The sequence below is a fragment of the Triticum dicoccoides genome, chromosome 5A, assembly GCF_002162155.2.
Source record: "Triticum dicoccoides isolate Atlit2015 ecotype Zavitan chromosome 5A, WEW_v2.0, whole genome shotgun sequence".
In the NCBI taxonomy this organism is placed as follows: Eukaryota; Viridiplantae; Streptophyta; class Magnoliopsida; order Poales; family Poaceae; genus Triticum; species Triticum dicoccoides.
The window spans coordinates 65,720,931-65,793,019 of record NC_041388.1 but is presented as its reverse complement, the minus strand read 5'-3'; the positions used below and the strand labels follow the sequence as shown (position 1 = coordinate 65,793,019).

Here is a 72,089-nt window from a genome sequence, read left to right as displayed (position 1 = left end):
CTCACAATCCTTTTAACTGCTGTCCAATGAGTGGTACTAGGTGCATGTAAATACTGACATACCTTGTTCACAGAGTAAGAAATATCAGGACGTGTAAGAGTCAGATACTGTAATGCACCCACAACACTTCTGTAATTTGTTGCATCCTCTGGTCCAAGTGCTACCCCACTATCAATTGTGAGCTTTTCTGAAGTTGAGATGGGTGTACTTACAGGCTTACACTTTTCCAAACCTACTCTCCTGAGTATATCAGCAGTGTATTTTTCTTGAGTCATAAGTATACCGTCCTTCACATGTTTAACTTCTATACCAAGAAAATAGTGAAGATCTCCCAAGTCCTTGAGAGCAAATTCTACCTTCAGATCCTTAAGCAAGCAAGTGGTGGCATCTGAACTTGAGCTAGCAACAATAATATCATCAACATAAACAAGCACAAACATAGTGATGTTGCCTTTGTTATAAAAGAACAATGAAGTGTCAGCCTTTGAAGGTGTAAACCCAAGCTGTTGTAACTGAGTGCTCAACCTCGAGTACCAGGCTCTTGGGGCCTGTTTTAAACCATACAAGGCTTTCTCTAGCTTGCAAACATGATAAGGTGTGTTTTTGTTCTCATATCCTGGTGGTTGCTTCATAAAAACCTCTTCTTCCAGAACACCATGAAGAAACGCGTTCTGAACATCTAGCTGACGCAGACTCCAACCTATGGAAATGGCAATAGACAGTACAAGACGAATAGTAGCTGATTTAACAACAGGACTAAACGTATCCTCATAATCAATACCAAACCGTTGCTTGAATCCCTTAGCAACTAATCTGGCTTTGTATCTGTCAATACTACCATCAGACTTTTTCTTAATCTTATAAACCCATTTACAGTCAATCACATTTTGACCCTTTTTTGGAGGTACTAAACGCCATGTTTTATTTTTCATGAGTGCTTCATACTCAGTATCCATGGCTTTCTTCCACTCTTGACTAGCAAGTGCATCATGCAAATGAATTGGCTCACCCGTGCTAGTAAGAAAGGCACGTTTAACTTTGTCATACCTTATGGTTCCATCTGTGTATGTTTTCTCTCGAACTATACCAGACTGTGACCTTGTTTGGCGACGTAAAGGCTCCGGCACACCAGAGCCAGCAGAATGATCAGCCATAGGAGATCCCGCCTGATCAACTGTTCTGATCTGCTCCCGATCCGAGGAGCGAATCCCGCTCGTGACTCGCGCAGCATCTTCTGAGGCCACCTCCTCGGACGGGCTGCGCGCAGCGCCAGGGCTGGCCCCCATGCCTGCTGCCTGGTCGGCCATTGCGCCGGCCCGCTCGGTCGTGGCCCGTGGTGATTCGCCCGCCCGCGTACCACGTGAGCTGGCGGGGCTGGCGGGGCCCAGCCGGTCGGCCACCGGCCCGTCTGTCGCGCGCGAGGCGCCGCGCTCTGTCTCGGATCGAGCGCTGACAGGGGAATCTGCCTCGGATCGCACAGAGATGCTGCCAGGGAAATCCTCTTGGGATCCAGCGCCTGTTTTGTCTCCTTCTCCTTGCATAAAATCATGGCTATCTGCACACTTAGCATCTGGGTTAAATTTTTCTGTTAATTTTTCTGTTGAATAAATCACATCTGCAGCCTGGCATAATTCCCCCCCATGATCAGAATTAGGCATATAATCTGGAAGGAGGGCTATTTCTGCTCGGAGAAGAGCTCCGGCATTGGGATGGAGTTTAGAGAACGGAAAAATTGTTTCATCGAATACAACATCCCGTGAAATATATATGCGCCCAGACGATACTTCTAGACACTTATACCCTTTGTGAAGATTGCTATATCCAAGGAAAACACATTGCGTTGAGCGAAATTCAAGCTTATGTTGGTTATAAGGACGAAGATTTGGATAGCACGCGCACCCAAAAATTTTCAGAGAATTGTAGTTGGGTTTTTGATCATACAATCGTTCCAAAGGAGTAGAATTACCTATGACTTTGCTAGGCAAACGATTTATGAGATAAGTGGCAGTGATAAAGGCTTCATCCCAATACTTCAGTGGCATAGATGCATGGGCTAAGAGAGATAGTCCTACTTCAATGATATGCCGATGCTTGCGTTCGGCTGAACCGTTCTGTTGATGTGCATGAGGGCAAGAGACATGATGAGCAATACCTATATTGCGAAAGAATGAATTGAGTTTCTCATACTCCCCTCCCCAGTCACTTTGGACTGTTTTGATTTTTCTGTCAAATTGGCGTTCAACCAACTTCTGAAACTCTTGGAAGATAGAGAAAACTTCAGATTTGTATTTAAGCAAATATATCCAAGTGAATTTGCTATAATCATCAATGAAACTAACATAGAATTTTTTTCTTCCAAAAGAATCTCTTGCATATCCCCATACATCACTGAAAATAAGTTCCAAAGGAGCATAAGACACACTATTTGACTTAGGATAAGGAAGTTGGTGACTTTTTGCACACTGACAAGCATCACAAACAGACTCATCTTTTTGACTAGAGGACAATGGAAGATTGTCTTTATTCACTACTTGCTTGACTATGACCGACGATGGATGACCTAATCTTTGATGCCATCTTGCCAAGGAGGGCTTGACGACGGAGTAGACTTGACGACGACGCCTTTTACTAAGTGCTCCGGATGTGATGGGGTAGAGCCCTCCAATGCATCTACCGTGATGAATGAGCTCCCTCGTTGCCCGATCCTTTATAAGAAAATAGGTAGGGTGAGTTTCAAAGAAAACATTGTTGTCGGTAGTTAAGCGAGACACAGAGGCAAGGTTTTTGTCGGCTTGAGGGACATGAAGGACATCTTTTAAGATTAGATCACGGTTAGATGTAGGGGAATTAATAGAGGCTTGGCCGATGTGATTTATTTTCATACCTCCACCGCTTGCGGTGTGAATCTGGTCATCACCATAGTACTTTTCCCTCATAGCGAGCTTCTCCAGCTCGCTAGTCACGTGATCAGTGGCGCCTGAGTTGGCATACCAGACAGTGCCATCTCCTCCTTGCTGCTCACGGATTGCTGCTGCAGCATGGCGTGCATCAGGAACGTAGTCCTCGTCGTAGCGGTGCCAGCAATCCATGACCTCATGGCCTGGTTTCTTGCAGAGCTGGCACCGGACCCGAGGTGAAGAAGAGGATCCAGGAGCGGTGTTGTTGGTGTTGTTGAAGCCGCTGCTCCCAGATCGGGCGTTGCTCCCGCGCCCTCGCCCGTTGCCACCGCCGCTGCCGTTGCGACTGCGGCCCTGGTGACCGCGCCCACGGCCTGCTCCACGGCCGCGGGACACCGCATTGGCAGATGACTGGCGGACGTTCATGCCGTGAAGAAGGTTGAGCCGCGCGTCGAAGCTGAGAAGCTGGTTGAACAGCTCCTGGACAGTCACGGGCTCTACCCGTGCTGCAAGAGCCGAGACCACCGGATTGTAGTCGAGGTCAAGTCCAGCGAGAACATGAGAGACGATCTCAGCATTGCCGAGCGCCGCCCCTGTGCATGCGATCTCATCAGAAAGCATCTTGATCTTGGCAAGATACTCCGTCATGCTCAGGTTCCCCTTCTTCAGATTTGTGAGCTCTATGCGTGTGTTGATGGCTTGCGCCTGAGTTTGGGCAGCAAAGGTGGCGTGGATCGCTGCCCACACCTCCGCCGGTGTCTGAAGAGTGACAACCTGTGCAAGTATCTCGCGAGACAGAGAGCCCATCAGAAAACCTTGAAGTTGCTGCTGTTGTGCATACCAGAGAACGCGGGCGAAGTTGGCGATCTGCTCTTCCTTGCCCTCCTTGGTGATGGTGAGTGTCTCCGGTGGCGCCTGGCTCGCCGGATCAAGGTGGTGAGCCATCTGTGCGCCCTTGATTTGCGGCAACACGATGGCTTTCCACATGAGGAAGTTATTCCTCGTGAGCTTCTCCTGTGGTGATGGCCCGAGGGGTATGGCGTGGGAGGCGCTGGATGATGAGGGGGCAAAGGTGGAGGCGGAGGCAAGGGATGTGGTGAGCGCACTCATGGTGCAGGGTTGGGTGGAGGCGGTAGTCATGGCGAGGCTAGATGCGATCTCTTCTCTTTTCTCTCGATCTAGGAAGAAGATGCTCTGATTACCATGATAGATGATATGGGAAGCGTACTACCACCCGTAGGTGGCCGCGGTATATATTGACTCTGGCGAACAGCCTGCCGTGGCGTACAAGTTGAGACGATCGCTAGGATACGTCTAGATTACAGGAGATCGAGGAAAGTAGTTTGAAAACAGATAGAAAGAGATATAAAGAGATATATGAGTTTAAACTACAACTCTATCTATCTATCCTTTTGTCTAACACAATACCATCAACACCAGTAGAAGACTACATGCCACTCATGTATCTGCTACACTAGCTGCATATACTCTGTAAAACAAATGCTATAAAGTAGAGTAAATCAGAAAATGCAGCAAGGTATATTATGTGCTACGCGTCAGCTTCCCACTGAACACAAAACTATCATGGTATTCATGCCAACAATCAGAATGTACAATCCAGCAAACTATCACTATCGTCTATTGTTCGACTAAATCGACACAACTTCTCAACCCTTACCCCACTTTAACTTGCAATCTACACCAAAGCCAACGCACATCGAAGAACAACCTGCATACGGGCAGAAAGACGCTACTACGTGGGTACAACATACAGCTCCCTCTGATCCTCCTTCCACCAAGCTAGCAAGAGCGCAACGACCAGTATCACTGCAGCACAGACAAGGAGAAAAAGTAGGGTGCCAGAGCAGTTTCTGCTCCCTTTCCTGACTCTGGTCATCTTCTCGTTCTCAGCTCGACATTCTTCGCTTCGAGATTCGCCTGCACTGTCAGAACGCTCACTGTTGGTTGGTGGTAGCTTCAGATCTTCTATCGAGGTATCATTGCTCTGTGCATGACACTGGCTGTCATGCTGAACAGAATCACAGTAGCCGTTCCTTTCCTCAACTTCACCATTTGTACATTGTCCTGAACAGTGCCGTATCCGTCTCAGAGATGGGCTGTCGGGTAATCTGTGAGTATCTCTTTTTGATTCACTGCTAGAGCTATGAAACTGGAGCTGCTTCCTTGGGGTTGACTGCATCCAAACATCTTCTGAGAAAGTTCCTCGCCTTGATATCTGAAACAAGTCCGTGAAAGAGAAAGAGAAAGAGCTGTAAATTTATTTGTACCAAAAAAAAGTCAGGCTTCTGCAATTTCGTTCTGCAGCCCAAAAGCATGTATAAAGTGGAACCACTAAGAAACAGTTCTTCAATGCATCAATGGAAATACCATAAGCAATCTACAACATACATGTGGAGGATCTGTTCTGTATACGTGCAGGATATCTGTTTTGCGCATGATATTAGTAAGTTCCTTTTGTACCATACATCAAAAAGTTTGTTATTCCTATCATTTGAAAGATACCATTCCAGAACAGAGTACAAACGCTAACTCAGACACCATAACTTGACACGATAAGCCCCAAAGTTACTATAATTGCTCGTACATATGAGAAGGCAATCAAGTCATCAATCAATTAAGATGTACTGTATACCTGAGAGCATCGATTAGTAGTTCGGGGTGTTAAACACATAGGGCATGGATCAGCAATCCTTGTTGATACATCTGAATACCTCCTCACTGACTTATCTAGCAGACCAGCAGAACCATATTGTGCTAGCACACCAACACCATCACGATAATCAGATACAATAGTGCGAGGAAACTCATCACTGGACATTTGATGCTGTCTGTCAGAACCATTACTCAACAGTCGCCTCCTTACCCGTGCACTTACAGGTACACCTGAGTATTGCCCCACTGAAGGTTGGGAATCATGGTCTCTGAACCGATTAACAGATTGTGTATCATCGTACAGAGATTCATTTGAACCGCAGTCTCTTATCTCCGCATCATCCATAACAGAATGTGAATATGATCCCCTCCTCCTATGTCTTCCATCATGAAATTTTGCCAATGGGCTAATTCTTTTGCCATGTCCACACTCTTCCTGCTTGTACAGTTTATTAGCAGTCTCAGCTGCCTGAAAAGCTGGAGTGCTGATCTCTGGCATGCAATCATTTCGCAATTGCTCCATAGCTTGGATAATGCTACTGATCTCAGAAGATATGATGCTCAAATCCAAAGTCTTCATGATGGAGTATATCATTTGAATGGATGATGATCATCTGAGAATTGCTTGCTTTAGTACTCTTGTCCAATATACTTAAGCCTGATCTTATCAAAGACCGCCCGTAAGGCTCAAGTGTCAACCAATTCTGTTCTAATAGAGCAACCACTAAGCCTAAGTGTGAAATGGTCTGGCAGCATACCTCCTCTAAGGCCCCTGAGACTTTTAAGCAGATGTCGTTAACTAACTCATGAGATGCAAATTGCCAATTGTTGGACTGGATAAGTGCAGTGACGCAGAGAGCAGAACCAGAAGATACACTCTCCTTGGTGCTCATCAAGCAACCAGAAAAGGGACTGCAGAGAGAGCTAATGATCCCACTTTTCTCTTCTTCTGTTCCCAGGGGATCAATGACATAGCGTGATAGTGTGCGTATCACCTTGGAGCAACCAACACTATGCAAGGACCCTGTGACTGAAGACATGATTCTAATGATGGCTGAAACGATCTGGCTGATATGTGGCACAATGTTGCAGCCATGGACTTCCGCAGCAGTCTCAAACACGCATAAGAGCTCCTCCTCAGAGTACGAGCATGGCTTGTCAGGGTCACAAAGGCGGGTGAGAAATGGTGGGAGTGTGTTCGAGTTGAGTTCTTTCACATACTGCTTCCAACCTCTGAAGGCTTGCTTTTCGCTGACAGGATCTGCCACCGAGTCTTCCAGTTCTGCATGGCGTCCCGCTCTTAAACTCCTCCCCATTGCATACACTGGATATGTTCAAGAAATAGAAGAAGAATCCATAAGTAAAAACCAGAGCCAGTTATGGAAGTAGGTAAATAACCTTAGCTGATCAACAAAGGATGGTCTATCCAATCTGAAAGTACCAAATACAGCATCATTTATTGAAAATGCTTCACTTGATTTGCCACCATCCACACTCTACCAAAAAGCACATACAACGCAAAAGAGAGGACGGATTCCACAACCCATAAAAGGAAATGCACAACTAACTACCAAGCTGAAGACAGGATCCCTACATGTCTGTGTTAAATGCTCCTGATGTAGCACAGAAATGTAGAGCGATAAACCGATAAGACGCTCTCTTTAATTTCTAAAAAAACTTCCGAGATAATGTTCAAAGAGATCATGAGAAGCATCCTATACATGAAAAAAGAAAATCTCCAACATATTAGTAACACCCCATAAAATTCAAAGAACACATGTGTGAGTGCTACTGTAAATTACAGCAGCAAATCTGCAGCAACTGCTGATACCCTTGTGTGGTACCTTCCTGCAAAATCCCCCATTTTTTCAGTACGTACTTCCCAAAAAAGAACGGAAATGTTAACGCCCACACGTGTGGGCGTTGATCATCTCAACCACACGCATCCATCATCGTCCAGTACTATATGCACGAATCTTGACATAATTTGGCTGATTTTCTGTGCCACGTAGGACAAGGCGTGTGTGTGGTGTGTGACATAGTTCGCCCACACATTCGTTTTACCACACGGAGGGGCCGGTGTGTGGGCGTTTAGCAGTTCACCCACACACCAGTTTTCAGTCACGCACAAGGGCTGGTGTATGGGCATTTGCCATCTCGCCCACACGCTCGTCTCCTCTCCCACACGTAAGCTGCTAGTTGCCATGTGTTTTTGCAGCGCACATGGCAACTGCCTCTAATGTGCTTTATAAGCAGGTGACAACTCTCTTTTTTTACCCGAGTTGCCATGTGTTTTTGCAGGGTGCACGGCAACTGCCTAGTGTGCACGTAAGCAGATGGCAACTGTCTTTTACCGAGTTGCCATGTGTTTTTGCATGGTACATGGCAACTGCCCCAACGTGCACGTACATGGCAACTGCCATAACGTGCACGTAAGCAGATGGCAACTCTTCCTTTTTACATGGCAACTGCCCTAGCATGCTTGTGAGCACATGGCAACTCTCTCAACCGCCTAGTGTTAGTATGTGGCAACTCCTAAAGTTATGAAATCATGGCAACTACATTAGATCAGACCATACATGACAACTGCAGTTGAGCAACCATGGCAACTGCAGTTATCCGACATGGCAACCGTAGTTCAGCGACATGGCAACTGCAGATAAACGAACATGGACGAGGGTCTGGACCATGGCAACTGCGGGCGCGCGGTGGGCGTCACGCGTCGCGTGCGGGACCAGAAGGGTACGAGGCCTGACATACGGGCGTGTGGGCGTTATCAACTTCGCCCACACGCACGCGTGTGAGAGGGTTCAGGAGGGAAAAAAAGATGTGTGTGGGCATTAGTTGTTTTGCCCACACGTAGATGTGTGGGCTGGTTGCTGTCCATGCCACAACACGAGGCGTGTGGCACAACTACCCGATACACCACACGTGTGGCAGTTATCGGGACCCAAAGAAAATCCCCAGTTTTCAATCAAACCACCCGATGCAAGTCGGAGGTCTTGGGTCAAAAGAGACCGTGCTCTTCTTACTACTCTCCACCGGATGCCCGGATCTCCCGCACCAACGGTTCGAGAACAGGGGAAAATTTTAATCACACGGAGCGACCAAATCTTCCCCCCAAAACATACCGCAATCCGCGCTAACAGTTGACTAGGGGATTACGGGGAGATCCCTACCGGCGGAAACTAGGTTCGAAATCACGCCAGGAACACGCGGCCGGATTCGGCTGTCCGCGGCGCGGCAGAGACGGGGGAGCAATCCAAGAAAGCTAGGGCTTGCTCACCAGCGAGGGGAACCCTCCCGAGTCCGGTGGAGGCGTGGAGGAGGAGGAGGGGAACGCCGACGAGGGAGGGCGCCCTCCGCTCGACGTGGCAGGCTTGCTCCGGCGGGGGACGGGGAGCGGTTGCGGGCGGGGGCGGCGGCGGCGGTGGGGGTTTCTTGTTTCTTTCCTTTTTTTCTCTTTCCGCTGACTTTGTGGGGAAACCGAAACGGACCGGCCGACGAAGAGGGGGAGCGGGAACCAAATTTCATTGGGTCCGACGGTTGGGAGTGGTAAGTGGGCCTCGTTTCGGCCCAGCCCGTGCCAAGGGCACGTTGTTAGGAGGGTGTTGTTTCGGGTTTCTCAGAAGAAAAAAAAGGAGGGTGTTGTTTCGCAAATTGCTTCTTCTTTTTTTCGTTCTGTTTATATATAGTGCATCTCATTGATAGATAGAGTAGAACCTATGTTTCATGCATCCACTGGAACCGATGGTCATGAATGCTTGCTCCACCTCAATTTCGGAACTAACTAATTGCCGGTGCGGAAGCATACATATTCGCGTGATCCTTTCATCCGATGCTCGATGATACTCTTCATAATAAAATGTGGTCCTTCCGCCCAAAAGATGATATTCTTCATAATTATGGTGATCTTCCCTTCCAATGAATGATATTCTCCATAATTAATATTATCCTCCCGTCCAATGCTCGATTATATTTTTCATAATTAACATGATCCTCTTGTACAGAGAATGATACTCGCCATAATTATCATGAAACCAACAAGCATATGAAATCAAACCAAACCACGACGTACCATCATGACCACAGAATAACTAGTAGTACAGATATGCACGTAAACTAAAAGAATGATATCATCTAAATCCTCCTCATGCAACCCCAATTCTCTCATCGTGGCTTCCACCTAACTGGCATCTACCTTCGATGAACCAAACGCCCGCTGCTCCATTGCTTTTCTCCTCACCCGACGAACGACTCGTCAAGTAACCAACCCTAAACCCTTCTGCCTCCCCCAACTCCTCAATCAAGACCGTGCAACAATGTGTGATCACCTTTGAGTTAGTCTGAGCCATAATCACGAGGGATCGAGGAATAGGGAAAAGTTTTCAAAATCGTCGTCGATAGGAGATACACCCTAACAGAAGGGGAAAAATTATACATGCATACAATTATACACATCTAAGAGTAATGCTAGACCTGTGGAAGATAACCTATGAATTTAACGGATGGGCAAATGTGAGATGTATAATTGGAAAACACGGATGGAGAGGGTCACCCCAATGAAAACCAGGGGAGGAGGGAGAGTAGAACATGTGTAACTCGTATGTGGGTGTAGGATTATTGCACATGTAATGGCTACATAATTATACACATGTAATCTCTTAGAGATCTCTCCTGCAAAAATAATTCCTGAGGTCTAAACAATAACGAAATAACCGGCTTATCAATATCAGGATCTATAAAAAAAACATGTCATCACGAAAAGACTATTAAGATACGATACACAACAATGAAGATGATGGAGGCTTAGTGCCGACCACCACAACGTTCGCCACCGACACCATCTCACCAGGACGATTGACTACAGTACATCGGCGATCTCATGTGCTAAAGACGAACATCGATGCCTTGTTCTCAAAACTGAATGAGCATGGGGGATGGGGCTAGCGATTCTAGACCACCTTGGTACTCTCAACTATGCTCCTGATAGGTGGTACGAATAGGAGGGCCAGCGCGCCGGCTCCTTCCGCGATGGAAGGGCATCGGGGCCAGGCTTTGCTTATGCCGCCGCCGCAACCCTTCTCGCTGGAACTGTGCGGCGAGGGAGAGTACGGGGATGCGTCGTTCCTGCAGTTGAAGCAGTCCCTCCTTCCCGTTGTTGCCACTGAGTTCGTCCATCGATCTGGTGCTTTTTTTAGTTCGTTCGGTTCCTCAACTATACTTGTTGAATCCGTTCAGTGGAGCCGCTCCTCATTTTTGCTGCCTCTTGACTCTACTCAGATCCCCATGGCATACATTCCTTTTCTATTTGCAGGACTCTGTCCAAATCCTACATTTTTCGTTTTACATCTAACATGGTTTTGGAATCATGTGTTTGACATGGCATTTTTGTTTCATTTATCTGAAGATTGCCATGTAATGTACCAGTCCCAGGAGAATGCGCAACAGATAATTGCTATGAGTAGTTTTCATGGCAAAAGTTTGTAGGTACTTGCCACGGTAGAATCGCTATGAGTAGTTGCAATTGACATAATTGTTATGAGTAGTTTCCATGGCAAAATTTTGGAGTAGTTGCCATGGCATATTTGTGGAGTAGTTGCCATGAACAGAATTGGTATGACTTTTTGCTATGATTTTTGATATACCCTGGCGATTTGTTTGACAAAGCTGCCATGATAGTCTACTACTTTTTTTTGCCACGACAAATTGTATTCAGTGTTTGACAGATCACCTTTGGCCTTTGTCAATCCACTATCTTGTCTATTTTTGCCATGTTTTTTAGAGATATGTAAATTTTCCATGACAAATTATGTATAGTTCATACCAACTTTTTCATACATTTCTCATGAATTAGCGTCATTTTGTTTCATATACCATGGGAAACCACTATGAATTTAGATACCATTTCGCCATGGCAGATTATCATTAATTGACCTGGCAAATTTACAATCCTTTATAGTCATCATCTTTTTGTTTAGTAAATAGCTGTCATGGAAAAAAATCATATGAATTTGCCATGATTTTTCACAAATCATGGCAACTTAAGTTAACGAAGCATGGCAAAAGCAATTTAAAGGGCATGGATTTTTTTTGTAAAAAATGGCAACAAATTACTTTCTTTTGTGCGACCATGGCAACTTTATTTGCATTCATGGCAACAAAAATTATACAAAGCATGAAAATCATAACTGCCATGATAATTTTTAACATGCATCTACCATGACAATTTTTTAACATCTCAAGTGGTTTTACCATGGCAACTTTTAGATTTCCATTTTCTACATGAGTTTTTTTAATATGAATTTTATTTGGGCATGGCAAAATTTACTATTTTAACCACGACAATGTTTACTTTCTGACCACGGCATTTTTTATTGCTTGCCCATGGCAAATTCATACTCCATGGCCAAAGTTGCCATGGCAAATTTACTGTTTTTGGCAAAGTTTAATCCAAGTTTAAACATGTGTACATCATAGGAAGCCATCTTTTGTTTTTACACATAATAGCTTTTCTATAGTTTTGTTTTGGCATGGTAAAGTTTTGTTGGTTATAGACACAAACATAAATGACCAAACTAGCGGGCAACTCTTTTTCCTTCGTGTGTCCATGGCAAATCTATTACATAGATCATGGCAACTTTTTTGTTTAAACATTCCATGCCAAATTCTTTTTACTCATCTAGCTTGGCAACTTCACATATGCGACAGTTTCCATGATATACAAGGCAACAATGACAATAATGAAGATACGAAATACGAGGTCTACCGGGTCGACTTGGATTCAAGGAAGATGGTGCCCATCCACGGGCTCGGTGGACGCGCGGCGTTTATCGGCTTTGAACATGCCCTTTCTTTCTCACCTTCGGTGTTCCCCTCCATTGGCGCCGACGCAATCTACTTGGGATTTGATATGAAGACTCCAGGTATGCAGGACAATAGCCCAATTAATCTCATGGATGAAACCTCTGAGCCTCGTCGATCCGAATATAGCATCGATGGCATGCCACTTCATGAGCCCCTAGGTCTGCACGACTATCTATCATGGTGCGTCACGTGCTATTGTCACTATCCCTACTCATGTGTTCCCTGTTCAGAATTTGCACCAGGAGATATATTTGCCTTCGCTTAACTATTTTGTCAAGGAAAAATGAAAAGACTTGTAAGAATCATTCAACCTGTCTACTGTGATCCTTTGTCTATGAACCATCTGGAACTCACCATGCATGAATTTAAATACCAAGGACACTGTTTATTTCACAAAACTAGTGTGCTTGTTCATTTAATTTCTGTCGTTGAACTACGTAACTTATTTGCAGCCTGGCGTAGTTAGTTGTCGATTTATTCACTTTGTTGAACTGTACTGATATGCTGTGGCAGCGTAATGTACTTGTGGATTTGGTTTCTGTCGCTGAACTATCATGTGTCTTATGGAATTTTATCCTTGGGAGGAACCGTTTGTGTTACGTATTGAGTTGTTGGGTGTTCCCCTATTTAGACAGGTCATGTGAACTTAGAAGTCTTCGATTCTTTCCAGAAGAACAATTCCTGTCTGTACTGTTGAAGGCTAATTGTTGCTGATTCTCCAAAAGAACAATTCCTATCAGCACTGTGTTCATACGCCATTCCTACCATCAAGAGATCATTTATGTGATATGATGGCTGGATATCTATCTTGAGATGATAATGGCATTGGGTGGCAATACCTTCAAGACTAGAGGCCACTCATATATCTGCTACAATGACTACGAGGGCCCGTCGATCCGCGCGTAGCGGCTGTGCGGAGGGGCGACCGACGCCGGCACTTCAACCGACTGTACCTCCCACCGACGCGTCCCCCTACATCAAGCTCCTCAGGCGCCTCCTCCGTCCCGGCGCCCCCAAACCGGCCAACGACGGTGACTTGATTTCCCCTCCCCTTTCAGCCTCCTCGATTCCCCTTGCGCTCGCACCACTTACTCTCTTGCTCGTTCTCCAGATCCCACTGAAAACGCCCGCCTTTTACCACCTCGCCCGCGTCCTACCTTCTTTCTTTCTTGCTACTAGATGGATCAGGTCAGTGTCCGTCCGTCCATCCGTCGATATGTATTTTTCCCCTCTGAATCATGGTCTGGATCTATAACTATCTATGTTTGTTTGGTTCAGCGTGGATTTGTGCGCAATTCCGTCGTCCGGATCTCCTTCAAGTGGCCGAATTCTGACAACAAGGGGAAGATTCTAACTGTCGTCCTTCCCGGCACCATCGTCTCCATCAAGGACGACGGATCCTGCGTCGTCATCGCGGATGACACATTCTTCCTAGAGAAGAACTGCCCTTTCGTGGTGAATCTGTCGATTGCCGGGTGCAACCAAATGGTTATCTGCAACCGGTGGCATTTGAGACTGGGCCTGTTCGGCGAGAGGAGAAAGTGTATGGCTTTCTATTTCCCCAAGAGGATTTCTTCACGCCAACGATGTATTGTCCAGGAAACGTCACGTAAGATTACTATATATATATGTATAGAGGATCTACCATTTCTCCGACGAGGTCCGGTCCGGTCCGGCCAAAACAACAACGCAAGAGAGACACAAAACAAAATCAATCAATCTCAAAATGCATGACTACATACCCGGCAGGGCAACACCGACCATTAATCATCATTGTCACTCCAGAGGAATCGTCCCGGCCCCAGCAAGGAATTCAAGATAGAACCGCCCCCCTCATTCTTTCCCCTACCTAGCTTGGTCTATGCTCCCGTGCAAGAACAAAACAAGAGGAAGCAGACTCACTCGCCGAGGAAGAAAGCACGGCCTCTCACCTCTTTCTGAAGTCCAAGTCGCATGCGCACCCCGCATGCGGACACCTCACTACCTCTTGTATATATAATGAAGAGATGACGTACGGCATGGTGGAGAGAAGAGGCTCTAGAAGGCTGCGGCCAGCTCTAGGGACTATGGCCAAAGGAAAGGCCGTGCAAGCCGCGGATCGATGAGGTGGCGCGATCCAAACCCTCCCTCCCTTCCTGCTGTGCTGGCTGATGGGCATCATCCGTAGGCTCTCATCTATTAATCACCGAGTGAAAGATGGAGCGCCAATTTTGCATGCTGATTGGCTCAACCGTTGCTTGCCTCCTTAATTACCCACGCATGCATGGGCGGCTGGCATTAATAAAAGTGGGTGTAAAACTAAACTAGATGCCTGTCTCCATGTCATGTTTGACCAAGCCCGGCATCAAATTCGTACCGTCACGCTACAATTTGGCGGCATAAAAAGGCCCGAATAAACCAAATCAAATCCCTTGTTTTCCCTTCAGCAAAAAAATAAAAATAAAATCATCTTAGTCTGGGCGTGGCACCTGTCGAGAATCACCGTCCGAAATATACATCCTAGTCTGAGCGCCAATTTTGCATGCTGATTGTGCTCATAAACTGATTCATTCATGCGCTTCAAAAACAAATACACCCAAACAAAATCTTCAGGGCTACAAAAGGCTCTAAACCAGAACAAATTCCGCCACCGGCCCTCTCTTGGGAATTCAGAAAGATTAACTTATTTTGCCGCACACAGTCCTCTCTTGTGAATCAGAAAGCAGACGATCCAATCAGCGGCATGTTCAAAAATTACAGCAGATTGTTTGGAGCTCACAAAATGCTCTCCAAAGAAAGAAGCATGATTTTTCAAATCCCAAAACACATACACCCCTCCTGTAGACATCATGTCAAGAAGCACCCATACAACAAGACAACTTCTTCCGTCTCAAAATTCTTGTGCTGGATTTTTCTAGATATGGATGTATCTAAAACATGGCTATATACATCCGTATCTAGACAAATCTAAGACAAAAATTTTGAGGCGGAGGTAATACGACGAAGGATTTCTCAGAGATAACTTCTTTCTTTCTAACCGACAGCTACTACATGATTACAAGAGATAAATCTTCAGGACCCTAGGCCCCTGCTTTATCATGAAAGCAAAAATGCTCTAAACCAAAAGAAAATTCACTCCCAGTATACAAGCAGCATCCAAACCCAACGCTAAAGGATTACAAAAAAAAAGAGGGTAAAATAAGTGACTTCTCATTATGTATGGTCCGGAAAACAACGTACAGAACAAGGGACTTCTCATCCATAGTCCAGAATAAGTTCAAGCTCCCTCCTTATGTATGAGTACAAAACAACTACTCCCTCCAATCCAAAATAAGTGAACTAATACCACGCCACTTATTTAGGGTCAGAGGGAGTATTTTACAAGCACAAAAGTACTGCTGCAGGGAGCAGAAAACCCACAGCGACGACTAGCACGCCGACACAGTTGCAATGGACTCTTTTCAGCCAAAACAGAAAAATCATGATCCGAATCAACAAGGGTCTGTTGGGAATCCAGAAACTCATTCACTCATGCACTCGAATCGAATTCATTCCTTTGTAGAGCAACCAGTCCGTCCAAAATCATCCTGCCAAGGCAACATGTTCCACACCAACAAAAATCAACCACATGAAGCTAAGCTTAGCTCTTCAACACAATTCTAAAAACAAGAGGCTATTTCAACACCACAACAAACTAGCTGAGAAGCCTATGAATCTAACAGCCAGCTTCTGGGCACAACCCAGATAGCCACTTGAGCGTGTCAAGTTCCCTCGATGGCCTGGCTGCTAACAACCACAACTTCCAGGCTTTTCTTTTCTTTAGACAGATATGCTCTCCCCTGTAACATATCCAACGAAAGAACCAAGTGAGGTTTTTCTATGAACACAAGACAAGACAATGCCAGACTACACTGTTCTACCACAAGCCAAATTGGCAAGCATCAATAGAGGACCAAAGCAACAAGATCAGATTACACATACCGGAAATGTAAAGAAAAATCGACCCATCTTCTCGCCCTTCGGACCATCAGATTTCCAGCAGCTAACTGACCTCCCATCGTCTCAAGCATAGATTGCGCCGCCATCCTCACCATCAAGCCAGGCCACTCCCTGGGTAGAGAGAAAGAAAGATTAATTCCATTGTACGAGGCCATGCAATACAAGAACACTTCAAGATCTTTCTTTTTCTTCTTTTGTTTACATATATATACACGGCCAAAAAATGTTTCATCAAGACAGAATATATAACAAGTCAAGACAGAAAACCACTGTGTTGTACTAAATCAAAGGCACTTATTTTGAGATGGAGAGTATGTAACAAGTCATCCACATAATTCACTCACAAACGTGAGTGACAAGGATAGCGATTTATGTCGTCGTTTGGCCGGATCAGGAGTTCGCCCACGAAGTAGAACGTAGAATTGCCGATGCCCCTAAGGTGTAGGTTGAGTGTCGATTTTCAGCCTCTGCTCATAGTCTTCACAAACAAGAATTCCTTTATTGCAATGCTGTAAACTAGCTAGTACTCCCTCGGTCCGATAATTGGTGTTGTTGTTTTAGTTTAAATTTCAACTAAAACCACGACAAAAATTATGGGACAGAGGGAGTACTTGATTAACTGGTTACCCTCGTGCTCAAAATGTTCAATGTATGGGACTGCAATATGCATACCATACAATCATTTCAACATCCTAGCATGAAATTCTAATCTATCATTTTTTTACAGCATATGAATCTTGTATTCACCAAAACGTTGGCTAATACAGCTAACAAAGGTTGCCTATATGGCTATGCTGACCTATTCCCTCAAGCACAGACAAATCAATCGTAGTAATTATGCAAAAGACAGGCGAGAAAAATACTCTAACTAGAGCAAGTGCAATAAAAGTTTATTCCCTTCATGTCAAGTTCTACAGCCTAGACAGTAGCATGGCAACATCCAAAACAATTGTCAATCCCTATCAAATAGCATATACAAATGACACGTTAAGCACCTGCTCAGCTATCCATCTAAGCATGTTCTCTCTCATGTATTTTTGGTGTAAAATAATTATTTCTGTAAGAACATGCTATGTTGAGTATTTGGCCTTTCTAATGTCCTCTTCATAACTCAGTGTTAGTGCATGCACCCTCAGACGAATTCACAAAACTGATTAAAAGGAAACATGCTACTGATTAAAAGGACACTGAAAATCAGCTAACTGGCACTGTAACTTTGAGGAAGAGCAAACCATTTGATAGTTATCATTGCAACAGCCCACAAACATGCAATCCAATTCCTTCTAGTATATGTGCACTCAATTTGATTAAGCAATTAGAATGGAAAAGAAATCGCAAATCATTCTTCAGAAGTTGTTCTGAAATCCAGCACACCAGCAGTGGAGTAAGTAGGATGCGTCATGCCAGCAGGATAAAGAGAAGAGGCGAGTAAAAAGATTCATCATACCACTGGTTCCGACACCACCCTCCCACTCAAGATGCTTCCCTGCGCTGTAGCACCAAAGGCAACAGCCTCATCAGGGTTCACACCCTTGTCTGGCTCCTTGTCGTCGAAGTAGTCCCTGATGAGCTGCGGGACCTTTGGGAATCCTGGTGCTGCCACCGACAAGAAACAACTTTGTGGATCTGGCTCTCCTCGAGGCCAGCGTCATCCATGGCGTTCTTCACGAGTACCATGGTCATGCGGAACAGATCATTGTTGAGTTCCTCTAACCTGGCATGGGTCGGTGGTTCCGAGAAATCAGTCCCGTCGAAGAGGGACTCGAACTCAACACAGACCGGGTGCTGGTTACTGAGGGCTCTACTGGCACCCTCAGCTTCCTTCCTCAGCTTTCCAAGAGCATGGTTGTCCTTGCTGATCTCCTTGCTATACTTCTTGATCAACACAGATGAAGTAATCCATGATTATGTGGAAAAAGTCCTCACCTGGAGAGAATATATATACAGCTCAGTTATATATGATCCAATAAAATGCACAACACACAGCTAATGAGACGACAAACTAATCATGACCACATCATTTGAGTTCCTTGTAAGTAAAGCAATAAACCCATGCAGAGCAGCAGCAGAAGAAAAAGCGCGTCACAGAGACATTAATCAGCGGAGAATTACTAGTATATTATCAAGCTAGGAACGTGGACATATGTTCAAGTTCCAGCATAATATTGATCACACAGCTACTGAACCAATGATATTACAACTATGGCCTAACCACAACACATATAGAGAATTAGATATGGTACCAAATTAATCAGGGTATAATCAGGAACCCTAAAAGTTTAACCATGGCACGAAGCCTAAATCCTAGCATTCCATCAACACAAATAAGTAGCTGGTGCAACATTTTTGATACACAAAATGGGATACAGTGAGAGATGATAAGGGTGATCCCAGGAAAACGACAACATGATATTGTCTCCATCCCGAATTACTTGTCTTAGATTTGCCCAGATATGGATGTATCTAGACACATTCTAGAATTTATACTCCATAAGAGTAATAGCAACATCCCAGGACAATTCTATCAACAAGTGACAATATAAGCAGTATGGTGTACACCTATACCTGGCCATCTGCTAGGCCGGGCCAGGCCTAACAAAGCCCAAGGCAGCAAACCTAGTCCCAAGCCGGGCCCAGCCATCGGGCCTGTTTTTTAGGCCCAGGCCCGGCCTGACGCCTTGGGCCAGGCCCCTTCCCTAAAACACGAAAATGCCAAGCCCAGGCCCGGCCCGACGCATGCTTCGGGCTCAAAACTCAGGCCCAGGCCCGGCCCGCAGGCAAGGTCGGGTCAGGCCAGTCAGGCCGGGTATCCCATGGCCAGGTATATGTACACCTATGGCTGAATTCCACACCACAATGGCAAGCAAGCATATCTGAAATAAATCAGGACAACGAACAAAAAAAAGGATACGAAGAAGGCCAAACAACTACACAGGAGCTAAATGCAATGGCAATCAATTAATCAATTCTTTTTAACAAAAAATTTGGCAGACACAAGTATGCAGAGTCAAACAACAATGACAAAAACATTATCAAGCTAGCTTAGCAAGTGATTGATCAGCAGAGATTTACTAGAACATTATCAAGGTAGTAATAGGACAAGCACGGTGTTCATGTTCCCGCAACCTATGATTTATCTATCTCTAAAGTTATGGCCAATCAGATGCTACAGTAGGTACAAGGAAAAACATGAAGCAAATGACATTATACTAGTGGAGCAAGGGGGACAAAAAAAACTAGTTTACTGTAGTATCAAGGATGTGCATGACCATATATGCTACATCAAGAATGCAACCATATAAAAAGCTAGCAGAGAAATCATAGTAAAGGGCACAAGTAAACTATAGTGACCAAATACGACAAATTTGATTCAATTCAAAACAAAAGCATCAAGCCTTGAACTCCATTAATTCTTCTAAGTTATTTGGACAATTGAACAGACCATTCATCATCAAGAACACACAAATTTCTCCATGACTTACTTGATGAGAGAAGCTGCTCCACAAGCAATGCACCGTGGACAACACGAGAATCATGAAAGCATTGACCAGCATCATCAGCATCCAAGGCTACTCACACAGAAGTTAACAACACGTAATAAGAAATTCTGGGACAAGAGAGCTTCTCGATTCTTTCCATTGATAGAATCAACAAATAAACTTATTGATAAACGGGTGCATATTAATATACATGATATAAAGAATGTATTCAAGCAATTCTCTAGGTGAATGATACACAGGCAAAACACTCCGAACAAAATAAAAGAACTCATCTCATAATCATACAGCAAAATTGCATCTACGTAACATAGGCATTATGAAAGCATAGAAGACGACTGCTCATTTCTGCTAACTTGACATAATCAATAGGATTTATGAATACACTCAATACTTTTAAATGTACATGATATCGATGATTCATTCAAGTAATCCAATATACTGACAACTCGCACTACCATGAAGAACAACAGTCTTGATACTATTTCAACAAAGGCACACCGCATTTAATATTTTGAAATACTTATAGTTGGTACAAAACGAATGGACTTAAACCAGAGCATACCTTCTCGGTAAATGCAACTCTATATTTTTGGGTGTTTTGCTACAGACCATCATGAAACCTACACTACTACCGGAGCAAAAACAGTAGACAACTACTGTACCAACGTCCAACGGTATTACAACAATGCCTATCCACAATCAATATAGAGATGGTACCGAATAAATCAAGGCATAACAAGGGACCCCATAATTAACCATGGCAACAAAAAGTTTATTGTACTATCAAGATTGTGTGTGGCCATATATGCTATATCAAGAAAGAAATCATATAAAAAACTAGCAGAGGAATCATAGTACAGGGTGCAAGTAAACCATAGTGACCAAATATGAAAATTTTGATTTAATTCAAGATAATAGCATCAAATTTGAACTCCATCAGTCTTTCTAAGTTAGTTGGAAAATTGATCAGATCATTCGTCAGCAAGAGCACAATAATCTCTCCACGACTTACTAGATGAGAGAAGATTTTCCACCAGCAATGCACCATCGACAGCAAAAGAATCACCAAATCTTGACCAGCATCATCACCAATTCATCATGCAAGGCTAGTCACAGCTAAGGAAACAAAACGTAATCAGGAATTCTGGGACAATATGGCTCCTCAATTCTTTCCACTGGATATAATTAACAGATTTTTAAAAATAAAAAGCGGGTACTTGTGAACGTAAATGATATAAAAAATTTCTTCAAGCAATTCCCTAGGAGAGCAAGACATGAGCACATCACTCAAAATAACAGAGTCGCCTATTTGGTCAGCTATCATAGCAAACTACCCATCATAATCATACAGCAAGACAGCATCTACCTAATAGAGGCATTTGAAAGCATAGAAGATGGCTGTCCATCTCTGCTCATTTGATATAATCAATAGGATTTATAAACATAATCAATACTTTTGGATGTACATGATATCAGTGATCCGTTCAAGCAATCCACATATTGATATAACTCACACTACCATGAAGAACAACAGCCTTGACACTATTTTATCGAAGGCACACCACATGATGATGGAGTCTAGATATAGAACAACCAGCTTCTTGTGCACTTTCCAGTATAAAAGCACGCTTCAATCCAGTTCGCATGCCCATTAATTAAATGAGATAACAAAAGAAGAAGTGAACCATATAATTTCATGGAGTTGATGTTAAATAAAACGGATGCAGTAGTTGTTGGACTTCAGAACATACATCTGTTGTCTGTAGGAGAGGGGTTCCAGCGGTATTTAGTGTCGTTCGACGCCATCGCCAGTTGCTGCATGGGCTCGTCTTGTGCAAGAGACGCCAAACTAGGAGGAAATGGAGGCATCCTCTTTCACGAATTGTCATGCAAACCAAAAAAGCTAGCAGAAAAATGGACTTCAGAGTTGAGAAAAGATACAAGAGCCACAAATATTATTATGTAAAGAAGAGTAAGCTGTTGGTAGAGATACAGCTGCTCCTGGTGAAATATTTAGGATGCAGCAAAAGAGCGGAGTATTCATTCAGCACACCTTCAGTTTATGGATAAAATAAACACGCAAGAGTATGAAGAGTTTGGATCAGGCATATCGGTAGTACCATTTGCACTAGATGGTTATCAACGAGATATGTAGCGCAGGCCTCCAGAAGGAGAGGATCGATATGATCGCCAAGCTTCTGCGAGAGGGAGAGGTGTAGCAAGGGGAGAGGGAGGCGCCAAGAGCATGGGTGCGGCTGCCCTCCCTCCCCCCTCTTTATATAGGCCCTCTAGGGGGGCGCCGGCCCTAGGAGATGGGATCTCCAAGGGGGGGCGGCGAGGGGGTTGGCTTGCCCCCCAAGGCAAGTGGAGGCGCCCCCCACCCCTAGGGTTTCCAACCCTAGGAGTAGGGGGGCCCAAGGGGGGGTGCACCAGCCCACCAGGGGCTGGTTCCCCTCCCACTTCAGCCCATGGGGCCCACCGGGATAGGTGGCCCCACCCGATGGACCCCCGGGACCCTTCCGGTGGTCCCGGTACAATACCGGTAACCCCCAAAACTTTCTCGATGGTCGAAACTTCACTTCCTATATATAATTCTTTACCTACGGACCAGTCCGGAACTCCTCGTGACGTCCGGGATCTCATCCGAGACTCTGAACAACTTTCGGTTTACTGCATACTCATATCTCTACAACCCTAGCGTCACTAAACCTTAAGTGTGTAGACCCTACGGGTTCGGGAGACATGCAAACATGACCGAGACGCCTCTCTGGTCAATAACCAACAGCGGGATCTGGATACCCATGTTGGCTCCCACATGCTCCTCGATGATCTCATCGGATGAACCACGATGTCGAGGACTCAAGCAATCCCGTATACAATTCCCTTTGTCAATCGGTATGTTACATGCCCGAGATTCGATCGTCGGTATCCCAATACCTCGTCTAATCTCATTACCGGCAAGTCACTTTACTCATACCGTAATGCATGATCCCGTGACCAGACACTTGGTCACATTGAGCTCATTATGATGATGCATTACCGAGTGGGCCCAGAGATACCTCTCCGTCATACGAAGTGACAAATCCCAGTCTCGATTCGTGCCAACCCAACAGACACTTTCGGAGATACCCGTAGTGCACCTTTATAGTCACCCAGTTATGTTGTGACGTTTGGCACACCCAAAGCACTCCTACGGTATCCGGGAGTTGCACAATCTCATGGTCTAAGGAAATGATACTTGACATTTGGAAAAGCTCTAGCTAAACGAACTACACGATCTTTGAGCTATGCTTAGGATTGGGTCTTGTCCATCACATCATTCTCCTAATGATGTGATCCCGTTATCAATGACATCCAATGCCCATAGTCAGGAAACCATGACTATCTGTTGATCAACGAGCTAGTCAACTAGAGGCTTACTAGGGACATGTTGTGGTCTATGTATTCACACGTGTATTACGATTTCCGGATAACACAATTGTAGCATGAATAACAGACTATTATCATGAACAAAGAAATATAATAATAACCATTTTATTATTGCCTCTAGGGCATATTTCCAACACCACCTCCATGTCACCGCCGATCTGCGCCACCGCCGCCAATCTGGCCGGAGAGGAGCGCCGCCTCCCAACCAGATCGAGATCTGAGGAGAAACCGCCGCCACCGCCATGCCACAAGGGCTTTGCCCTATGACGCCCCGGGCGACGGCGGCGGAGGGGAGCGGGGGAGGGGCGAGGTTGTAGGAGGGTGGGGGCTCCCCGGTGCGGGGCGGCGCCGCCGCACGGGGGAGGGGCGGGGGGAGGGACGGGCTTTGTTACTCGGGTCTCTCAATAACCCCATCATTATTTCTGTTTCCCCTCTTTAAGCGTGGGAGCGAAGAGCCTAATGTGAAGTTCCCTAGTACTCTTTCACTCAAAAAGGGAAAATAAAGGGGCTCCCTAGTACTCCACCCATGGAAAGTAGAGCACAATTTGCACAAACATTTAAGATCTCAATGTGTTTGTCCATCACTTTACTTAGCTTCCCACGAAAAATAAGCAACATTGGTTCTTAAAAAGGGAAAAGTAAAGGAACAATCATCCTCGAATAAATGAGAAATATAGTCTCGCTAGTCATTTTCACTACTCCGCATATAAGATTTGTTTGAAATCGAACTTCCATAAAGTTTGACCAACAACAACAACAACAATTACAACAAAGCCTTTAGTCCCAAACAAATTGGGGTAGGCTAGAGGTGAAACCCATAAGATCTCGCAACCAACTCATGGCTCTGGCACATGGAGAGCAAGCTTCCACGCACCCCTGTCCGTAGCTAGTTCTTTGGTGATACTCCAATCCTTCAGGTCTCTCTTAACGGACTCCTCCCATGTCAAATTCGGTCTACCCCGACCACTCTTGACATTCTCCGCACGCTTTAACCGTCCGCTATGCACTGGGGCTTCTGGAGGCCTGCGCTGAATATGCCCAAACCATCTCAGACGATGTTGGACAAGCTTCTCTTCAATTGGTGCTACCCCAACTCTATCTCGTAGTCTGCAAGACCATTATTTCTAATCTTACTCAAAAACAACAGAAGTGTTTCAAATGCATGCAAACAATGAGGGGGCGAAGAGAAGTTGAGTTTTATTGAAGTAGGTAATGGTTTTCCACTCAGAGCACCAAGCACATCACTATTTCAACACTCAAATTCAGAACTGAAGAGTTGCAAATTCAGAACAGAAGTGTTCCAAAAGGAATATAAAACACAGTAAATCCTATCAACTAAGAATCACAGGAGCATGATTAAAGGCTCTAAAATGAACATGAGTATAATACTGACTCCAGGATTAAAATGAACATGACCATAGTTATGATAAAACGAGTTAGACTGCAATCCAACACCCCACAGCTAGCTACGGTAGTTCTGGATTTCACAAGATTCTCTCATAAAAAGCATAGTTAAACACATGAAATTGGAGAACAAAATTTGGTAAGGAAAGGAGTTCATGCTCACCTCACACCATCTGACGAGGTTCGTGGAGGAGCACATGCATGGTACGGTGTTGGGCAAGCCAGCAGCTTGCATCAACGCTGCACATGGCACGAAGCGGGCGTAACCTCGCCACGGCTACAATCATTGGAAGATGAACCCTAACGACAGGTAGCCCACAATGGCACCAGCTCCCCCACAGCGTTGAAATTGAACCGCAGAGCCAAATCCTGCACCAAACCAGCAGAAGTACCATTCATTAAAACAGCACACCCTGAGGCCACGCATGACATGCTCAACAAATCTACTACCACTATAAAAGCACGAGAGGGCGGAGAACCAAATCATCCTATCCATTGAAACCTCCAATCTGATGGTCTACATCCCTCCAGCATACTAAACACGTTTTATACTTTAATTACCCACCATGCCATTAGGACGGTGGCAAAACTGCCCCGACGGCGTGGTCGCGAGAGGGCAGAGGGCAGCGACGTGTTCGTGAGGTTAACCCAATGGCATGGTGGGTAATTAATTAACGTAATTCCGGATTTCACAAGATTCTCTCATAAAAAGCATAGTAAAACACATGAAATTGGAGAACAAAATTTGGTAAGGAAAGGAGTTCATGCTCACCTCAAACCATCTGAAGAGGTTCGTGGAGGAGCACATGCATGGTACGGTGTTGGGCAAGCCAGCAGCTTGCATCAACGCTGTACATGGCAGGAAGCAGGCCTAACCTCGCCACGGCTACAATCATTGGAAGATGAACCCTAACAATAGGTAGCCCACAATGGCACCAGCTCCCCCACAGCGTTGAAATTGAACCGCAGAGCCAAATCCTGCACCAGACCAGCAGAAGTACCATTCATTAAACCAACACACCCTGAGGCCACGCATGACATGCTCGACAAATTGCCCAAGAGAAGAAGAGCTGGAAGGGCCTGGAAACGGAGGGTAGGTCACCTGCACAAGCAGCCTAGTGGAGACAAGCTCGGCCAAGGAAGCAGTTGCCGCCCCTCCTACTCTCCTGGCGAGAGATTGTGAAGAAATGGAGGCATCGGGATAGCCAAGCTTGGTCCTCTTGGGCAGCGGGTAGGTGGCGATGTCCACCATCGTCACGGCAGCCGTGCTTCTCGTCTTTTTGGACCACACCATTGATGACCCACGTGGATGCCCTTGTCAATGAGTTAGATGTTGCCTTTGATGCAGACCTGAACCTAAAACCACAATCGGTTAGTAATTGAGCCATTACCAAATCAAAGTCACAAAACAGAGTTGCATGCTGACAAAAATAAGTGAGGAAAGGTCCATGGCTATAAAGAATGCAAACATAACAGTGACCAAACCAGATTAAAAACAATAGCTATGTTATGGAACCCTTTCAAGAGGAGAACATCCCTGATAAATCTAAGAAATACACATTGCACATCACCTGGACACTACACGTGACTTGGTAAAAAGGACTATAAATCAAATATCATCTAGTACACAGTACTAACTAGAAAACCCGGTAAGTTCCAGTACCACGGGTGTAAACTCTAGCATTAAGATCCACACAGACCAGTTGCATTAGTTGATGATCAAATCATAAAACTATGTATGCTTTAGAATTTGAAAGGCGTGAATGGATTAATTACCCAGATCGGTTTCAGCGTGTCGACGTCCATCTTGACCTCCTACACGAAGTTGGTTCTAGTAGACCGTCAGCTTGCCAAGGCCGCCTGCAGAGTGGAGGGCGTCCAAGCCCATGTAGGTGGTGTTGGCCACTGTCATCTCATCAGGATACCATGCCCCTGCACGTCCAGCACTCCAGCTCCTTTGCAAACTCTTCAGTTCACAAAAAAGAGGGCACCTTTAGTTACCAATCATGACAAGAACGTAACTCTATAGGAGGAGTAGAGATTCAACAGGTGAATTTAATCAACAAAGAAAAGACAGTGGTTTCCTAAAGCTACTACTATCTATTATTTGGACACTCCAGTTAAACAAAACTCTTTGTGTGCTTTGGAGGCTTTCTAACCAGCTTGTGTGCTTTGGTGAGTAGTCATCTCCTGCTATACCAGGACACTGATTATTATTTGGGAAGGGGCAAAAAGAGTGAGAGAAAAACAGCAAGGGAATATGCACCTATAAAGAAAGAAAGGCATGAGCTTTGGTGAGCCCATGCCACCAAAAGGTTAAAAAAACAGAGTAGTCATATTCTTCTCCTTGAGCTTTTGGTTCCCCAAAGAAATAGTGGACGCAAGGACAAGACCCACTTATAAGTTAGAATTTAAACCCACCTAAAATGCCCAAACACCAAAATACAAGCTCAGAATCCAGATGTACAAATTCAAGAAATCCTAGTAAGAGAAGCATGAACAGGAACAACACAGTTCAGCGAAATCCCATCACCGGACAAGAAATGCGAAGAAGGGCAAACGAGCAAGAAGGCAAGCGATTCTCTGTTGTTGCAGGTGCTCCTCGTGGGGGGTTAGTTTGATAAAACAAATTGGGGGGATTTCATTAGCATGGATTATATCTATAGTGCAGTGACCCAACACAACAACAGCTGCAAAAATGATTCACGGAAACAGAGCTTCTGAAGAGGTTGACTTCATATGAAAGGAGAATTTTTTTTTGACAATTCAGCTAGCAATCACAAAGTTCCCTGTACACCGGCCACGTGAAGGCGACTAGTGGGGAGCAGGCAGGCAGAAGATGATTGCGTCCAAAGAACTTTTACAGAAAGGCATGAACTTTTACATATTATACAACAAAATTCAGATTTCCCTCTTAATAATTATCAGAAAGAAAGAAGTTCAGAGTTTGCAGTTTTCAGTGTCATATATGCAAACCAACATCACTAGTGCAGGTTGCCTTTTGGTTTTGGTGCCAGCTAACGGAGGATGTGCAGGTATGCAAGGTCACGAAATAATTTAGGGATTAATCATGTGTGACATGACGACACAATGAGAGGTCAAACAAACAGTAGAGTTGAAAAATCAAAGCCAGCAAGGATAGTTCACAGTAGACTTGCTGTTCTTAGGGAATCCAGGCTATAAACTTGAGAAAAAAGAAGGCCTAGGGCATCCAACTACCTACTGTGAGCATTGTTTATTTACATTTTGCAGATTCATGATTCTGATATGCAATCTCTGATATAAGCATCAACTACCTACCTAAAATGGCAGATTCACTGTGAGCATTGTTTCTCTTATGCACATGATTCTGATATGCAATCCCTGCCGGCAAATTGCCAATTTTGAAGACTGTGCTATAGTGAAACCAAGAGCCCATGCTTGCTTCCAGGACATAGTAAAAAAGATTACTGTTGCTTTCATACAAAATAGCCAAACTTTCTCTAGGCCAATAATACACTTTCTCTAGTTATCAGATCAGAAATGATCTAAATTAAGAGAGCACCAGATTTCATAATTCAACAAGAAAGAAGTTTATGTGTTTTGAACAAGTCGGACTAATCCATCCACAAGCTCTTATCTTATGACCACTCGATGCTTGTACGTCCACCCTAAAGAAAGAAAGTCTTTGCCTTTGGGAAGAAGATACATGCTGCACTCAGGACTAGTGCTGCTATCGGGGGGAGGGGGGCAAGTTCACTACTGTAGTAAGTAAACGAAACTGAGGGAATTTTTTGCATCACGTATGGATCTATCCATCATACGGTAGCAGCAGTAGTACTAGTGGATCAGATCATAAATGACTAAACTTTCTCTTGGCCAGTATACTTGCTCCAGTGATCAGATCAGAAATGGTCTAAATTAACAGAGCACCAAATTTCAGAATTCAACAACATAGCAAGTTTAAGTGGTTTGAACAAGCAGTCAGACTACCGGAACAAGTCACTGAACCTCAGAGTCAAATCAAAAGCAACAGATGTGGAACTAGCAGGGTAAAGAACAAGCAAAAGACTTTCATTACCTCATGCGGACCTCGTCAGGGTATCTTGAGTTTGCAATCCAGGCCCTAAGGCTACAAAGGCAGAATAACTTAGCAGCATTATCATCAAGGGATCTCCGGTAGGTAAGCTTCACAAATCATTTATCCTGTAAGAATTTTTACGTTCACAAGAAGATTTCAGAACAAAGCGAAGAAAACCATGAACTTCATGCAAAATAAGTGTGTACAGACTCAAGAAGATGCATTATTCTTTATTTGTTAAAGCAACTGCCCCAACAGCCATCTATTTTCTAACAAATACAGTAAACTTCATAAATCCAACTGCACCAATCATTCTCATTCAGCCATCTATTTAAATCCAGTCAAGCAAGCAAATCAGGGAACTAAGCCTACAAAATTGAAATCTGAGACAACAGGCAGAGCAAAGTGGTCAGTGCTCAACTCTGCTTGACATTACTACCATGTTGGTTAGTGCAACATAATATAACCTTGCAGACAAGAGCAGACCATAGATAGGAGCAGGATTATTCTTGAAGATGGTCAACCCAGGCTCACATCTTCTGAGAAGATCCAATCCAAGACTATGGATGAACGTAGTCTCGGGAAAACATATAACAACATATCATTTTCCATATCCACAGTGCTGAATAACTAGTAGTCTATCTGTATCTCAAACAAGTAGCCGGTCACCATAAGAACACACACCACAATAAATTCCGTGTTTACTAAGCCGAGCATATACATCGGAAACATATTCGACTACTCCCTCCGTCTCAGTTTACAAGTCCTATGCGTATACCCAGGTTGCCAATTTTATCACCATAATATAAACTATATAACAGAAAAATTATACCGTTTGAAAATAGAACATCTGAAGTTTATATTGGTATATTTTTTGTAATATATGACTTGCATTAGGTTGGTCAAATTGACGACCTAGAGGTACGCGCACGCCCTATAAACTGAGAGAGAGGGAGTACAAAAACGCACAATATTTAAGGCAATAAAGTGCATAATATTTAAGACCAGACCTCTGTTGACTAGTAACAGTACATTTTAATACCACCTAAATGGATGTTAGTAAATTGTTTTAGTGATTCAGGTGGTGACTCTCCCCCCCCCCCTGTTAATTACCTTAAATATTTTGTTTAATGAGAGCAAAGACGTGCTTTTAGTAAGTATTATCACAAGAACGCATCATCTCAGGACCAAGAGTTAAAGACAACCTTTAAGTCAAAACCACGCACGCATCATCTCATGAGATAAAATTGAACCTGTCATCAATCTGCGAGAACAAGAACTTATTAGATATTAACAAATCATAGCAACACGTTCAGAGTTCATCAGGTTCGAACAATCAAAGATGCAGATGATGAGACACTGATTCTTCAGGGAAGATACATTGATGAAGCACAAAATTAATGTTTTTGCTCATTAGCTTCCTTCAATAAGTTTGTAGACCAGAATATCTTCAAATAATCCATGTAATTCATATCTTTTTATAGAACACGAAAGGAACAGTGTACCAATTCAGTTGAAACAAAGCTATTTTAGCTGTTTCTATTACTTTTAAACTGGAAGCTGCTGATTCTGACATTGTTATTTCTTTACAGGGATAATGTTGACATTATGAAGCAGAAAAATAATGCTTCACATAGTCAAAAGTAGGCAGAACAGATGGTATACACTAAGCTTCTGAATCTGGACTCGGCTGACAAAAGCATGTGCATGTAGATGACGACTGTGTGGTTCACTTCTGCTTTTAAACCCAAAGGCACATATGAGAACCAGTGTCACTCAATGCCATGCTCTAGTCTAAGAACAAATACATTTGAGCCCTGATTATTGAACCATTAACTAGAGTAGCTATTGATAAGTTCCTTCAATCAAATTGTGGTGCTTAACTAATCGGCCTACTGCATCCAAAAAGGGACTGAAATTATAGCAATCAGATTAGCAACAGTAGTTACCCTCTTTTCTCTGGCCAAGTAAACATGCCCGAACTTGCCCCTCCCAAGTGCTTTCCCAACGTCAAAGTCAAAAAACACCCACCACTTCTCCTGCTGAGAATGCTGCGAAACCTACAGAGAGGCAACAAAAAGACACCATTAGTGGACACTCGTGGATCTCAAGAAGCCGAGGTTGATCAAACAGTATAATACAAACAAGATGCATGTTCCAACCATGCAAACCATCACAAGAAGCTGATAATTTAGGGCTGCCCAGACCGAGAGGAGAGCTAAGCGCATTAATCACCAATCAGGTGGCACGACGACCCTTAATTGATGGGTGTGTTTACTTTACTGAACCCAAAATAAAATCTTCAACCAAATATGAAGAAAATAGGATGCTTTGGTGCTGTTGGTGCTAGCAGAGTACTAGTAATGCTTAACTGCGATAGCTAAAACTAGTAGCTGTTTGTAAGCGATCAAGTTGTTCAAGCTACCAATATAGTGACTTGTGATGTGCTACTAGCTCACTAATATCCATTGTGCTGATGTTTCATTGTGTTCCCCATTTTTGGATTCAAACAAACCATGGGCAAATCCATAAATATTAATCCACGTAAATGATGGCTGCTACAACAATCACATCCTACCGAGACACTAACAAGTGAGTGGGCGGAGGGAGGTGCTATCTGCAGGGAGTAATTACCGGCGGGCAGTAGGGACCTTGTGATGTGCGCCATCATGGTCAGGCTCGAGCTCAGGTCCTCATCCTCGCCTGCTGCATACATGATACATGCCTGCAAAGATGCAAATACAAGCAAGCAGTGTTTTCTGTAATGAAATACATACATGATTCACCACCCATAATGATTAATCAATCGTGTTTTTTTACTATACTAGTGAGTAAAGGAAAGTGAGGAATTTTTTGCATCAGAGAACAACACACATCCATCATACAGTGGCAGTACTACTAATGTGTATACACTAGTAATAGAAGAACAAGGAAGGAGGTCATTTGTTAATTTGGCATAAAAAATCGCAGCGTTTGGTGGCCAAGGAAGATGACTTGATGGTGCAGCAGGTAGAGGCGAGAGGCATCTCTGACAAAAAAAAAGGGTTCAGGGTAACAAAACAATGTGGATGCATCCTAGTCCTACCATAAAGAACAGTAACATCACATCTTAAAGATAGCTGGAATGCAAAGAACATCATTGAAGAATCGCTACAGTTGCGCCAGACTTTAGTTATCACTTATCACGGGTTATGCTAGTGAGCTAGCTGGTTGAAGGTGTATTTTCAGGTCATTAGAGACCATTGCCTCAATATAAATGAAATAGAAGATCATGCGTATGAGTTAGTCATGCGAACTATCAATATGTAAGGCCTATAAATGACATAATCATACGCAAGAACCCACTGTGAAGTGTGAACTTTCAGTATGGAACATTGACTAATTAATGTGCATCATCCTGATTGAATACCTATCATCCTGATTGCATGCACTGAAAATTATACATATCCATCGGAAGGGTCTAGCTCTGAACGTTCTGTCCAGAAAAACAGCACTGATGGAAATATGAAAATGCAGCAATTTGTACTGCTAATCAGTGGCTTCACAATGTACTACTCCCTCCGATTCACATTAAGTGTCGCAGTTTTGAACTAATGTTGAACTAGCCTTAGTTCAAAACTGCAACACTAATTTTGGATCGGAGGGAGTAGATAACACACACCTAAGGACCATGGCATCTGAATGCCAGTTTCGTTGTAGCACACATATATTCATGAGAAAAGGCGAGAGCTTTACCGATATTGAGCGACAGCCCCATCACGGCAGCTCTCAACCCCATCACCGAGGGACCGCCTCCTCCCGAAGTCCGGCGAGAAGGATCTCCCATATGGTGCATATCTGCAGGACAATTCATGGAAGCATATTATCCTTTCAGTTCCTCACCCATATCTCCTAGTATTACATAATTCACGGAACCATGGGCAAATCCATATATACACAGCCATGTAAATGATAGCTACTAGAACAATCGCACCCTACTGAGAGACTAGCAAGTGAGTGTGCAGAGGGAGGTGCTACCTGCAGGGATTTGTTACCGGCAGGCAGCAGGGACCATGCCGGTGGGGCTAGAGCTCGGGTCCTCGTCGTCATCATCCTCGCCTGCAAAGAAAGAAAATACAAGCAATCACCAGCGTTTATTTCTTATCTGCTGATGAAATAGATACAAGATCCTCCTCCCATATTTATTCCTTAACGAAATGATGAAATACTTGAACACAGGGGTGCATGTATGGTTTAAAACTGAAAATTACAAAATTGCAGCTATTCTGAAGTCATTTTGTGATGACAAGTCATCCGGAGTCTAAACTGATCCGAGTTCACCATTTGGACCATTTTAGTTGATTAAAACATGAGTGTTATGTTTAGCGGGTAAACTGTAAGAAAGGTTGTTGATTTGGCCAAAGTTTTTTAGGTTGTACTATGTCCCTAGTATAAAGATGGTGATGCTTCTATCCATGTCCACCTACGGCTACGGGGTCATGTTTTGGTGGGCATATGGAGGAATCTGCCAGACAACAAGATCAATCAAACTCACTGAAATCAATCAGCGGAACCATAGGTGTGTCATTTATTTTTCTAATAAATAATTTCTGCCCAGGTTGAATTTTATCACACCATATTATCTGATTCGCATTTTACCGGGGATTCGATTCAGGATGTGCAGTCCATGTCGTGTAATTATATGTGGCATCTATCTCCGTAAATTGGGCAATTTACTTACTGGACAAAAAAAGTTTGAGGCTCGCTCGACAGACATGGACGGGGAGAATGGAACAAATCTCAAACTTTCACATGGACGGGGAAGAGGAAGGGCGGAGCAGAGCAGACCTTGGAGTCGTCGAGGCCATGCTGGACCGGCGGCTGCAGGATGCGCCGGCCGGTTCCTGGTGCTAGGTCGGCATGGCGGGTGCTAATAGGGTTTGGGGCTCCTCCTGCCATGGCCTCTTCGTGGAGGAGAAGACGAATCCGCCGGATGGGGAGGCCGTCGCCGTGGATGTAGGAGTTGGCCCCCGGATGCGGAGGTCGATCCGAGAGCAGCAGCCACGATGGAGGGGAGGGGAGACTCTGGTGGCCGGAGATGTGGTGGTTGGCGGCGGCGCTTTGGAGGGGGAGGGGGAGGTGAGTGGGAAGCGGAGCAGGAGGTGGAGTGGATGTGAGATTTGTTTCGAGCTTCGTTTCATCTTCTCTCTTTAATTTCCCACCGAACGGATCGCTTTCTTCCCATTGGTCGAACAAACGCTCTCACGGATCGACCTCTGTCTAGTGCATCTCAGCCGGACGTGGAGGAATAGCACTTTCGATCTCGGACGTGGAGGAATTGATCCCGGGCACTAGTGATCCTGGATGAACAGTAAAATCCGAAAAAATAGTAAAAGAATTCAAAAAAATCTGAAATTTGTTGTCAAGAAACTTTGATGTTTTTTCTACATGCGTGCCAATTTTCGTGATGAAATGACATTTGTGGAGGTGTCAGCAAAAAAAACAAAATCATGCTCCAAAAAAACTGTTTTTGGAAGCATTTTGGAGCATCGATTTTGTTTTTTTTGCCGAGACCTCATGAATGTCATTTTGTCATGAAAATTTGCACGCATGTGAAAAATATATCAATGTTTGTTGCCAAAAAAAATCAGATTTTTTTGAACTTTTTAAATATTTTTTTCGTTTGTACTGTAGCAAAGGGTGCCTGTGAGCTCGAGCTCACAATAGCACTTTCGATCTCAGCCGCCTAATTCTTAGGTGGGGAGTAACTTATACTAGTGTCATGCATATGACACTAGTCTAACTTACTATCTTTATAGTGCAAAGTAATATAGTAGTAGTGTCATAGATGGCCTCATTTATTAGCTTGTACACTCATTTTGTATTGAAAAGCGTTATGTTACGGTAACATATTATGTTACTACTTGTTACATAAGTAAAAATTTCTTGAAGTGCGCTATGTTACTCGCTAAGTTACTTCCACTATGACTAGCCTTATAAATCCAGCGGTCGCAATCACACATGGCTTAGTTAATCACACAATTAATACAGTCTCATGGATCGATACTTTTTCATTGGTCGTCGCGTCTCCCACGGATTGAGCCCTTCCTAGTCGATCCCGGCTGCCGTCCGACACCTACCCATCCGATGGCCTTTGGCATCGAACAACAAAAACAATGGTTTGCTCAGTGGAACGAACTCGATGGTTTGTTCCATTCTTTTCCTCTCGTTTGTTCTTCTCTTTAATTAGCTTTTTGCTTGGTTAGTCACACGTATATTATCCCATGGATGGATCAATGGTTTTTGATTGGCCACTCGCGCATCCCACGTATCGAGGGCTCTCAGCCGCCCGACCCCTACGGATCCGACAGTTTGCGACGTGCGTGCTTAGTTTCGTAGTACATGCAGTCAGTACTACCCGTTCGTCCGGGCTGATCCGTTGGTTCGATTGATCCGCGTGAGATAGTTCACTGGCTTTCGATTGGTCGACTGCTCCTCCCACGGATCCATCTCCTCTATAACTCGTCCCGACCCTCCGCTCAGATTCAGATCATACATCCCATGGGTTGATGCTCTACCATCTGATGACGGTCCACTAAGGTCTCTCTCCCTCTGTAAATTGCAAACAAAAAAATCCACAAAATAATTCTTGAAAACAAAAGCTGTAATACACCGCCAGTAATGCTACAAGGACATTTTTGTTAGTCCGCCACAAAATAATTCTTGTTAGCCCGGCGAGACACGATGCATGTGGTGATAGCAATTGTGGAGAATGAAGATTGAGAGATGCATTTAGGTAGCATCATCGAGAGAGGGAGTGGACGTATGTACGTACCTACATGTAGCAGTAAGCTATAATCTCAAAATGAACACTTTTTTTTGCATGGTAACCTCCGTTCAAAAATACTTGTCGTTGAAATTAATAAATATGAAGGTATCTAAAACTAAAATATGTCCAGATACATTCATTTCTTTGACAAGTATTTTTGGATGGAGGGAATAGCATTTTTAGGGGATAGTAATATAAGCTAGCTAATCACGCATGCATGAAGCAGATATCAGCTGTGTACACATGTAATTAAGTTATGTGTACGTTCTTTGTCATGGTTTAATGTGAGCCACCTACTGATGCATGCACGCGAAAATTAATTGGATTGGACTGAGGGAATTAAATGGACCAATCAATGAATGAATAAATTCCCGATGCGCTTGTAAAATCAATGCACCACCCATTGAAATTTAATACTAAACCACGGATGGATCAAAGAAAAGAAAAAAAGCACATAATAATCCACGCATTAAATGAAAAGGAAAAAAGAGATCATGGTGGCATCCACTGTACCAAACCACATACTTTTTTTAGTTGATGAAAATCACGTACGTATCTTGAATGCCTGATTGAAAGATCCATTACCTGAGCAACTAAGCTCCACGTACATACTTCAAGGGTCTCGTCGACGTCGGTGTAGACACAATCCCCACCATCTTCCACCACCAACCCGAGTCCCTTCTCCTCAACGACACATCAACTCTTCACCAAAACCACCGCAATTTCTCTGGCCCGGTCATTGACCTCACCGGCCTCGTGGCGCGGTCAAGGCGAGCCTTGGCGGTCGGCGACATAAAGGCGGCCGCTGAGACGGTGGGCTTTTTTGGGTGACGTTGGAGTCGGCCATGTCTGACACGCTCGTGACGGTGCGGGAAAATCGGTAGAGGCCAGCAGGGGGCCGTACAAAAGCCCGGGAAATATTATATTGATGGTTATCGTCAAACAATATAGTATATCTCGAGTTTGATCCATCCAGTGACTATACTACTAGTAAGATACAACCAGAAGCCGTGTGGCCATGGTCACCGCACCTACTTGTAGCCAGCCGAATCGGCAAGCATGCGAGGTCCCCTCGGAGACGGCGGCGCTGGCAGACAGATGAAAGTAAGTGGTTAAAGTTAATCAAGATGCCAGCGGGCAGTGAACATTGAGTAGGCTGCACCTGAATGCATTCATGCACATGTGAATGAATATTCATTTTTTCTCAAGGGTATGTGAATGGATATTCGAAACAAAAGCAGTTGTGCGTCCGTCCGTCGATGCATGCATGTGTAAGATAAGGTGTTCTTCACTAACCTAGCCGCCGTCACGTGAAGGCGACTAGGGAAGCGATCCTCTACCTCCGATCTACACCGGCCAGGGGGCTGGTTCCCTCTCCCTTCGACTGCTGCTCCGATGGCAGGAGGGAGGAGGTATCCCGTTCCTTCGCTCTATAGTTAGGGTTTGGTTTTGTAGGTCGTGGTGTGCCATTGGGGTGGTGGAAGCGGCGATCGGATGAATAAATCTGCCTCAGCTCTACTCCCACACCGGCGGTGTCCTCCATGTTGTACTTCGATCCGACACCGAATTTTAGAAGTGTCTCTCCAATTGTTCTGCATATACATATTCTCTCGGTTGTAGCCGAGACGTGTATTTGAAGAAAAGGGTCGTCGATCGGGTACCTGCATGTTGCTGAGCACCCCCCCATATATATTGCACTCGGCAAAGCCCTTGTCGAGTATCCGGGAAACGATGAGCTCTCCCAGACGAGACGGTGGAGGTCCGTTGAAGGCCATGCAGGTAGCAGCTCGTTGTAGAGCCGGTACCCAAGGGAAGAGCCGTGGCCTAGATTTGGCAATCCAGCATAGATCGGCGCCGCCGTCTTCCTTGTTGATTTGGCCATGTTCTCTGACGCGGACGCCTACCACGGCGAAGCGAGCCTCATATATCCTGGCTGGCCGGCCGGCCGGCGGCCAAGAAAGATTTGGCAACACGCGCGGCGCGCGAGAGGTGGAAGCGACAGCCCTCGAACGGTTGGTAGGTGGGTCGATCGGACGGCGAAAGAAATCGAGGTCGCAAATTTAAAGTTTTAACGGACGAGGCCGGGCCTGCTCGTCTGCTTATCGTCGGGCCGGCCACATGGGTGGTTAATCAGACTTCTGCGTACCATCGAGACGCAGGGGAGACGGATACGAGACCCTCAATCTGCTGTCCTCCAGCCGCCGCCGCCGCCGCCGCCGCCTAGCGAGATGCCGGAGCTCATCTCGGAGCTACCGTCATCGCCCTCCATGCAAGCCAAGCTCGCCTCTCACCCTTCTTCTTCTTCACATACCCGGACACGTCGGGACTGGACAAACCTCGACGACGGGAGCGCCTCCTCGCCAACGACGTCGCCGACTACGTCTGCTTCCGCGCGGTCTGCCGTCCGTGGCGGCTCTGCTCCACCGACCCGCGCGAGCACGGCGTCCTGGACCGCCGCTTCCACCCGCGCCAGTGGATCATGCTCAGGGGGACGGGACACCGCGGGCGCCACTGCCTCATCAACTCCTCCACCGGCCGCTCGAGGCACGTGGACCTGCCGGAGCTCGATGGGCACGACGTGTTCGGCCCCACCATGGAGTGCCTCCTCGTCCTCCTCCAGAGGGCGACATGGGCGGTCCGGCTGCTCAACCCACTCACTCGCCAGGCGGCCGACCTCCCACCGGCCACCACCCTCCCAAACCAGAACCCGAGGGATCCCAAGACACCAAGGAAAGCGTTGCACGTGTCAGGCGCTGGCCTTGCCGATGACAGCACCGTCGCGGTCGATTTCGATTTGTATGGAATACTTGCCGTCGCCAAGCCAGGCGATGGCCACTGGACGATGGTGGTCCGTCGTTGCCCATACTTCTTGCAGTCCCTGTCTTTCGCCGACCGCTTCTACGGCCTCACCCACAAGGCGGTGATGGTGTTGGAGACTAGTGCAAACCAACCGCCGCGGCTGGTCATCGCCGCCGACCTGCCTACATCATTAGACAGGACAAGGAATTATGATTTCCATCTCGTGGACAATGGCGGGGAGCTCTTATTCGTGTACCGAGGGCAAGGCAACAATGAAAATAATGAAGATACGAAATATGAGGTGTATCGGGTCGACTTGGATTCGAGGAAGATGGTGCCCATCCACGGGCTCGGTGGACGCGCGGCGTTTATCGGATTTGAACATGCCCTGTCTGTCTCACCTTCGGTGTTCCCCTCCATTGGTGCCGACGTAATCTACTTGGGATTTGATATGAATACTCCAGGTATGCAGGACAATAGCCCAATTAATCTCATGGATGGAACCTCTAAGCCTCGTCGATCCGAATATAGCATCGATGGCATGCCAGTTTATGAACCCCTAGGTCTGGATGACTATCTATCATGGTGCGTCACGTGCTATCGTCACTATCCCTACTCATGTGTTCGCTGTTCAGAATTTGCACCAGGAGATATATTTGCCTTCGCTTAACTATTTTGTTAAGGAAAAATGAAAATACTTGTAAGAATCATTCAACCTGTCTACTATGATCCTTTGTCTATGAACCATATCCGGAACTCACCATGTATGAATTTAAATACCAAGGACACAGTTTATTTGACAAAACTAGGATCTTGGTAGTCATTGGCTACATGTTAAAGGCAAAGACAAGTGGAACGCTTAATGTCCTGGCTAGTGGTCTCATCATCTTCCCCTGTAATATGTTTGTGAAATCTCACATCGATTTTGTGTTAGGTTTTGTGGAATGGGAGACTATCATTAAACCATGGTTACAACATAAGTGCAACAATTGTCCAGAGGCTTTGCCCGCACACCTCACATATTCTCTGACCTCGATCGTTGGAGGCATCAACTCGCTTAATCCTGTCCCAAATCAAACACTGAGAATCCTGTAATCTCATACGCAGTGGAGTTAACTGTTTTAATCCTGTGAAACTACCATCTGACTTGTTATTGCAGCCTAGCCTAGTGTGCTTGTCGACTTAATTTCTGTCATTGAACTACCATAACTTATTTGCAGCCTAGCGTAGTTAGTTGTCGATTTATTCACTTTGTTGAACTGTAATCTGATAGGCTGTGGCAGCGTAATGTACTTGTGGATTTGGTTTCTGTCGCTGAACTATCATGTGTCTTATGGAATTTTATCCTTGGGAGGAACCGCTTGTGTTACGTATTGAGTTGTTGGGTGTTCCCCTATTTAGACAGGTCATGTGAACTTAGAAGTCTTCTTTCCAGAAGAACAATTCATGTCTGTACTGTTGAAGGCTAATTGTTGCTGATTCTCCAAAAGGACAATTCCTTTTCAGTACTGTGTTCATACGCCATTCCTACTCTTGGTGACAGTGCCATCAAGAGAACATTTATGTGATCTTATTATGGCTGGTTATCTATCTTGAGATGATAATGGCACTGGGGGTGACACCGTGACAGTACATTCAAGACTAGATGCCACTCATATAATGGCACTGGGGGTGTACTCTGTTTCTACTAGTGCTTAAGTAATCTACCATTCATTCACAAAATCGCAGCAATTTTTGCTACTCATATTGGAGCAAGACATGATTTTGCTTGTCAATCAGGATTTTACATTTGACATTTGACAAAAAAACAATCATGATTTTGCTTGTCAGTATTACAAACTTCCAGTACACAAATCAAACCATGCAATAAAACTTCAACTTCAAGTAAATCACAGCAACTTCTCAACATTACTCTATGCTTTTTACTTGTAATTTAAACCGTCGACAGCTCTTGAAAGCGTATGCACTATCTAGGCTCCTTCTGAGCCTCCTTCAACCAAGTGAACAAGTGCATGACAGTTACTACTACAGCATCGGCGAAGAGAAAAAGTGGTGTGCCAGAGAACTTTGAAGAGGAAAAACAAACTCTTCTTTTGTTCATCTTTCTCTTGACAACCACATTTCATTAATGCAATTTGTCTTTCAATAGCATCGCAGGGATATAAGCTAGCTAATATGAATGCCCACCTTGTGGCCCTTTATTGTATGAGCCTACCACGAACATGTTCAATATATGCGGACACAAAGCAACTTGTCACAGTTGTATATCTCTCTACTTCTTGTACTACTAGTTTCTTAAATAGCTCATGAAATGCACAAATTATAACAAGATGGGTTGGTTTCCAAGGGTTAGAGGCAAACTCACTAGTATTGCAATTTGGCTAAGCAGACCAAATATGATTTGAACCAAGCGAAAATGGAATGCTTAACAGAAAACGAGCAACAATAACTAGTGACAAGAGGAAGGGATTCGAGAACAAACCACCTGTTGACAAGGAGCTCTTTTACAGTACCCTGGTACTCCAAAATCACGCACCGGAGTACCAAGCATATCTGACCGTCCCTGATGGAGGGCAGCTTAGTCATTTTTTAAGGGTAATTTGTTTTTCTATTTCATCATCAACCCGGAGGCCACCGTCCCGATCATTCAGCTACCAGAAGAAAAAAGATCTCCTGAATGTCCGGCGCATCCCGGTGGAGTGGCGGCGCCGCCTTCAGCCCAATCCACTTCTCCGGCGCACGCTGCTCTGCCTTCCCCCACCGATCGCTCAACTCCGCTGCTCGGGTCGCACCAGGCGCACTAGCACCCGCTGATCCGATTGCTTTTTCTTCGCGCCGCGTGCTTGAGATTGATGTACCACACGTTGACGTCTGGATCAGGAAAACGTCGAGTATAGAGGAAACCAACGGGCAGCAGATTCGTCGCCAGTTCATCGCTCTCGAATACTACTGAAGTTGTTAATGAACTCGAATAATTTGTAGAACGAGTATGGCTGTGATAAAATAGGAGGCGAGATATTTTTTCTACTAATTCATTCATCGATCCAACTTAAATTTCTTCCGGTCAACGAGCCGCCATAGGGGGCAGAATGGCGTGTGTCTTTTCCAGGCTCATCCGCGGTTCCTCGCCACCATGGACATGCAGAAGCTGCCTCGGGACGGCATGTCCAGGCTTCACCCAAACCCAGGGTGGTGGTGCCGTGGTGGTGGCCGGCAATCCAAGCTCCGGCCGCCATGAATAGAATAGGGTTTGGTAAAAATGAATGACTTTTTTAGATGCTGAATACTCGGAGGTTACCAGCGGGACAAACAAAAACCAGAGTAAAAAAAGGTCTGTTATGATTACGGTTTTGCCCCTTGGATCAAGGTACTCCGTGACTTTTTGAGTTAGTACTCTGTGTGACTAGTGGTGGAGTACCGAATCACGATGGCCATTGGATCAGGAGAAATAGACGGTCCATATTAATTTTGGGGTACCGTAAAAGAGCTCGTTGACAAGAGGAAACGATACACTCTAGAATGTCCAACTAAGCTAAAAACTCTTTACAAACCTCCATTGGGATATTTGCTAGAACTGTTCGCCATATATTCATCTACCATTATGTTCACAAATGTTACAATTGGCATAACACATATGAACACTTTATAATATCTACCAAACATAATTATTCATGTTTTTAATAATGAACTTTGGTTGTGTAATAACGATTTTTTAATATTAGTAAGGCAACATATGATTGATGTTTTTCATATAATGACAAGTAAATACTTAATATTGTATGATTTGATCTAAAGAAGTAAAAATATTTGGTATAAATAGATAACAACTGTAGATTTTTACTCTCTAATAAAGTATTTATGATTTCACTTAAAAGGATAATATTAGAAGTTAAATGTTGATGGTCAATTTGGACCGTGAAGCATGAAGCCTGGGCAGCTGTGGCGCCCGGCCGCAAAAGCGGTGGGCGAAGTCAGAGGAGGGCTGGACGTGGCATCTCGGCGGAGCAGGGAGTGTACACCATGGACGACGGGCGACACGACTATTTTTTAATTATTTTCTGTAAGTCGAGTGAGAGAACACGTTTCTTCTTATTTTGCTTTTTTCATATGCTCAATTTTGATATTTAAGGACGCCGATAACACCCGAACATTCGGTCTGGGAGCTCCCCATACCCAACGAGACGTTCGGGAGGGACCATCAATAAACACGAATGATCTCGTTCGCCCCAAGGAGGAGTCCACACCGAGCGATTACTTCCCCTTGACCAACAGGCACGAATCCAGACAGCCCAAAAAATCGAAAAAGGCCACCGCAAAAATCGAAAAAGTCCAACAAACACAAATTCAGTCTGGCTTCATGATTCATGGCAAAAAATTGGTGAGTACATGAATCAAAAAATTGGAGTACTGGCTATTCACTTGAAACGGCAAGCCAATCGCTTCCCCACCTTAACCTCACGAAACTTGAGAAGCTTGATTTGTCCGGAAATCTTTTAGGCCACTCACTTGCATCAAGTTGGTTTTGAAAAGTGGCAGGCCTCAAATACCTCAATCTTGCTACAAATCAATTATCTGGAAACTTTCCAGATGCACTAGGAAACATGACATCACTCAAGGTACTTGATTTGTCAAACAACAATCTGTATATGACTAGAAACCTGAAAAATGTTCTTAAAAATCTTTGCTGTTTGGAAATACTCGATCTCTCTGAAAATTATATGTATGGAGATATAGTGGTGTTGATGGAGGGGGTTGCCGCGATGTGCATGGGACAAACTGCAACAACTGCATTTCAGTCAAAACCAATTCACTGGGACCCTGCCAAATTTTATAGGAGAATTCAACGGCTTGAGCATCTTTGATCTCAGCTTGAATCAGCTCAACGGGACTGTACCAGCTGAATTTGGTGTCCTTAGTTCTCTGACTTCTTTGACATGTCAAACAACAACTTGACTGGAAGTATACCCACTGAATTAGGTTCTCTAAAGAATCTGGTTGATCTGTCCCTAAACAACAATAACTTTAGTGGTGTGATCACGAAAGAACACTCTGCAAAGCTAAAAAGTTTAAAGAGCATAGACCTGTCTTACAGTGGTTTGAATATTACGACGGATTTAGATTGGCATTCTCCCTTTCGTCTACAATTTGCATCTTGCCAGATGGGTCCTCTCTTTCCATCTTGGCTTCAACAACAACAGGGAATATATTCGCTTGACATTTTGAGCACTGGTTTAGAGGATGAGTTTCCTGATTGGTTTTGGTATACATTTTCGCAGACAACTGATCTCGACATCTCTAACAATCAAATAAGTGGCGGCTTGCCAGCACATCTGCGTGGTATGGCTTTTGAAGTACTCCACCTAAGTTCAAACCTGCTTAGTGGATCAATACCTTTGTTGCCGCCAAATATCACTTGGTTAGACATCTCCAAGAACAACTTCTCAGGAGTAATGCCATCAAAATTTGAAGGCCCCCGACTTCGAATACTAGTTATGTATTCAAATCGAATTGGTGATTACATTCCAAAATCTATTTGCAAATTGCAAAATTTATTGTATTTGGATTTGTCAAACAATTTATTGGAGGGTGAAGTTCCTCAATGCTTTGACATCCAAAAATTACAATTTCTTCTGCTCAGTAACAATAGTTTATCAGGAAATTTTCTAGCATTTTTGCAGAACAACACAGATATGCAGTTCTTGGATCTTGCATGGAACGAGTTGTCTGGAAGGTTGCCCACATGGCTAGGAGATCTGGAGGAATTAAGTTTCGTACTACTAAGCCATAATGCATTTTCTGATAATAGTCCAGTAGGCATAGCAAGCCTTATCCATCTTCAATACTTGGATCTATCAAACAACAATTTCTCTGGTGCGATACCTTGGCATATGTCAGTACAAATGGAATTCATGTTTATGGGTGATACGTATAATGGAACCGTGGAAAATGACAACATGATCGGTACAGGAGCTGGCCACCTCGGAGAAATATTGTCAGTAGTAACAAAAGGACAACAACTTGTATATGGTAGAACACTTGTATATTTTGTAAGCATTGATTTATCATGTAACTCTTTGACCGGTGAAATCCCCACTGACATCACTTCCCTTGCTGATCTGATGAATTTGAATTTATCATCAAACAAATTGAGTGGACCAATTCCAAACATGATTGGGGCCATGAAGTCATTGGTATCTCTCAACCTCTCTGAGTACAAGCTATCTGGTGAAATCTCATCGAGCTTATCAAGTCTGACATCTTTGGCTGCCTTGAACCTGTCCTACAATGATTTGTCTGGAATGATACCTTCTGGCCGCCAACTTGACACCCTCAGCGCGGACAACCCATAACTTATGTACATCGGCAACAGTGGACTCTGTGGGCCTCCTCTCCTAAAGAATTGTCCAGGAAATGATTCTTTTATCCATGGTGATCTCGAAAGCAGCAAGAAAGAGTTTGATCCACTGACCTTTCATTTTGGTCTTGTGCTGGGACTCTAGATGGTGTTTTGTGCACTATTGTTCAAAACGACTTGGAGAATTGCTTATTTCCATCTCTTCGACAAGGCATATGATGAAGTCTATGTATTTGTGGTTGTGAAGTGGGCAAGCTTCGCAAAGAACACATCTGCAGAATAAGCATTCCAATTTTCCTGAAGGAGTCAGTGTCTGTGCTGCGACCCATTGAATAAGAGTTCTGTACTACTAACCAGCCTGAGGAAGATCTTAAGAAGCATATGTTGTATCGTGTGCTTTGTTTAATTACACCTCTATATGAAGATGAAGATGCTTAGTTCTTCTGATACTTCTATGAGTATAATGCTGTCTAGCTATTGCGGTACATGTGAGACTTTAGTATTGTTTTGTTATCCCCATACATGGAAAGGTTTTCCTATTCATCTGGACTGTCATTATGAGTGTATTTTGCTGAATAATTTCAGCTTCTTTATGTGATCACAGTGAGTTAATTGGTTTTCCTTTGTTGCACGATGGGTTCATCATCTGGAAAAAAAATTCAGCTGTGGAGATTCCTGCAATTTTCAGTTCATAATCTTGTACTCTGTGATGTACTGTTCCCTTGCTTTCGAGGAGTACATTGCACATGATGAGTTTTAGAGCTGTATTTAGTCTCTGTACTGTTCTCCCCTCACATGCTGCTTTTCTATTCGGTTGTTTGGAGCATTCAAACTTCTTGTACCATGTCCTATGTTTCCTGCTTGTTTCATGATACGTCGATCAAGTTTTTCTCTTATCATTTGTAGAAACCAATTTATGTGTTGATTGTAGTTTATAGCATATTATGTATATTACGAATGCTTGATACAAAGTACTTCACATTGAAATAACATTAATTCATCACCTGAGGTGGGAGAGTCAGCAAATATGCTCCCAATGCCACCAGGAAAGTGTAGATTGGAGTTCGGATTTGCATTATTGATTATTCAAACAAAACGGACACCGCCCTAATCACACTAGAAGGTCGGAGGTTTATATTTATCTCTCAGATACATTGGCTTCTATTATATGCTTTGAGTTATGTGTCTATTAGTCTATTTGCACCTTCCATTTTCTTGCCGATTCATTAAATATCACAATAGGCTCTTATCTTTTCCTTGCTATGTGTTTCATCAGTGCACCATCACCTGAAAAATTCAATGCATGAATCTTTTTCTTTTCTGCAGCCAACTGCAGAATTAAAAGTCATTTGCCTTTGGTTATCCCATATTTAACTTTTTTAACCTGTCAAATATTGTTCATGGTAAGTTTTGGTTCGTCTCTGCATGCGAACTGTGAGGAATAGATTCAGTTCGGTCAAGTAGTAGTTGTTTTATCTGTTACCAGTGTTGTTCGCTCGTGTTTGTTCACACCATCTCTTCAACTTCGTTTACTGAAAAATCGTAGCAGCTCCCGTGGATGGAGCAGTCCACCCCTGCAACTCCCGTGGCCAGCCGACGAGACGCAAGGCCGCCTGTCATATGTTGTTCGAAGTCTGAAAACTCTAGAAAGTTTCAGACGGCTGGAATGTTTAAGCGTGCCCCAGTTCAGAGTGCACCATCTACGTCCAGCAGAACTGAGTGATGACTTTGACAATACCCTGTGGTTGCAGGCAGGTTACTAGTCGTGGCTGGTAACTTCCATCATAGCTGGCCACAGAATTGTATGAACCAGGCTTGATTGAATGGGTCTCCTCCTTTTTTGCGGGTGATTGAATGGGCCTCCTTGAAACCCTCAAGGACCGGGAGTTTGACCGTAGACTCCGTAGTATGGCCAAACATCTCTGGTAGCATGGCTCTAGTATGTAGCTAAATACTACTCCCTCTGTAAACTAATATAAGAGCGTTTAGATCACTACTTTAGGAGAGGGAGTACCTACACTGAACCTGTAGCATATACATCTAGTGCGTATGATGCTTCCCCAGCTACCCAGTCCTTGTTCTTCCATCATGCACCGCACAACCAGTCTCGTGTTCACCACCCTCCTCATCATATGCATCGCTTCTTTTTCACAAGTGGTGCAAGCACTAGCACTCCAACCCGAGCTTGTTCATGCCCATGGTGGCGCATGCATCCCAGCCGAGAGGGCCGCCTTGCTCTCCTTCAAGAAGGGCATCACAAATGACGGCGCTCATGTCCTCGCCTCGTGGCACGGACAGGATTGCTGTGGTGGAGGGGCGTCAGTTGCAGCAACCGAACAGGCCATGTCATCAAGCTACACCTTCGTCGCAGTACAGTTCAGGACCCTGACGACTATTAATATGATGGGTGCGCTTATGCTAAGTCATTGTTCGGCGAGATAAGTCCCTCTCTCCTTTCCTTGAAGCATCTCGAGCATATGGATCTTAGCATGAACTGTTTGCTAGGGCCAACTGGTCATATTCCTCAGTTCTTGGGGTCCATGGAGAATTTGAAATATATTAACCTCTCCGGTATTCCATTTACCGGTAGAGTTCCTTCTCAACTTGGTAACCTGTCCAAGTTGCAGCATCTTGACCTTGGCCAGGTTGATTATTCTGGGTTGTCCTCAATGGACATCACCTGGTTAACAAAGCTACCATTGCTGCAGCACCTTAGCATGAGCGGAATAGATCTCTCAATGATAGCTGACTGGCTTCACACTTTGAATATGATTCCATCTCTAAGGGTTATCAATCTTGTTGCATGCTCACTTGATACTGCAAGCCAATCGCTTCCCTACCTTAACCTCACAAAACTTGAGAAGCTTGATCTTTCTTATAATAATTTGGACCACTCAATTGCATCAAGTTGGTTTTGGAAAGTGACAACCCTCAAATACCCCAGTCTTCGTCTGAATCAGTTATTTGGAAAGTTTCCGGATGCACTAGGAAATATGACGTCACTCAAGGTACTTGATTTGTCAGAAAACAATCTGAATAAGACTGGAAACCTTAAAAATCTTCTTATTAATCTTTGTCATTTGGGAATACTGGACCTCTCACATAATTCTATGAATGGAGATATAGTGGTGTTGATGGAAGGGTTGCAATGCGCACCGGAAAAATTGCAAGAGTTGCATTTCAGTGATAACAATTTCATGGGGACCCTGCCGAATGTTGTAGGGGAATTCAGCAGCTTGAACATACTTGACATGTGCAACAACAACCTTGTTGGACTTATACCACTAGGGCTTTGGAATTTGGTGCGTTTAACTTACCTTGATCTCAGCATGAATCAGCTCAATGGGAATGTACCAACTGAAATTGCTGCTCTTACTGCTCTAACCTATTTGGTCATATTTAGCAACAACTTGACCGGAAGTATACCAGCCGAGCTTGGAACACTGAAGCATTTGACTACCCTTTCTCTCAAAGACAACAAAATTATTGGACCTATACCACCAGAAGTTATGCATTTAACAAGCTTAACCGCCCTAGACCTCTCCAGTAATCACCTCAATGGAAGTGTACCTAATGAATTAGGTTATCTGAAGGATATGGTTGGACTGGACCTAAGCAACAACAACCTTAGTGGTGTGATCATGGAAGAACACTTCGCAAACCTAAAAAGTTTAAAGAACATATACTTGTCTTCCAATAGTTTAAGGATTGTTGTGGATTCAGATTGGCATTCTCCCTTTTCGCTACAGATTGCAGATTTGGCATCTTGCCAAATCGGTCCTCTCTTTCCAGCCTGGCTTCAGCAGCTGCGGGGAATCACTCATCTTGACATCTCAAGCACCGGTTTAGTGGACAAGTTTCCTGGTTGGTTTTGGTATACGTTTTCACAGGCAACATATCTCGATATGTCTAACAACCAAATAAGTGGCAGCTTGCCAGTGTAAACTATTGTCGAAGCGTCTCAACTCCCTGGAGGGGAGCCCGCGTGTATATATATTGATAGTGAGGGGAGAACCTCTCGAGAGGGCAACAGGTCGTACGGTTAGAGGACTAACCGAGAGTTTACAGCAGATAGGGAATAGAGATAGATTACAACACCTTTAAACAGAAAAGAAACATATCCCTGTATCCTAGAAGTAGCGCTCAAGACATCTCTCGGAGGCCCATGCTATTGCATGTTTAACACCCTCCCTTAATCTAAACTCCTCAAGTTGAGATTACGTTTAAACTCTTCAAACGGTCTTGTAGCTAAGGCTTTTGTGAAACCATCTGCAACTTGATCTCTGGAGGGTACAAAACGAATGTCCAATTCCTTGTTAGCAACTCGTTCTCTGACAAAATGATAATCTATCTCAATGTGTTTAGTTCTTGCATGAAACACAAGATTAGCAGACAAATATGTGGCACCAAGATTGTCACACCAGAGACAAGGAGTTTGTGTATGACGAAGACCAAGTTCCTTAAGAACAGCTTGCACCCAAATAATTTCTGACGTTGCATTTGCCAATGCCTTATACTCTGCCTCAATACTGGACCGTGAAACTGTAGCCTGTTTCTTTGCACACCATGAGATCAAATTAGGACCAAAGAAAACTGCAAATCCTCCTGTTGACCTTCTGTCATCCACACAACCTGCCCAGTTAGAGTCTGAAAACGCACTCACAAGTGTGGATGAGGACTTACTGAAGGTCAATCCGACACTCAAAGTATTTTTCACATTTCTCAATATACGTTTTGCTGCAGTCCAATGGGCAGTAGTGGGTGCATGAAGAAACTGGCAAACCTTATTGACTGAAAAAGAAATATCAGGTCTAGTAAGAGTCAAGTACTGTAGTGCACCTACCAAACTTCTGTAGTTGGTGCCATCTCCTGACTCAAAGGTTCACCTTCAGTGAGAGAGAGTCTTTCTGAACTGGACAAGGGTGTTGGTGAAGGTTTACAATTCTGCAACCCAACTCTCCTCAAAAGATCAGTTGCATATTTTTCCTGAGAAAGATGAAGACCACCTTCCTTATTTTTCTTGACCTCAATACCAAGAAAGAAGTGCAAATCTCCTAGATCCTTGAGAGCAAATTCTGAATTCAAATCTGTCAAGAGAGCTGTCACTGCTTTATCTGAAGAACTTGTCACAATAATATCATCAACATAAATAAGCACAAATATTGCTGTATGAGACTTGTTGTAGATGAACAGTGAAGTATCAGACTTTGAAGGAACAAAACCAAGCTGTTGCAGTTTCATACTTAAACGGGAGTATCATGCTCTAGGAGCCTGCTTCAGCCCATAGAGAGATTTGTCAAGTCTGCACACATGATATGGTTTGTTCTTATCTTCAAACCCAGGAGGTTGCTTCATATACACTTCCTCTTCCAGAACACCATGAAGAAACGCATTCTGCACATCTAGCTGCCTGAGACTCCATCCTCTAGATACAGCAATAGACAATACAAGACGAATGGTAGCAGCTTTAACAACTGGACTGAAAGTATCCTCGTAGTCTATGCCATACCTTTGCTTGAAGCCCTTAGCAACAAGCCTAGCTTTGTAACGATCTATTGTACCATTAGACCATCGTTTGATTCTGAACACCCACTTGCAATCAATCACATTTTTGCCTTGTCGTGAAGGAACCAAATGCCAAGTACGATTTTTTGAAGGGCCTGAAATTCATCATCCATGGTTGTCTTCCACTTCGGATCAGCAAGAGCCTCATGATGTGTGCGTGGTTCACCTGTGGATGCAGCCAAACCAAATTTTGTTTTGTAATTTATAGGCTGAATAACACCTGCTTGGAGACGTGTACGTGGAACCAATCCTGGCGATGAAGCAGGTCGTAGCGCAGAAGATCCAGAGAAATATACACACGACCAGTTGGAATATCTAGACATTTGACACCCTTGTGTTGAGCACTATAGCCAAGAAACACGCATTGTTGTGAGCGAAACATGAGTTTGCGAGCATTGTAGGGACGAAGATTAGGCCAACACGCACACCCAAAAACACGAAGTGTAGTATAATCAGGGGTGACATGAAGAAGACGTTCAGTGGGAGTTTCATTGGCAGTAGTGCGACTAGGCCACATGTTGATAAGATGGACAGCAGTAAGAAAGGCTTCGTCCCAAAACTTTAAAGGCATGGAGGCCGCAGCTAGGAGAGCTAGGCCTACCTCAACAATGTGTCTATGTTTCCGTTCTGCGGAACCATTTTGCTGATGGGCGTGGGGGCAGGACACATGATGAGAAATACCTATCTTTTGAAAAAAAGAATTCAGCTTCTCATATTCCCCACCCCAATCAGATTGCACGACAATGATTTTGCTATCAAACTTGCGTTCTACGAGAGCTTGGAAATTGTGAAAGACTTGAAAAACATCCGAGCGTTTTTTAAGAAGATAAATCCAGGTATACTTGCTAAAATCATCAACGAAACTTACATAGTAAGAATGTCTACCAACCGAAGTGGGTGCAGGACCCCATACATCAGAAAAAATAAGTTGTAAAGGTTTGGTAGATACACTAGTGGAAACAGGCTACGGTAATTGATGACTTTTTGCTCTTTGACATGAATCACAAATAGTTTCTGAATCTCTCTCACCAACAACTGGGAGTTTATTTCTACTAAGAATTTGATGAATAGTGGAAAAAGACGGATGACCTAAACGACTGTGCCATCTTTCAGCGGAGAGTTTGATGGCACCATAGACTTGTTTATTAAACTTGCAGTATTGAGGAAGCAACGCATATAGCCCTTGAATACAGACACCCCTATGGAGAACTCTCTTCATGGCCTGGTCCTTGATAAAAAAAATAGGGGTGAAATTCTAGAAAGACATTATTATCAAGAGCAATGCGATGGACTGAAAGAAGGGTTTTGGAAGCATTAGGAACATGTAAGATTTCTTTTAGGACAAGATCTTTATGTGGGGTTTTGATGATTGATTGACCAATACGATTAATCTCCATACCTGCACCATTAGCGGCGGTGTAGATCTGATTGTGGCCACGATATTTGTCATGCATGGTCAGCTTCTCCAACTCTCCAGTAATATGGTTTGTTGCACCCGTGTCCATGTACCAATTGGTATCAACACCATATGATCCTTCTGCTGCAGCTGCTATTTCCTTTTTCTGGGAGTTGTCATCGGCGTAGCGCCAATCACAATCCTTAGCAATGTGGTTTGTTTTCTTACATATTTGGCACTTGCCTTCATAGCCCTCATAGCCTTGGAAGGGGCGCCGGTTGTTGTTGGAGGTGGATCGTCGATTGTTGTTGCTACCATTGTTGTTGGAGGAGTGATAGTAGCCGCCGCCACCACCACCCTGATAGCCGCCACCACCATTGTTGTGGTGATAGCCGCCGTTGTAGCCTCCGCCACCACCATTGCTGTGGTAGCCGCCGCCACCACCACTCCCTTGGTAGCCGCCGCCACCACCAGTAGGGCCACCGCCGCCACCACCATGGCCGCCGCTGCCAGGGCCTCCACGGGATCCATCGCCAGGGCCGCTCTTCTAGTTGCGATAGCCACCTCTGCCTCCCTGCCTGCCTCGGGAAGCAGAGTTCGCTGAGGATTTGAATCCGCCTCTGCCGTTTCCGTGGTACAGTTCGACCCGCTGATCAAAATTGGCCACCAGAGAGAAAAGGAGATCGACCGTGATGGGCTCGGTGCGGACATCAAGCGCAGAGATAAGTGGCTGGTAATCCATATCAAGGCCGACGACGATGAACAAGATGAGTTCTGGCTCTCCGAGAGGTCTGCCCGCCGCCGCGAGCTCATCGGAGAGGGAACGCATATAGCCGAAGTATGTTGAGGCAGATTGTGTGCCCTTTTGGGCGTTGGTGAGGGCAGCACGAAGATTGTTGACGCGAGAGAGAGAGACCGCAGCAAACATGTTGGAGAGCGCCGTCCATATTGCATGCGAGGTCTCCAGTGAAGCCACCTGGACGAGGACCTCCTTGGAGAGATTTTGGAGAAGGTAGGCAACGATTTGCTGATCTTGGACTAGCCAGGGGGCATAGGCAGGGTTCGGCATCTCCTGATCCTTGCCGTCTTTATCCTTGGCGATGATGGTCTTGGGAGGCTCCGCTATGGTTTTGTCGACGTAGCCATACAGGCCGGCGCCCAGTATTTGGGATCGGGCTTGAGCTTGCCAAAGGACATAGTTCGTCCTGGTGAGAGGCTCGGAGATGTTGTAGTCTAGGCCGGAGGAGGGAACAGCGGAGGAGGAGGACATGGCGGCGGTGGAGTTGATCGATGGAGGTAGACGAGCTAGATGCGATGGAAAAGGCCTGCTCTGTATACCATGTAAACTATTGTCGAAGCGTCTCAACTCCCTGGAGGGGACCCCGCGTGTATATATATTGATAGCGAGGGGAGAACCTCTCGGGAGGATTACAGGTCGTACGGTTAGAGGACTAACCGAGAGTTTACAGCAGATAGGGAATAGAGATAGATTACAACACCTTTAAACAGAAAAGAAACATATCCCTGTATCCTAGAAGTAGCGCTCAAGACATCTCTCGGAGGCCCATGCTATTGCATGTTTAACATCCAGCACATCTGGATAGCATGGCTTTGGAGGAACTCTACCTAAGTTCAAACTGGCTCACAGGGTCAATACCTTCGTTGCTGACAAATATCACTATTTTAGATATCTCCAAGAATAACTTTTCAGGAGTAATACCATCAAATTTTGAAGGACCCCGGCTTCAAATATTGATTATCTATTCAAACAGAATTGGTGGGTACATTTCAGAATCTCTTTGCAAATTGCAGCAGCTAGTTTATCTGGATTTGTCGAACAATTCTTTGGAGGGTGAAATTCCTCTTTGTTTTCCCATCCAAAAAACACAATTTCTACTGCTCAGTAACAACAGTTTATCAGGAAAATTGCCAGCATCTTTGCAGAATAACACAGCTATTAAGTTCTTGGACCTTTCATGGAACAAGTTGTCTGGAAGACTGCCTTCATGGATAGGAGATCTGGGGAACTTGTGTTTTTTACTACTGAGCCACAATACATTTTCTGGTAGTATTCCAATTAATATAACAAGCCTTCGGCATCTTCAATACTTGGATCTATCATGCAACAATTTCTCTGGTGCAATACCTGGGCATCTATCAAACCTAACACTCATGAAAATAATACAAACGGAATTCATGGATATGGATGATGTACATGATTTGGGAGACAATTCCCTGGAGATTGGGGTTGGTCACCTTGGAGAAATATTGTCAGTAGTTACGAAAGGACAGCAACTTCTATATGGTACAACACTTGTATATTTTGTGAGCATTGATTTATCATGTAACTCCTTGACTGGTGAAATCCCTACAGACATCACGTCCCTTGCTGCACTGATGAACTTGAATTTATCATCGAACAAATTGAGTGGAAAAATTCCAAACATGATTGGCACCATGCAGTCATTGGTATCCCTTGACCTCTCCGAGAACAAGTTCTCCGGTGAAATCCCATCGAGCTTGTCAAGTCTGACATCTTTGGCCGCTCTGAACCTGTCCTACAACAATTTGTATGGAAGGATACCTTCTGGCCGCCAACTTGACACCCTCAATTCGGACAACTTGTCAATTATGTACATTGCAACAGTGGGCTCTGTGGGCCTCCTCTCCAAAATAATTGTTCAGGAAATGATTCTTTCATCATCCATGGCGATCTAGAAAGCAGGAAGCAACAGTTTGATCCACTGACCTTTCATTTTGGTCTTGTGCTGGGACTTGTGGTGGGGCTTTGGGTGGTGTTTTGTGCATTGTTATTCAAGAGGACATGGAGAAGTGCTTATTTACGTCTCTTCGATGAGGTGTATGATCAAGTCTATGTATTAATTTGTGGTCGTGAAGTGGGGAAGCTTTGCAAAGAACACAACAGCAGAATAAGCACTTTTTTCCTCTGAAGGGGTCGGTGTCTGTGCTGCAACCCATTGAAGGGGAGCTCTGGACTATTAATTAACCAGGGTGAGGAATATCTTCAGCAACATATGTTTTATCGTGTGCCTTGTTTATATACCTCTAAATAAAGATGAGGCTGTTAGTTCTTCTGATACATTTATGACATCATTATTGTATAATTATTGTGGTACATGCAACACTTATGTGTTGTTCAAATACTTTATACTATTTTTCTGTACTGTAATCACGAACGTCTTTTGCTGAATATTTTGAACTCATTTCTGCAATCAGGATGAGTTAATTTTTGTTGTTGACTTGTTGTTGTTGCAATGGGTTCTTCATCTGGAGTAAATCACTCATGCAAATTCTCACAAAACTTCAGTTTATAATCCTGTACTCTGCTATGTACTCCCTTTCTCAAGAGTACAATGCACCATTTCAAGAAAAAGAGTACAATGCACATGATGATGTTTAGAACTGTATTTGGTCCTGACGTGCTGCTTTCAAATTGGTTGTGTGGAGCATTCAGACTTCTGGTACCATGTCTTAAGTTTTCTGCTGGTTCATGGTACTTGGATGAAGTTTTCCTCTTACCATTTGCAGAAACCAATTTATGCGTCTATTGGTTCCAGCGATTGTTTTTTTTTCTGGTAATCAAATGCTTGTACTGTTCTTCTGAATTTTTTCTGGACTGAAGCATATGGTTAAACAGAGAGTAACTGATATTCGTAAGTGGTTTAGATCAAGCTGGTAACATTAATTGATAACCGGAGGTGGGACGGCCACAGGCTGGCATCTATCTCGAAGATACATTGGTTTCGGTTATTATATGCTTCGAGTTATGTGCCTATTTTGTGTATTTGGACCTTTCGATCTTTCAGTAACAGTTGGTTAGATTCATTAAATATCACAGAAAATGATTGATTAGAGAGCTAGGCTCTATCTTTTCCATGCTATGTGTTCCATCAGATCAGTGTGCTATCACCTGAAAAAACCAATGCATGATTCTTTTTTCTTTTCTGCAGCCGAGTGCAGAATAATTCAAAGTCATTTGCGTTTGGTCATCACATGTTTGTCTCTTTTAATAACCTTTAGTCTAATATATTGTTCACTGTAAGTTTTCATCCGTTTCTTGTGTGCGAGCTGTGTGGTTCCAACATGTGTATATAAACTGTAATGTATTGGGTACAGATTCACAAATCATGAAACAGTTTCTACGTGGTGTCCTGTCAGACAGTCAGAGTAGACAGTAGAGTACATTATATCTAGATGCTAGTTTCTCATCTCATTTTTCTCTTCAGGGTTAGGACCTTCTCAGCATCAGGGCAATACGTGGTGGTGATGAATATTCAGATCAAACAATTCATGTTTCATGCAAAGTTCAGACTCCAGAGTGCTAGCTCGTAGCGTTTGTTTCTATGCGTAGATGACTATTTCCGTAGAGGAAATGAATGAGTCTCACAGTTCTGCTTACTAGTGGTGAGGTTTGATTCGGTCAAGTCGTCAGTTGAGTACAGCAGGCACAAGAGACCTGAGTTGAGCTATGAACACAAACATGTCACACCAAACTCTAGCCACTTGAGGTCCCATATATACTACCCTTTCTTCTTTGTCTGGCAAAGAATAAGAGCTATGACATGCTTTACATTAAGGCAGGTTCCTTCCTCTCGACACTCGAAACGACGAGTGACATATGTTGCGTCTTGTGTCCAATGGAGCAGCGAAATCTCATCTGATAAACTCCACTAGGGAAGGAAAAGAAGGAAGCACCAAAGGGCATCAATCAGAAAGAAGAATCTGCCTACAGCAGATCCTCCATTTGGAAAAGCCACTAACGAACTGCTCATCCTTCCGGCCTGCGGCCTTGTGCATCACAGCAATTATTTGCCTTCACTTTGCTCCACTTGTGCCCACCCAAAAAAAATCAGTGAACTGCCGGCATTCTCACTTGGAAGTAGAATAAATTTTCTGGAACCATCATGCTCTTGGCAATTTGTCCCTTGTACCGTCACTCCGGTGGCCTCCATTATTAAACGCGCATCCCTTGTACTGATCCACACAAGGCGACTTTGTTGATAACGTTGTTGAAAGCATTGTTGAGCTTGGTTGGAAAATCCGCCTTGGGCCTACCATTGGATCCCATTTTTTGTCTTTTCACTCATGGCTTTTACTTGTAGTATGCTCCTCTCCATGTACTCTCATTTCCTCCGCTGCCTCCGGAACCACCAAAAGCATCACGCATGACCAGAGTCGAGCCGCCCAGTCGTAGTTGTTCCGCCACGGACGGTTGCTATTCTCGTAAGAGGTGAGATCGAAGCAGTCACGCATATCCGTCTCCCGCTCTCCAATCACCAATCACATTCAGTCGGAGCCAAGCAGCAGGTGCTTGATCCAAAAGTGTGAGTGTACTCAACTTGTTTGATGTGTTGCTCCTAGACCATCTTTGACTAACTGTGCAATCTCACCACTCTGCAACTTTTATCAGCAGGGACCTGAGGATGAACGCGGCCGTCAGTGCGGCGGTGTGGGTGGTAGGCAAGGCGCTGGCCCAAGTTTCGGATGGATTGCTGGAGAGCTGGGCGTCCAGTGACAGTCTCGACCCCAACATCAGCGCCCTCAAGAGGCAGCTGTTGCGTGCGCAGGGGATACTCTACACCGCGCACGACAGAGAGTTCATCACCCACCCTGCCCTCAAGGAGCTGCTGCACGTGTTGCGGCAGCTCGCGGACGGGGCCGACAATGTGCTCGATGAGCTGGACTACTTCCGCATCCACGACAAGCTCGACAATATCTATGATGCCGCCGATAGCCATCCCGAGGGTTGCATCTGTTAAACACATATTCATGTCATGTTGGAGTCCAGACTTGGCACACAAGGAGATGTCCAGGAGATAGACTAGGTTGTTAGACAAGTAGTTCAATATCTTGTAAATCTCTTATCTCTTTATCTCTTCCTCCCCAAGTTGTAATCTTCTCCAACAAACTTGTATGCGCTATTTGCCAGAGAGGTGCGCCCCTGCAGCCTATAACATGCAACGCGCCCCCTCACATCGAGGGTAAGACGCTTTCGCCTATTCGCACATGGTAATCAGAGCCTCCTCTTCCAAAACCCTAGCTGCCATCTAGTGCCAAGCCATGTCTTCCTCTAGCGCCGCTCAATCCAATCTCAGCGGCCAAGTCACGGAGAAGCTCTTCCAGACGAACTACGTCCTGTGGCGAACGCAAGTTACGCCGCAGCTGAGGGGAACCGGGCTCTTCAGCTATGTCGATGGAACCATGCCGGAACCCACCCGCCTGCTCGTCACCAAGGACAAGGAAGGCAAGGAGACGACCGAGCCCAATCCTCTCCATCCCATCTGGGTGAGGGAGGATCAACAAGTGCTCGGCTACCTTCTCAACAACCTCTCCAAAGAAGTGTTGATCACGGTGACCGCGATCACCACCGCGCATGCTCTCTGGGCGTCGCTCGCAGGCATGTTTTCCTCTCAATCTCTGAGTCGTGTTAACAACATTCACACTGCTTTGATCAATGCACAGAAGGGCAACCAATCTGTTGCCGCGTACTATGCCTCTATGCGCGGCCTGGCCGATGAACTCGCCGCGGCCGGCAAGCCCATCCAGGATGATGAACTGATCTCCTACCTGTTGCACGGGCTGGACATGGACTACCAGCCCCTTGTCTCTGCCCTCGACGCCCGCGTCACGCCGGTCTCTCTCGATGAGCTGTACGCCATGCTGAGCAACTTTGATCAGCGTGTCGCGCAGTTCCATAGCACTGGCGGCGGCTTCAAGTCTTCGGCAAACGCGGCCACCCGCGGGCGCGGCGGGTACTCATCCCGTCACCGTGGTCCTCCTCGACACAAGGGCAAGCAAGGTGGTGGCGGCTCCAGCAACTCTGGCTCCCGCTGCGGGCGCCCTAACTTCAACAACAACAAGGGTCGCCATGGCGGGGGGTGGCAGCGGCAGTGGTGGCTCGGGACGGTCACGACCCGATGCTGTACGCTGTCAAATCTGCGGCAAGCCTGGCCACTCGGCCAAGGATTGCTGGTATCACTTTGATGAAGATGAAGCTTCCTCGTATGAAGAAGACAAGGTTGCCGCCGCCGACGGGTCCTATGGTGTGGATACCAACTGGTATCTCGACAGCGTGCCACAAACCATCTCACGGGCGAGCTCGAGAAGGTGACCCTCCATGAGAAATACCATGGGAAGGACCAGATCCACATGGCAAGTGGTGCAGGTATGAGGATAAGTCATATAGGTCATTCTGTTATACGTACCCCTTCCCGCAAAATTCACCTTAGAAAAATTCTGCATGTTCCTAGTGCCAACAAAAATCTTCTCTCTGTTCATCGTATCACTATTGATAATCATGTGTTCATTGAATTCCATCCTTTCTTCTTTTTGATCAAGGATCAGGCCACGAGGAAGGTACTCTACCGCGGTAGATGTGTTCGAGGGCTTTACCCGTTGATTCCGGAGTTTAGAAGATCAAATAAACAAGCTTGTGGTGCTATCAAGCTTTCCTCCACACGATGGCACGATCGTTTAGGACATGCATCTTTTTCTTTAGTTAAACGCTTGCTTAAGAAAAATAAGCTCCCGTTTGTTGGTGAGCGACACAGTGAAACTATCTGTGATTCTTGCCAAAGAGCAAAATGTCATCAATTACCTTATCCCATATCTACCAGTGTTTCTACTCAACCTTTGCAATTAATTTTCTCTCATGTTTGGGGGCCTGCCCCTACCTCGGTGGGTAGACACACATATTATATTAGCTTCATTGATGACTATAGCAAATTTTCTTGGATTTATCTCCTCAAGAAACGATCTGGCGTTTTTCAAGTGTTCAAATATTTTCAAGCACTTGTAGAACGTAAGTTTGATAGCAAAATTATTGCTGTCCAATCCGACTGGGGGGGGGATATGAGAAGCTCAATTCCTTCTTTCAAACACTTGGCATATCTCACCATGTGTCATGCCCCCACGCTCACCAACAAAACGGATCTGCCGAACGCAAGCATAGGCACATAGTAGAGGTCGGTTTGGCCCTCCTTGCCGGTGCTTCCATGCCCCTAAAATTTTGGGACGAAGCTTTCCTCACGGCCGTTCACATCATCAACATGCTTCCTAGTCGAGTGATCAATAATGAAACACCCACCGAACGGCTTCTCCATATCAAACCAAACTATACATCACTTCGTGTGTTTGGATGCGCCTGTTGGCCCAATCTCCGACCATACAATTCTCGCAAATTAATGTTTCGGTCAAAACAAATGTGTTTTTCTTGGATATAGCACTCAACAGAAGGGGGTCAAGTGTCTAGATGTTTCTACCGGTCGAGTATACATATCTTGTGATGTTGTGTTCGATGAAACTAAATTCCCCTTTGCTAATCTACATCCAAATGCCGGCGCTTTGTTGGGTTTCGTAGTAATTTCAAAAATTTTCCTACGCACACGCAAGATCATGTGATGCATAGCAACGAGGGGAGAGTATTGTCTACGTACCCAACGCAGACCGACTGCGGAAGCGATGACACGACGTAGAGGAAGTAGTCGTGCGTCTTCTCGATCCAACCGATCAAGCACCGAAACTACGGCACCTCCGAGTTCGAGCACACGTTCAGCTCGATGACGATCCCCGGACTCTGATCCAGCAAAGTGTCGGGGAAGAGTTCCGTCAGCACGACGGCGTGGTGACGATCTTGATGAACTACAGCAGCAGGGCTTCGCCTAAACTCCGCTACAGTATTATCGAGGAATATGGTGGCTGGGGCGCCGCACACGGCTAAGGAATAGATCACGTGGATCAACTTCTTGTCCCTTTGGTGCTAGCCCTGCCCCTCTATTTATATGTTGAGCCCCGGGGTCGAAACTTGGAGCAAAAGCCTCCTCAAAGTCGGTTTTGCCCGAAAGGCAAGAGTCCACTCGGACTCCAGGACCAAACGCCACAATCCTTGGCGTCTGGCCCAGGCGCCATGGGCCTCGGCGTCTGGCCCAGGGCCAGACGCCAGGGTCTCCGGCGTTTGGCCCCCTGGCCTCCGTAAAACTCCTTTTGCACCGACCTAAAGTCTCATGGGCTTGACCCCTTGGCCTAACCATATCATCCAATATATGAATCTTTACGTCTCGACCATTTCGAGACTCCTCGTCATGTCCCCGATCTCATCCGGGACTCCGAACTCCTTCGGTACATCAAAACATGTAACATAATATAATTGTCATCGTAACCTTAAGCGTGCGGACCCTACGGGTTCGAGAACAATGTAGACATGACCGAGACACGTCTCCGGTCAATAACCAATAGCGGGACCTGGATGCCCATATTGGCTCCTACACATTCTACGAAGATCTTTATCGGTCAGACCGCATAACAACATACGTTGTTCCCTTTGTCATCGGTATGTTACTTGCCCGAGATTCGATCGTCGGTATCCAATACCTAGTTCAATCTCGTTACCGGCAAGTCTCTTTACTCGTTCCGTAATACATCATCTCACAACTAACATATTAGTTGTAATGCTTGCAAGGCTTATGTGATGTGTATTACCGAGAGGGCCCAGAGATACCTCTCCGACAATCGGAGTGACAAATCCTAATCTCGAAATACGCCAACCCAACATCGACCATTGGAGACACCTGTGGTACTCCTTTATAATCACCCAGTTACGTTGTGACGTTTGGTAGTACCCAAAGTGTTCCTCCGGTAAACGGGAGTTGCATAATCTCATAGTCATAGGAACATGTATAAGTTATGAAGAAAGCAATAGCAACATACTAAACGATCGGGTGCTAAGCTAATGGAATGGGTCATGTCAATCAGATCATTCTACTAATGATGTGACCTCGTTAATCAAATAACAACTCATTGTTCATGGTTAGGAAACATAACCATCTTTGATTAACGAGCTAGTCAAGTAGAGGCATACTAGTGACACTTTGTTTGTCTATATATTCACACATGTATTATGTTTCCGGTAAATACAATTCTAGCATGAATAATAAACATTTATCATGATTATAAGGAAATAAATAATAACTTTATTATTGCCTCTAGGGCATATTTCCTTCAGTCTCCCACTTGCACTAGAGTCAATAATCTAGTTCACATCGTCATGTGATTTAACACCAATATTCATATCTGTATATGATTAACACCCATAGTTCACATCATCATGTGACCAACACCCAAAGGGTTTACTAGAGTCAATAATCTAGTTCACATCTCTATGTGATTAACATCCAAAGAGTACTAAGGTGTGATCATGTTTTGCTCATGAGAGAAGCTTAGTCAACGGGTCTGTTACATTCAGAGCCGTATGTATCTTGCAAATATTCTATGTCTACAATGCTCTGTACGGAGCTACTCTAGCTAATCGCTCCCACTTTCAATATGTATCCAGATTGAGACTTAGAGTCATCTGGATCAGTGTAAAAATTTGCACTGATGTAACTTTTACAACAAACTCTTTTATCACCTCCATAATCGAGAAACATCTCCTTAGTCCTTACTAAGGATATTCTTGACCAATGTCCAGTGATCTACTCCTAGATCACTATTGTACTCCCTTGCCAAATACAGAGCAAGGTATACAATAGGTCTGGTACAAAGCATAGCATACTTTATAGAACCTATGACTGAGGCATAGGGAATGACTTTTCATTCTCTTTCTATTTTCTGCTGTGGTCGGGATTTGAGTCTTACTCAATTTCATACCTTTGCAACACAGGCAAGAACTCTTTCTTTAACTCTTCCATTTTGAACTATTTCAAAATCTTGCCAAGGTATGTACTCATTGAAAATCTTATCAAGCGTCTTGATCTATCTCAATAGATCTTGATGCTCAATATATAAGTAGCTTTTTACTGAGGTCTTTTCCTTTTAAAGAACTCCTTTAAAACACTCCTTTATGCTTTGCAGAAAAATTCTACATCATTTCTGATCAACAATATGTCACTCACATATACTAATCAGAAAGGCTGTAGTGCTCCCACTCACTTTATTGTAAATACAGGCTTCATCGTAAGTCCATATAAAACTATATGCTTTGATCAACTTATCAAAGCGTATATTCCAACTCCGAGATGCTTGCACCAGTCCATAGATGGATCGCTGGAGCTTGCACATTTTGTTAGCACCTTTAGGATTGACAAAACCTTCTGGTTGCATCATATACAACTCTTCTTTAATAAATCCATTAAGGAATGCAATTTTGACATCCATTTGCCAGATTTCATAAAATGTGGCAATTGCTAACATGATTCAGATAGACTTAAGCATCGATACGAGTGAGAAAACCTCATCGTATTCAACACCTTGAACTTGTTGAAAAACTTTTGCAACAAGTCGAGCTTGGTAGATAGTAACACTACTATCAGTGTCCGTCTTTCTCTTGAAGATCCATTTATTTAACATGGCTTTGCTGATCATCGAGCAAGTCAATCAAAGTCCATACTTTGTTGTCATACATGGATCATATCTCAGATTTTATGGCCTCAAGCCATCTCGCGGAATCTGGGCTCATCATCGCTTCCTCATAGTTCGTAGGTTCATCATGGTCTAGTAACATGACTTCCAGAACATGATTACTACACCACTCTGGTGCAGATCTTACTCTGGAAGACCTACGAGGTTCTGTAGTAACTTGATCTGAAGTTTTATGATCAATATCATTAGCTTCCTCACTAATTGGTGTATTTGTCACATGAACTGATTTCTGTGATGAACTACTTTCCAATAAGGGAGCAGGTACAGTTACCTCATCAAGTTCTACTTTCCTCCCACTCACTTCTTTCGAGAGAAACTCCTTCTCCAGAAAGGATCCATTTTTAGCAACGAATATCTTGCCTCCGGATCTGTGATAGAAGGTGTACCCAACAATTTCCTTTGGGTATTCTATGAAGACGCACTTCTCCGATTTGGGTTCGAGCTTATCAGGATGAAACTTTTCCACATAAGCATCGCAGCCCCAAACTTTAAGAAACGACAACTTGGGTTTCTTGCTAAACCACAGTTCATATAGTGTCGTCTCAACGGATTTAGATGGTGCCTTTTTAACGTGAATGCAGCTGTCTCTAATGCATAACCCCAAAACGACAATGGTAAATCAATAAGAGACATCATAGATCGCACCATATCCAATAAAGCGCGGTTACGACGTTCGGACACACCATAACATTGTGGTGTTCTAGGTGGCGTGAGCTATGAAACTATTCCACATTGTTTTAATTGAAGACCAAACTCGTAACTCAAATATTCGTCTCCGTGATCAGATCGCAGAAACTTTATTTTTCTTGTTACGATGATTTTTCCACTTCACTCTGAAATTCTTTGAACCTTTCAATTATTTCAGACTTATGTTTCATCAAGTAGATATCCCCATATCTGCTCAAATCATCTTGTGAAGGTCAGAAAATAATGATACCTGCTGTAAGCCTTTCATCGGACCACATACATCGGTATGTATGATTTCCAACAAATCTGTTGCTTGCTTCATTGTTCCGGAGAACGGCGTTTTAGTCATCTTGCCCATAAGGCATGGTTCGCAAGCATCAAGTGATTCATAATCAAGTGATTCCAAAATCCCATCAGCATGGAGTTTCTTCATGCGCTTTACACCAATATGACCTAAACGGCAGTGCCATAAATAAGTTGCACTATTATTATTAACTTTACATCTTTTGGTTTCAATATTATGAATATGTGTATCACTAAGATCGAGATCCAATGAACTATTTTCATTGGGTGTGTAACCATATAAAGTTTTATTCATGTAAACAGAACAACAATTTATTCTTTTACTTAAATGAATAATTGTATTACAATAAACATGATCAAATCATATTCATGCTCAACGCAAACACCAAATAACACTTATTTAGTTTCAACACTAATCCCGAAATTATAGGGAGTGTGCGATGATGATCATATCAATCTTGGAACCACTTCCAACACACATCGTCACTTCACCCTTAACTAGTCTCTGTTTATTCTGCAACTCCCGTTTCGAGTTACTAATCTTAGCAACTGAACTAGTATCAAATACTTAGGGTTTGCTATAAACACTAGTAAAGTACACATCAATAACATGTATATCAAATATACTTATGTTCACTTTGCCATCCTTCTTATCCGCCAATCACTTGGGGTGATTCCGTTTCCGGTGACCAGTCCCTTTGCTGTAGAAGCACTTAGTCTCAGGCTTAGGACCAGACTTGGGCTTCTTCACTTGAGCAGCAACTTGCTTGCCGTTCTTCTTGAAGTTCCCCTTCTTCCCTTTGCCCTTTTCTTGAAACTAGTGGTCTTATCAACCATCAACACTTGATGTTTTTCTTGATTTCTACCTTCATTGATTTCATCATCACGAAGAGCTTGGGAGTTGTTTCCGTTATCCCTTGCATATTATAGTTCATCACGAAGTTCTACTAACTTGGTGATGGTGACTAGAGAATTCTGTCAATCACTATCTTATCTGGAAGATTAACTCCCACTTGATTCAAGCGATTGTAGTACCCAGACAATCTGAGCACATGCTCACTAGTTGAGCGATTCTCCTCCATCTTTTAGCTATAGAACTTGTTGGAGACTTCATATCTCACAACTCGGGTATTTGCTTGAAATATTAACTTCAACTCCTGGAACATTTCATATGGTCCATGACGTTCAAAACGTCTTTGAAGTCCCGATTCTAAGCCGTTAAGCATGGTGCACTTAAACTATCAAGTAGTCATCATATTGAGCTAGCTAAACGTTCATAATGTATGCATCTGCTCCTGCAATAGGTCTGTCACCTAGCGGTGCATCAAGGACATAATTCTTCTGTGCAATAATGAGGATAAACCTCAGATCACGGATCCAATCCGCATCAGTGCTACTAACATTTTTCAACATGATTTTCTCTAGGAACATATCAAAATAAACACAGGGAAGCAACAACGCGAGCTATTGATCTACAACATAATTTGCAAAATACTACCAGGACTAAGTTCATGATAAATTAAAGTTCAATTAATCATAATATTTAAGAACTCCCACTTAGATAGACATCCCTCTAATCCTCTAAGTGATTACGTGATCCAAATCAACTAAACCATGACCGATCATCACGTGAGATGGAGTAGTTTTCAATGGTGAACATCGTTATGTTGATCATATCTACTATATGATTCACGCTCGACCTTTCGGCCTCCGTGTTCCGAGGCCATATCTGCATATGCTAGGCTCGTCAAGTTTAACCTGAGTATTCTGCGTGTGCAAAACTGGCTTGCACCCGTTGTAGATGGACGTAGAGCTTATCACACCCGATCATCACGTGGTGTCTGGGCACGACGAACTTTGGCAACGGTGCATACTCAGGGAGAACACTTCTTGATAATTTAGTGAGAGATCATCTTATAATGCTACCGTCAATCAAAGCAAGATAAGATGCATAAAAAGATAAACATCACATGCAATCAATATAAGTGATATGATATGGTCATCATCATCTTGTGCTTGTGATCTCCATCTCCGAAGCACCGTCATGATCACCATCGTCACCAGCGCGACACCTTGATCTCCATCGTAGCATCGTTGTCGTCTCGCCAATCTTATGCTTCCACGACTATCACTACCGTTTAGTAATAAAGTAAAGCATTACATCGCGATTGCATTGCATACAATAAAGCGACAACCATATGGCTCCTGCCAGTTGCCGATAACTCGGTTACAAAACATGATCATCTCATACAATAAAATTCAGCATCATGCTTTGACCATATCACATCACAACATGCCCTGCAAAAACAAGTTAGACGTCCTCTACTTTGTTGTTGCATGTTTTACGTGGCTGCTACGGGCTTAAGTAAGAACCAATCTCACCTACGCATCAAAACCACAATGATAGTTTGTCAAATAGACTCCGTTTTAACCTTCGCAAGGACCGGGCGTAGCCATACTTGGTTCAACTAAAGTTGGAGAGGCAGTCGCCCGCAAGCCATCTCTGTGCAAAGCACGTCGAGGGAACCGGTCTCGCGTAAGCGTACGCGTAAGGTTGGTCCGGGTCGTCTCGTCCAACAATACCGCCGAACCAAAGTATGACATGCTGGTAGGCAGTATGACTTGTATCGTCCACAACTCACTTGTGTTCTACTCGTGCATATAACATCAACATAAATAACCTGGCTCTGATACCACTGTTGGGTTTCGTAGTAATTTCAAAAAATTTCCTACGCACACGCAAGATCATGTGATGCATAGCAACGAGGGGAGAGTATTGTCTACGTACCCAACACAGACCGACTGCGGAAGCGATGACACGACGTAGAGGAAGTAGTCGTGCGTCTTCTCGATCCAACCGATCAAGCACCGAAACTACGGCACCTCCGAGTTCGAGCACACGTTCAGCTCGATGACGATCCCCGGACTCCGATCCAGCAAAGTGTCGGGGAAGAGTTCCGTCAGCACGACGGCGTGGTGACGATCTTGATGAACTACAGCAGCAGGGCTTCGCCTAAACTCCGCTATAGTATTATCGAGGAATATGGTGGCTGGGGCGCCGCACACGGCTAAGGAATAGATCACGTGGATCAACTTCTTGTCCCTTTGGTGCTAGCCCTGCCCCTCTATTTATATGTTGAGCCCCGGGGTCGAAACTTGGAGCAAAAGCCTCCTCAAAGTCGGTTTTGCCCGAAAGGCAAGAGTCCCACTCGGACTCCAGGACCAAACGCCACAATCCTTGGCGTCTGGCCCAGACGCCATGGGCCTCGGCGTCTGGCCCAGGGCCAGACGCCAGGGTCTCCGGCGTTTGGCCCCCTGGCCTCCGTAAAACTCCTTTTGCACCGACCTAAAGTCTCATGGGCTTGACCCCTTGGCCTAACCATATCATCCAATATATGAATCTTTACGTCTCGACCATTTCGAGACTCCTCGTCATGTCCCCGATCTCATCCGGGACTCCGAACTCCTTCGGTACATCAAAACATGTAAACTCATAATATAACTGTCATCGTAACCTTAAGCGCGCGGACCCTACGGGTTCGAGAACAATGTAGACATGACCGAGACACGTCTCCGGTCAATAACCAATAGCGGGACCTGGATGCCCATATTGGCTCCTACATATTCTACGAAGATCTTTATCGGTCAGACCGCATAACAACATACGTTGTTCCCTTTGTCATCGGTATGTTACTTGCCCGAGATTCGATCGTCGGTATCCAATACCTAGTTCAATCTCGTTACCGGCAAGTCTCTTTACTCGTTCCGTAATACATCATCTCACAACTAACATATTAGTTGTAATGCTTGCAAGGCTTATGTGATGTGTATTACCGAGAGGGCCCAGAGATACCTCTCCGACAATCGGAGTGACAAATCCTAATCTCGAAATACGCCAACCCAACATCGACCATTGGAGACACCTGTAGTACTCCTTTATAATCACCCAGTTACGTTGTGACGTTTGGTAGTACCCAAAGTGTTCCTCCGGTAAATGGGAGTTGCATAATCTCATAGTCATAGGAACATGTATAAGTTATGAAGAAAGCAATAGCAACATACTAAACGATCGGGTGCTAAGCTAATGGAATGGGTCATGTCAATTAGATCATTCTACTAATGATGTGACCTCGTTAATCAAATAACAACTCATTGTTCATGGTTAGGAAACATAACCATCTTTGATTAACGAGCTAGTCAAGTAGAGGCATACTAGTGACACTTTGTTTGTCTATATATTCACACATGTATTATGTTTCCGGTAAATACAATTCTAGCATGAATAATAAACATTTATCATGATTATAAGGAAATAAATAATAACTTTATTATTGCCTCTAGGGCATATTTCCTTCACGCTTTACTTCGGAAAGAAATTCTACTTCTTCCTCCTACTCTAACCGGCCTTGATCCAGGGGAATATAGCTCTAATGATCCTACTATGACTAACCCTCTCACCACTTTGCCTAAGTTGTATGATGATGCAGGAAGCCATGCTGAAAAAAACGGAGCTGAAAACGATGAAGAAATCTGCCCAACAGGGCCATATTTCATGTGCCAGGATCGGGGGAGCAAATCACCCTTGGGATCAGTTCCCGCAGACCTGGTGGCAGAATCTGCCTCGGGATCGCCGCCTGGAGATTCGTCAGGCCGATCCTCCCCGTACTCCGCACCTTTGGCTGCTCCCGTTGCGGCCGACCGCGCGCCAGCGGGTGGACCCGCCTACGCCACGCGACCCACAACAGCTGGAGGAGACGCCAACCCCGCGCCGCGCTCACCTGGGCCCACGGGCAAGCCCACGGGCGGGCGTTTGCCCATCCAACCCGTCTGCTACAAGCGGCGGGACCTGTGCCGTCCGACCAACGCGGGCCCCATGTCTGGCGCCAGGGGAGAACCGGCGCAATCATTGGCGCATGATGAGCCGGGCCCGACAGGATCTTCTGTGCCGCAAGTGGTTTCTTCACGTGCTCCTGGTGTGCCGCGACGCACAGAGGATCCGGCGCCTGCTCCCAACGCGGCTGCTGCGCCTGATCCTGAATCCACCTCGGGATCAGCCCTGCAGTTCAGCCGGGATTTTCTGCACCACAGCCAACCTCGTCGTGTCGCACTCGTCTTCAACAAGGGGTAATACAACCTCAAAATTATAAACACATGACAAAGTTTGGGATGGTATGTTCCACAGGTGAACCAGGCGAGCCACATACACTTGAAGAAGCACTTAGTGATGAAAACTGGAAGAAAGCAATGAGAGAAGAGTACTCAGCCTTGAAACGAAACAACACATGGCACCTGGTTCCTCCACGGCAAGGTAAAAACCTTATTGATTGCAAGTGGGTATTTAGATTAAAGAGGAAATCCGATGGAACCATTGATCGTTATAAGGCGAGACTTGTAGCAAAAGGATTCAAACAACAATATGGCATTGATTATGAGGATACCTTTAGTCCAGTTGTAAAAGCTGCCACTATCCGTCTTGTTTTGTCCATTGCTGTCTCTAGGGGCTGGAGTCTCAGGCAGCTAGACGTTCAGAACGCGTTTGTGTTTTGGAAGAGGAAGTGTACATGAAGCAACCTCCTGGGTTTGAAAACAAAAATGCACCTCATCATGTGTGCAAACTTGACAACGCATTATATGGACTGAAACAGGCTCCTAGAGCATGGTACTCACGTCTGAGTCATAAAATGCAAGCACTTGGCTTTATTCCTTCAAAGTCTGACACCTCCTTGTTCATTTACAACAAATGCAACACTCACATATTTGTTCTCATATATGTTGATGATATTATTGTCACCAGCTCATCTAATGAGGCTATCACAGGACTTTTGAAGGATCTCAGTGCAGAATTTGCTCTTAAGGATCTTGGAGAGTTGCATTATTTTCTAGGGATTGAAGTAAAGAAGCATGAGGATGGACTTCATCTCTTCCAAGAAAAATATGCAACAGATTTGGTAAAAAACGCTAGTTTGCAAGGGTGTAAACCTTCACCTACTCCACTGTCCAGTTCAGAGAAGCTGTCTCTTACAGAAGGATAGCCCTTAAGTCAGAATGACAGCACAAGGTACAGGAGTTTGGTAGGTGCACTTCAATATCTGACGCTTACAAGACCTGATATCTCATTTGCTGTCGATAAGGTATGCCAGTTTCTTCATGCACCTACCACAGTTCACTGGACTGCTGCAAAGCGTATAGTTAGATATGTCAAGAACACTCTGAGTATTGGTCTGAATTTCAGCAAGTCATCATCCACACTTTTGAGTGCCTTTTCAGATTCTGACTGGGCAGGTTGCTTGGATGACAGACGGTCCACTGGTGGCTTTGCAGTATTTTTTGGTCCTAATCTAATTTCATGGTGTGCTAGAAAACAGGCTACCGTCTCTTGCTCTAGTACAGAGGCAGAATACAAAGCATTGGCAAATGCTACAGCTGAGATTATATGGGTGCAATCACTGCTGAAAGAACTTGGTGTAAAAAGTACTAAAACTCCATGTTTATGGTGTGATAACCCGGGTGCCACATATTTGTCTGCTAATCCAGTGTTTCATGCTAGGACCAAGCACATTGAAATTGATTTTCACTTTGTCAGAGAACGAGTGGCTCAGAAGAAGCTTGACATACGTTTTGTGCATTCCAAGGATCAGATAGCAGATGGATTCACAAAACCTTTACCCGCAAGAAGTATTGAAGACTTCAAACATAATCTCAACTTGATGAAGTTGTGATTAAGGGAGGGTGTTAAACACATATTCATGTCATGTTGGAGTCCAGACTTGGCGCACAAGGACATGTCCAGGAGATAGACTAGGTTGTTAGAAAAGTAGTTCAATATCTTGTAAACCTCTTATCTCTTTATCTCTTCCTCCCCAAGTTCTAATCTTCTCCAACAAACTTGTATGCGCTATTTGCCAGGGAGGTGCACCCCTGCACCCTATAACATGCAACGCACCCCCTCACATCGAGGGTAAGACGCTTTCGCCTATTCGCACAGCATCCACAACCTTGGCCTCAATGTGCGGCACACTGCTAGAGCCATTGCTAATAAATTCAAGCTCTGCTCTAAGGCACCACCAGAAGATGGCACAATGCAAACATACAAATTGAAGTTTAACCGTGTGGAAATGTCTAAACAGATGGCACACATTATTGTACAACAGCTGGATCCCATATGTGCGAAGGTGAAGGAAATCCTTGATCTAGAGCTCCGCAAACCTACCAAAGGCAGCATTATTGGAAACATACCCAAAACCACCCCAGCAATAATAGAGCCAGAGTTATTTTTTTTCGAAAAGGACATTGTAGATGGCATTACCCATGGAAAATATTGTGCCGATGGACTCACCGTGCTCCAAATTGTCGGCCCAGCGGGTATTGGGAAGACGACTTTCACACAACATGTATATCAAGAAGTGAAGAGCTCTTTTGATGTTACGATTTGGGTTTGCGTATCTCTGAGTTTTGCTGCAAATGCGTTGGCACTAGAGATTGTGAAAAACATCCCTATGGTTAATGGTGAAATGGAAAATGCTATCGATGAAGAGCTTATTGAGCAAAGAGTAAAACATAAGAGGTTCTTGCTGGTCTTGGATGATGTCTGGACATATCATGAGGATGAGTGGAAGAAACTATTAGCTCCCTTCAAAAAAGGAGAGGCAAGAGGTAATATGATTGTTGTCACTACTCGAATTTCAGAAACAACAACAGCGGGAAAAATAGCTGATCATTCTATAGACTTGGATCGCTTAGGACCTGAAGATTTTATGCATTTATTTGAAGCATATGTATTTGGTCACCAACAGTCATGGAAAGACCATCCTGAATTGCTTAATGTTGGAAGGGAAATAGTGGTCCATTTGAAGGGGTTCCCTCTTGCAGCAAAAACTGTAGGTAGATTACTAAGAAACCAACTTACATTGGCCACTGGACAAGAGTTCTGGA

General features: G+C 44.4%; 3 protein-coding genes, 1 long non-coding RNA gene and 4 pseudogenes across 9 annotated transcripts; 5 read left to right on the top strand and 3 right to left on the bottom strand.

Moving 5' to 3' along the window:
• Nucleotides 1–3,346: 3,346 nt before the first annotated feature.
• LOC119304645 lies at nt 3,347–3,485 on the bottom strand (annotated as a pseudogene).
• An 889-nt stretch (nt 3,486–4,374) lies between these two features.
• LOC119299340 lies at nt 4,375–9,044 on the bottom strand (annotated as a pseudogene).
• Nucleotides 9,045–15,610: 6,566 nt separating this feature from the next.
• On the bottom strand, nt 15,611–33,978 carry LOC119299339. 6 transcript variants are annotated; one of them, XR_005146154.1, is made up of 17 exons: nt 33,636–33,978; nt 32,826–32,906; nt 32,544–32,645; nt 31,443–31,836; nt 30,758–30,868; nt 30,014–30,072; nt 28,809–28,933; nt 26,525–26,714; nt 25,851–26,104; nt 25,521–25,726; nt 24,912–25,117; nt 21,667–21,818; nt 20,928–21,031; nt 19,898–19,984; nt 17,863–18,341; nt 16,398–16,526; nt 15,611–16,255 (listed from the first exon to the last, which is right to left on the bottom strand). It is a non-coding gene; the product is annotated as an uncharacterized LOC119299339 (long non-coding RNA). The 6 variants fall into 6 exon arrangements; XR_005146158.1 differs by having other exon boundaries at nt 25,851–26,098; XR_005146157.1 differs by having other exon boundaries at nt 31,443–31,533.
• Nucleotides 33,979–44,315: 10,337 nt separating this feature from the next.
• Nucleotides 44,316–45,015, top strand: LOC119299206 (annotated as a pseudogene).
• Nucleotides 45,016–46,779: 1,764 nt separating this feature from the next.
• Nucleotides 46,780–52,073, top strand: LOC119299338 (LRR receptor-like serine/threonine-protein kinase FLS2). The gene is made up of 2 exons (XM_037576574.1): nt 46,780–47,177; nt 47,276–52,073. Exons 1-2 carry the CDS (start codon nt 46,820–46,822, stop codon nt 48,712–48,714), a joined length of 1,797 nt encoding a protein of 598 aa, XP_037432471.1. The 5' UTR covers nt 46,780–46,819; the 3' UTR covers nt 48,715–52,073.
• A 135-nt stretch (nt 52,074–52,208) lies between these two features.
• On the top strand, nt 52,209–54,491 carry LOC119299337 (receptor-like protein 46). Its single transcript, XM_037576573.1, has one exon. It carries the CDS (start codon nt 53,337–53,339, stop codon nt 54,447–54,449), a length of 1,113 nt encoding a protein of 370 aa, XP_037432470.1. The 5' UTR covers nt 52,209–53,336; the 3' UTR covers nt 54,450–54,491.
• Nucleotides 54,492–56,900: 2,409 nt separating this feature from the next.
• LOC119297000 lies at nt 56,901–57,745 on the top strand. The gene is made up of 2 exons (XM_037574972.1): nt 56,901–57,076; nt 57,163–57,745. The coding sequence occupies exon 2, from the start codon at nt 57,176–57,178 to the stop codon at nt 57,509–57,511; it is 336 nt and encodes a 111-aa protein (XP_037430869.1). The 5' UTR covers nt 56,901–57,076; nt 57,163–57,175; the 3' UTR covers nt 57,512–57,745.
• A 544-nt stretch (nt 57,746–58,289) lies between these two features.
• LOC119304641 lies at nt 58,290–58,428 on the top strand (annotated as a pseudogene).
• Nucleotides 58,429–72,089: the final 13,661 nt, after the last annotated feature.

Coding starts and splice junctions, on each gene's coding strand:
- LOC119299338 (XM_037576574.1), top strand. CDS start 46,820: ATGATGCTTCCCCAGCTACCCAGTCCTTGTTCTTCCATCATGCACCGC. Junction 47,178..47,275: donor GACGACTATTAATATGATGG/GTGCGCTTATGC, acceptor ACTGTTTGCTAG/GGCCAACTGGTCATATTCCT.
- LOC119299337 (XM_037576573.1), top strand. CDS start 53,337: ATGGCTTTGGAGGAACTCTACCTAAGTTCAAACTGGCTCACAGGGTCA.
- LOC119297000 (XM_037574972.1), top strand. CDS start 57,176: ATGAACGCGGCCGTCAGTGCGGCGGTGTGGGTGGTAGGCAAGGCGCTG.